Below are 72,089 nucleotides of genomic sequence, written 5' to 3' on the forward strand. Positions count from 1 at the left end.
GACTCGGGGCTGTGGGGAGAGCGCGGTATCATGAGATTCGTTCAGAGGCTGACTAGGGGCTGTGGGGAGAGCGCGGTATCATGGGATTAGTTCAGAGGCTGACTAGGGGCTGTGGGGAGAGCGTGGTGTCATGAGATTAGTTCAGAGGTTGACTAGGCGCTGGGGAGAGCGCGGTATCATGGGATTAGTTCAGAGGTTGACTAGGCGCTCTGGGGAGAGCGAGGTGTCATGAGATTAGTTTAGAGGCTGACTAGGGGCTGTGGGGAGATCGCGGTGTCATGAGATTAGTTCAGAGGCTGACTAGGGGCTGTGGGGAGAGCGCGGTATCATGAGATTAGTTTAGAGGCTGACTAGGGGCTGTGGGGAGATCGCGGTATCATGGGATTAGTTCGGAGGCCGATTAGGGGCTGTGGGGAGAGCGCGGTATCATGATATTAGTTTAGAGGCTGACTGGGGCTGTGGGGAGAGCGCGGTATCATGAGATTAGTTCAGAGGCTGACTTGGTCTGTGGGGAGAGCGCGGTATCATGGGATTAGTTCAGAGGCTGACTAGGGGCTGTGGGGAGAGCGCGGTATCATGGGATTAGTTCGGAGGCCGACTAGGGGCTGTGGGGAGAGCGCGGTATCATGAGATTAGTTTAGAGGCTGACTGGGGCTGTGGGGAGAGCGCGGTATCATGAGATTAGTTTAGAGGCTGACTAGGGGCTGTGGGTAGAGCGCGGTATCATGAGATTAGTTCAGTGGCAGACTGGGGCTGTGGGGAGAACGCGGTATCATGAGATTAGTTTAGAGGCTGACTAGGGGCTGTGGGGAGAGCGCGGTATCATGAGATTAGTTTACAGGCTGACTAGGGGCTGTGGGGAGAGCGCGGTATCATGAGATTAGTTTAGAGGCTGACTAGGGGCTGTGGGTAGAGCGCGGTATCATGAGATTAGTTCAGTGGCAGACTGGGGCTGTGGGGAGAACGCGGTATCATGAGATTAGTTTAGAGGCTGACTAGGGGCTGTGGGGAGAGCGCGGTATCATGAGATTAGTTTACAGGCTGACTAGGGGCTGTGGGGAGAGCGCGGTATCATGAGATTAGTTTAGAGGCTGACTAGGGGCTGTGGGGAGAGCGCGGTATCATGAGATTAGTTCAGAGGCTGACTGGGGCTGTGGGGAGAGCGCGGTATCATGAGATTAGTTTAGAGGCTGACTAGGGGCTGTGGGGTGAGCGCGGTATCATGGGATTAGTTCAGAGGCTGACTAGGGGCTGTGGGGAGAGCGCGGTATCATGGGATTAGTTTAGAGGCTGACTAGGGGCTGTGGGGAGAGCGCGGTATCATGGGATTAGTTCAGAGGCTGACTAGGGGCTGTGGGGAGAGCGCGGTATCATGAGATTAGTTTAGAGGCTGACTAGGGGCTGTGGGGAGAGCGCGGTATCATGGGATTAGTTCAGAGGCTGACTAGGGGCTGTGGGGAGAGCGCGGTATCATGGGATTAGTTCAGAGGCTGACTAGGGGCTGTGGGGAGAGCGCGGTATCATGAGATTAGTTTAGAGGCTGACTAGGGGCTGTGGGGAGAGCGCGGTATCATGAGATTAGTTCAGAGGCTGACTGGGGCTGTGGGGAGAGCGCGGTATCATGAGATTAGTTTAGAGGCTGACTAGGGGCTGTGGGGTGAGCGCGGTATCATGGGATTAGTTCAGAGGCTGACTAGGGGCTGTGGGGAGAGCGCGGTATCATGGGATTAGTTCAGAGGCTGACTGGGGCTGTGGGGAGAGCGCGGTATCATGAGATTAGTTCAGAGGCTGACTGGGGCTGTGGGGAGAACACGGTATCATGAGATTAGTTCAGAGGCTGACTGGGTCTGTGGGGAGAGCGCGGTATCATGAGATTAGTTCAGAGGCTGACAAAAGACTGTGGGAAGAGCGCAGATTAGTGGGATTTGTTTGGCGACGGTCTCCGGTTGTTTGCTGGATCTGTTTTGCCTCTGTTGAAATTGTCTATCTCTCTTTAATAGGAATGTGGCCTCTGATCTTCTGTACAAGATGTTCTATAAATGGCACACCTGCAGAGAGTGCAACTTGCACTCACGGGCTTACAGCTGTAATAATACATACAGATTCATCTGTGAGAAGTCGGCACGTTTATACCAGGATATTCCTGAAGAGATCCACGGTCTCTGTCAACAGCCTGTCGGGCCGATTTGAATCAAGTGACTTCACCCCACTTCTCCCCATTCAATCTACCGCACTGTTACTCCCACATCCTTTCATCCCCTAACACCCTCTCCTCCGCTGCTTCCTAGCCCAGACTCCTCCACTACTCGCAACCCTTTTCTCTCCCGCTGCTATCCCTCTCCCCTCTCTGCCCCGCTCTCCCCGCTCGCCCCATTTACTCCCACTTTACCCTCTTTTTCTCGTTTCACCCATCTTCTCTCTAACATTCCCTTTCCACACCAGCTCTTCCCCTCGGACCCCATTATCTGCCTCTCCTCTCTCCGTTCTCTCCACACACTCTCAGCTCAATTCTGTGGACTCTGCCTCTCAATTCCCCAACCTAGGGGGAAAAGACACTGCACATTCACCCTATCTGTGCCTCTACTGGCTTCCTACCCACGCTCCAAGGAACTAAGTCCCATCCTTCTTGCCTTCTCTCCATAATCCAGACCCTGTAGTCCCGGCGGCATCCTCATTAATCTCCCTCTGCACTCTTCCCACCTCAGCGGCATCTTTCCTACAGGAGGGAGACCAGAACTGAACACCGCCCTCCGTGAGGCCTCACCGACGTCGTGTACAACTCCAACATGACCTCAGCACGCCGCCAAGATGTAAAATTAACGTAAATTGGGAAAACTAATAAATACTGCAATTAAGGTGAATACCGAGGAAGTATTTAAGTGTTCAGGGAGCGTTCGCAATCTGATGGCGGAGGGGAAGCAACTGCTTGTAAATTGTTGAGGTTACGGGCTCCTGTACCCCCTCCCCGATGATACCGATGAGCACAGGGCATTTCCCGGCGGGAGGGGGTCCTCGCTGATGGTTGTGGTCTTCCCGAGGCATTCCTTCTTGAACATGTCCTCGATGGAGGGGAGGTTTGTGCCCGTGATGGGGTTGGCTGAGCCTAGAACCCGCTGCAGCCTCTGGCGACCCTCTGCGTTGCAGCCTCCACACCAGGCGGCGATGTGACAAGTCAGAACGCTCCCCACAGTACATCCTGAGAAATTCGCGAGTCTTCGATGACAGACCACATCCCCTCAAACCCCTAACCTTGCAATCCCCTTCTGTACCGGGAGAGATATGGATGGTGGATAAGGCAAGGGCCGAGTAGAGTCTAGAATACACTCCGGCTTAGACTCGAAATAAACTAGTCTACAGTGATGGAATCCAAAAGGCAAGATCACCAACAGTCGTACTGGAAATGGATCTCTTACGGTTGAGCACTGAGTGCTCGGTGCGATGCCTTCACCAATAGACATTCCAGGAAGCAATATTGACAGGCAATAATTGGCAGTCTGAGTCTCAAATGGAAGGTCACAGCTAACCACTTTCCCGGGAATGGGAGTGCCGAAATGTGGATGTCTGACTCTGCCCAGTCGGGAACTTGGCAACTTCTTCGTGTTTGAATGACTATTCATTATCTCTACTCAGGTGGATTCACCATTCTTCTCCTTCGATCTTATATCGTCTCCCACTATCGCCCTGACCTCATCCTCAATTCAGAGCGCTAGCCCACCTCCTTTACATTCTTGCTAATTGTTTCGTATTAACTGATATCCTTGGATATTGAATTCCCAATCCTCTCCACCTTGCAACCGGTTCTCGAAAATGGCCACTAAATCACCCCCCCTTTGTACTGATTTGTGCCACAGGTTCACCGACCTTATTTGGAAAACTACGGGCATTCAGATAACGTGTTTTTACACCCATTGTGTTTTTAGAATCATGTCATGTTTCTCTCTTTACACTTGAATTTTCTTCGATTCACTAAACTCCGCTCTTACTTTTGTCTTTTGATTTTACTTTAACTTCCTCCACACGTATCACTTTTTCTTTATCTAAACTCCGCCAATCTGTTGAACGCCAATCGTTCTGCCGCTCGGTGGGGGCCAGGTCCCATCAGGGTTCAGGTGATGCCCTTCCCATTGGAACAGCTCCCTCCTCCCCCAATACTGAAGCCAATTTCCCATGAATTCAAACTCACTTCTCCCACACTTAATCCTTGAGCCACGCATTTAACTCTCCAGCCTTCTTTACCTTAAGCCAATCTCACATGGCTGAGGCAGTAACTAGGAGAGTACCTCCTTTTTGGTTCGGGGTTTTTAAGTCCGTAGCTGCTTAATTCACACAGCAGAATCTTTTACCTGGGTCTACCGAAGTATTGCATGTACACAGTGACTTGGTTTCCGCCGCCGCAAGGAATTCCTCCAATCACCCCTCATGGCAGAAGAAATCCCTCCGAACCTACCTTCTAAATTCTCATCCCTGCATGCTGAGGCTGTCCCCCGCAGGCCTTAGTCTCCCCCGTCATCTCTCTCTCCATTCACTCTAGCGAGGACTTTCAACATTTGATAGGTTTCAATGACGTCATCACTCATTCATCTGAATCCCAGAGAGTACAGGCCCAGATTCATCGAACGCTCCTTAATCCCGAAGTCATTTTCGCGAAACTCCTTTTCACCCTTCACAACGTCCACACATCCTTCCCTTCATAAGGGACCAAAATCTGCTCATAATACCCCAGATTACGTCTCCGAATAACGACTTAAAATTGAATGATTCTCTTTATTTTTCAGTCCTCTGGAAAGCAATGCCACCGTTGTATTTGCCTTCCTCCACCACCGACTCCAACAATAAATTAACCTTGAGGAAATCCGCATATCCGCAGAGGCGTTCCCCCGGTCCCAGAGACTGTGGAGCTGCCATCCACGTAAAGGGTAAACTTTGCCCCTGAAACAGGTGCATCTGAGAAGTCGGGGCGAGATCTGGACTATTCCAAGGTGGACTGTTCTTTCAAAACAGAGAGAGAGAGAGAGAGAGAGAGAGAGAGAGAGAGAGAGAGAGGAGAGAGGAGAGATGGAGAGAGAGAGAGAGAGAGAGAGAGGAGAGAGAGGAGAGAGAGAGAGAGAGAGGAGAGAGAGAGAGAGAGAGAGGAGAGAGAGAGGGAGGGAGGGAGGAGAGGGAGAGAGGGAGAGAGAGAGAGAGAGAGAGAGAGAGAGTCTGTGAGTTGCCTTTCGAAACTGAAAAGCGGAGCTAAATGACGGACAGCTGGTGTTCCGCACTGCTGAGATATATACACAGCTCAGATGACTTTTCAGTCAGACACAGAAGACACACAGGAGACACACGACTCCAGAGGCATGGGGGTCACTGGTGGGCTTTGTGTGCCCACGACAAGGGTTGGGGTTTTCCTCACACTGTGGACAAAGGTGTGACCGGTGGAACGCTATCGGTGTGTTCAACCCTGGCCTGGGTTGACAGCGTTACCGTGGAAGACCGGCATCCCCCTTCCTATCGTCACAAGGTTAGTGACTTTTAAATCAGTGGAGGATCGGCACCGGCACTGGAACATAAATCAACGCTCTATCCCCCTCTCCCCAACTCGACTCAAACCAAATTCCAGAACTGAACTGATTACTTACCATCCCACCGTAAGACTGTATCCGCTAACCATCTGAGCTGGAGAAGCTTGGAAACTTTATCTACTCACCTATATATGCTTATACTCTGCTAGTCTGCTTTCCTTATCTTGTTTTGATATTACCTTACTCACGTAGTTACTAATAAAATAGAGTTCATAACGGAAGACTCAGACTCCAGGGGTGTCCACTTCTGCTGGTCCTTTTTAACCCGTTATGGGGTACGGAACACCCACGCATTCTGACCTGTTGCATCGGCGCCTAGCGCGGATGCTGCACCGCACGAGGGCGCCAGAGGCCAGAGAGGGGTGTGGACACCACCGGCTCCATCACGGGCACAACCCTCCCCAGCATCGAGGGCAGCGGTGAGAAGGCGGGATCCATCACTGAGGCCGATCACCCGGGAACGGGCGCCCTATTATTCATTTCCATCATCAGAGAAGAGGCACAGGAGCCTGCAAACTCAATGACCCAGGAACAGCTGATTCCCCTCCGCCAGCATATTTCTGAATGTATGAGTACCGTCTCGACAGTTTTGCAGCATTTATTATCTTTTTTCAATCCTGCATTAATTTGACATTCTTCCGACGTACCGATCCTGCAAAGATACAAATCTCGGGGCGGATAAGTCACGGATAATGAGTCAGGTGGTGAACATGCGATACAGTCCTTGGATGCTGGGAGAGGGAGGCAAGAAAGTGTGGGGAAGAAAAATGATGATGAAATAGAGGGAGATGACAGGGGTGGAGTTATGGAGACGAGTTTGGGGATTTGAGGGTAAACAGAGAGTGAGATGCCGAGTAAGAGAAGAGAGAGGAGAATAGGGTAGAGGCGAGGGGCAGAGTGGATGGGTTTGTCAGAGTTTGGGAGAGCGCTGGAATTGGGGTAATGCCAATCGATTTAAGTCAGCTCCACGGGCTGTTGACAGAGATCCCGGATCTTCACAGGAATATCCGGGCATAACGATGCAGACTTCTCACAGATGAAACGGTGCTCGTCATTATTGCAACTTCGATACCAAGGAGATTTACATTCACCGCATTCGACATTTCCAGCGTTCACCTTGTACACGACGTTCGAGGCCGCTTCCCTGTCAAGGAGGGATAAATATTTTCAAAACGGACAACACAACTCCAGCAGACAGTCCTGTGTCAGTCCCCAAAATACTCCCACTGACTCAATCTCCCCTCACCGACCGGTGTCAGTCTCCAAAGTACTCCAACTGACCTTCTCTCTCCCCACATATTGTTCCAGTTTCTAAAATAGTCTCACTGACCCATTCTCCGTGGCCGCTGTGTCAGTCCCCGAAAAAATCATTTGCCCAATGCTCCACCCACAGAGTATTTTCAGTCCCCAAAATAACCCCACGATAACACATTCTCCCCAAAGTAACCTGTCGCACCCCAACTTACACCCAGAGCCACAACCTCTCCCCACGGCCCAATGGCAGTCCCCAAACTGCTCCCAAAGCCCTCTTCACTCCCTATGGACCCCTTGGCAGTCCCCAAAGTCATCCTGTTGTTCCAATCTCTTCACAGCCCGTTCTCTTTCCCCAAAATACTCTCACTGACACTGTCTCTCCCAAAGCCGCATATCTGTCCCAAATATACTTGTACTTCCCACCTCTCACCCATCAGCTCCGTGCCTGTCCCCAATATAATCCCACTGTCCAACCTTCTTCCTACAGACCTGTGTCAATCACCAAACACTTTCACTTGCCACTCTCTTCCCACAGTCCAAGTCAGCCCGCAAATTAAACAACTGTCCGCGCTCTACCAACGGCCCGTGTCGGTCACAAACTCATCGCATTGCCTAATCTCACCCCACAGACCCGTGTCAGTCCAAAGTTAATTGCAGTACCCCCACTCCCTGTCCACAGTCCGTCCCCAAATACTCCCACCGACGTATTTTCTCCCCACTGACCTGCAGACCACAGTCCCGGAAACACTCCCCCTTTCCATATTCTTCACACAGTTTGCAACGGTCAACAAATTAATCGCACTGCCAATCCCTTCCTACGGGGGATACCGAGCCACAGAATACTCCTACTACCTTACTCTCTCCGCACAGACCCGTTTCTGTCCCCAAAATATCCGCAGTGACCCACCTCTCACCACTACCCAATCTTTTTCGAAAAACAGGCATGACCTCAAATCTCACCTCGCTTTGCATGTTCCAATCCAGTATGAACTGTCCTGGCCGCGGACACGGTTGTTAACAAAATTCTGTGAAATTGATTTGCAATCATTAATGATTGAAATCGAGCACGATGTAAGGAGCGTCACGTTGTTTCTCACCCGCAGAGTGTAATCGGAACGGTGTGGAGGGAGCTTCACTCCGTGTCTGACCCCGAGACGGTTGTGGAGGGAGCTTCACTTTGTGTCTGATCCAGGAATGTGCGATGGGACGGTGTGGGGGGAGATTGACTCTGTGTCTGACGACGGGAGTGTGTGATGGGACGGTGTGGAGGGAGATTAACTCTGTGCCTAACCCCGGGAGTGTGTGTTGGGACGGAGTGGAGGGAGCTTCAATCTGATCTGGATATATTATCTGTTCATCTGACACATACCTCTTCCTCCTTTGAATTTATTTCAAGAAGCCTTGAATCAGAGATAGAACAAAATTGCTTCGCCCCCTCGTAAGAACGTTCAAACGTGGATATGAAATAACACAGGCCTTCATTTCTGATCCAGCCCTGGGAACATGTTTGCTCTGGAAATCAGGAACAGGAACAGTGAATTGTCCATTACATCCGCTGAATGTTAAATTCAGAAAGCGGAACCCTCCACACAGTCCCATCACACACATCGGGGAGACTCAGAGTGAAACCCCCTCCACACAGTCCCATCACACAATCCCGGGGTCAGACACAGAGTGAAGCTCCCTCCACACCGTCCCATCACACACTCCAGGAGTCAGATAAAGAGTGAATCTCCCCCCTCACCGTCCCATCACACGCCGCCGTGGTCAGACACAGCGTGAAGCTCCCTCCACACTGTTATGTCACTCATTTTGGGGATTTGATCTTCTTCGCGCTTCCTGTGAACGCAAAGTGAAGCTCCCCCTTGTGGCGCCGCAATAACGCACTCCCGGGTTCAGACAGTAGGTTCATTGACGCACTGCCAGCGTTCGGACACTAGGTGTCGCTGTCGCCGCACGTCTCAGCGCAGATTCCCGAGAGCAGCCAGAGTCTACAGCCCCCCCCACCCACAACCCCCTCCCTCTCTGCCTTCTGATTAGATGCGGCGAAATTGTGATATTACTTCACCCTTTCTTCTGCTCAGCAGTTGGCAGATTTCAGTCTTAGTTTGGTTGAGATTTTTGCACTTCATTTCGAGGTCATTGAATTTGCCTCGGAGATCAGTTTGCGTTTGATGCTGATCAGAGAGATCAGAGCTCAGGACGGAGAGGATGTTTTCCAGGACCAACAATTTGTTTTCAAGGATGGAGAGCTTGCTTTCGAAGACAAACAATTTGCTTATGAGAATGGAGACGTTGTTGTTGAGGGCCGAAACATTCCTGAGACAGGTCCTTGGATCCAGTCGGGAATCTCGGATTCCCTGTTTTTAAGGGTTGAGTTCAGCTCGTGGAGGGTGCAGTTGACGTTGATGCTGGGTCCTCTCCATATCCTGATATTTTTCCAAAAGACTCTGGTACTTTTTGATTGGAGGCGATCAGACGCTGACGGATTGGTAACACTGAGAGAGATGGTGAAGGGGGTGTAGGAGTCACGGAGAATAGTGTTTTGGTGCTACAGTGAGCGGTGTGTCGGTATCACGTTGAGGGGTATGAGTGGGAATAACAGGATCCTTTTCTGGTCGGCTAACAGTGACTGGTGGTGTTCCCCAGGAGTCGGTGTTGTCACCGCTTCTGTTTATGCTGGAAAGCAATGATTTAGATAATGATTTAGATAATTAGATAATGATCACAGGACAAAGGGGCAGAAATAGGCCATTCGGCCCCATTGAGTGTGCTCTGCCACTCCACCATGAGCTAAACCATTCTCCCGTCTAGTTAAAGTTTCCGGCATTTGTTCGTTGAACAACGAACTAGTTAGATACCTATCAATCTGCTACTTAAACACCCTCAATGATTGGGCCTACACAGCTGTATGTGGCAACGAATTCCACAAATCCACGGCCCTCTGGATAAAAGAAATTCTCCTCATCTCTGTTTTAAATGGGTACTCTCTAATTCTAAGACTCTGGCCTCTTGTCTTGGCCTCACCACAAGGGAACAGCCTTTCCACATCTACTGTGTCCAACCCTTTCAACATTCCTTTTTTCTTGTAAGAATTTCATCTATTTCTGCTCTACCGTCCCTCTATCTAGCTCACTTCTCCAAACAACTTGGGCCAGTTCCTCTCTCATACCTCTGTAATGTCCTTTGTTCCACTGAAATATCGATAAACCTGATACCAGCTTCTCCTGCGCAAATTTGCAACTTCACTCAATCATATTATGATCACTACTTCCAAGGGGTCCCATTATCTCTAGCTTCCTAATCGCCTCAGGTCCATTACACAGCACACAATCCAAAACGGCCGATCCTCTGGTGGACAAGCTGCTCCAAAAAGCCATCCCATAAGAATTCTACAAAATCCCTCTCCTGAGATCCAGTATCTTCCTGACTTTCCCAGTTCACTTTCATATTAAAATCCCCCACGATTATCTGCTTAATTCTGCTATTATTACTTTCATTAGGCTGTCATCCTGAGATTATTACTCTGGAGGTCCTGCTTTTCTTACTAGCTCCCTGTAATCTTCCTTCAGGACCTCCTCTCTTTTCCTGTTTATGTCATTGGTACCAACATGTACCAAGACTCCTGGCTGCTCGCCCTCTCTCCTCTGAATACTCTGGATCCGATGTGAGAGATCCAGTAACCTGGCATCAGGAAGGCAACACACCATCCGGGTATTCTGGTCCGGCTCTCAGATTCTCTGGACTGTCCCGCTCACTATGGAATCCTATATAACTAACATATTTCTACTTGCTCTCCTGATCACGGACTGGGCAGAGTGACGGAGTCCCGTTCGCGTTGGTCTTTCTCTGTCAGGTCAAACTCTCCAACAGTATCTAAACGATATATCGATTTCTGAGGGGGGCTGTCAAAGAGGTGTTGTCCACTATCTCTCTATAGGCATATCAATTACTTCCTCACTTTCCCTAATTAGCTGAAGGTAATCAATTTGCAGCTCCAGATCCCGAACACAGTCCTTAAGGTGCATCATCTCAATGCACCTGATGCAGACATAAACATTGCGGAGGCTAGGAATCTCCCAGGTTCCCCACATTTGGCACTCCAAGCATGACACTAATCCTAGATCCATACCTCTACTGCTACTGTTATTACTAAATAAATAAAACTGTAACTTAAAACTTTACTATAAGACTCAACGATCACAAGAAGCCTCTTCCCGTTTCCGCCTAAGCCCGTTGAGCCGCGTCACTCTGCACCCTCCCACTCCGTTGTCTGCTCCGACGCTGCCCGCTGGATATGACGATGTTCTTTTTAAGACTTCCGCGCTCTGGGTTCACGCGCCTGCGCAGTCATGCCTCTTTTAAACCAAGTAGTTAAAAAAAATTCTGATTTTATCCCGACAAACAGCAACTTACCCCGCTGCCTGCTTGCTGTGAATGGGAAAAAAACGTCGAAGATTGCTTCCCTTTTTAAAACTTCCGCGCTCTGATGCGCTTGCGCAGTCGTGCCTATTTACCCCAAGTAATTAAATGCAATATCCTTCAGTTTGACTGTCAAAGCACCCTCATGTCTTCTTTTAGCCCTCCTGATTTCTTTCATAAGTATTTTCTTGCACTTTTTATACTCCTCAAGCACCTTATTTGCTCCTTGTTGCCTAGACCAGTCATAGATGGCTCTCTTCTTCTTTATCAGATTTCCAATATCCCTCGAAAACCAATTGTTCCTTGTTCTTATTCATTTTGCCTTTAACCCTGACAGGAACATATGAACACTGCACTCTCAAAATTTCTGCTTTGAAGGACACCACTTACCAATCACATCCTTGCTAGGGAATAACCCCAATCCACGCTTTTTAGATCCTTTCTCATTTCTTCAAATTTGACCTTTTTCCAGTTTAGTACCTCAACCCGAGGACCAGATCTATCGTTATCCAAGATCAAGTTGAAACTAACGGCGTTATCATAACAAGACCCAATGTGTTCCCCTGCACACACTTCCGTCACTTGTCTTAACCCGTTTCCTAATGGGAGACCTAATATGGCATCCTCTCTAGTTTGCACCTTTACATTTTGATTTAGAAAACTTTCTTGAACACATTTTACAATCTCTAACCCGTCTACACTTGTAACAGTATGGAAGTTCCAATCAATATGTGGAAAATTAAAATCCCCTACTATCACAACTTTATGTTTCCTGCAGTTGTCTGCTATCTCTCTGCAGTTTTGCTCCTCCAATTCTCACTGACTATTTGGTGGTCTATAATACAATCCCATTAATGTGGTCCTTCCTTTCCTGTTTCTCAGCTCCACTGATATGCCCTCGGTAGAAAAGCCAACTAATCTGTCCTGCCTGAGCACTGCTGTAGCATTTTCCCTCACTAGCAATGCTAACATCCGCCCCCTCCAACCATCCTTCATCCCTGCCACAACTGTTGCCAAGATTCACTATTGTCTATAATGTCATAATTGCATGTGTCAATCAACGCCCCCAGCTCGTCAGCCTTCCCCACAATACTCCTTGAATTGACATAGGCACATATCAGAAGCGTATTACCGCCACACACAACCCTTCTATTTCTGCCTTTGCATGAACTTTTAACATAATTTATTTTCACCCCCGCTCCACTATCTGCTCTGGCTTTCTGGTTCCCATCCCCCTGCAGGTCTAGTTTATCCCCCTCCCCGCATCCAATAGCTGGCAGAGCCCCCTGCAAGGATATTGGTCCCCCTGTAGTTTAGGTTTAAAATCTCTGTCTTGTACAGGTACCACCTGCACCAGAAGAGTTCCCAATGATCCAAAAATCTGAAATTCTGCCCCCTACTGCTCAGCCACGTGATTATCCTCCAGAGCATCCTACACACTTACTCTCACTGGCACTTGGCACAGGTAGCAATCCTGAGATGACTGGCCTCGAGGTCCTGCTACCAAGCTCTCTATACCCATTCTTCAGGACCTCCTCAATCTTTCTTCCTACGTCATTGGTACCGATGTCTACCATGTGTGAGGGAGCTTCACCCTGGTGTGGATATATCTTCAGTCTATCTGACACACACTTCTTTCTTGAATTTATTTCAAGAAGATTTGAATCAGAGTTAGAACAATGCTGTTTCGCCTCTTTGTAGGACGTATCAAACGTGTATATTGAATAACACCGGTCTTCATTTCTGATCCAGTCCTGGGAACTAGTTTGCGCTGGACTGAAGTTCCCTCGACACCGTTCCATCACACACTCCCGGGGTCAGACACAGAGTGATGCTCCCTCCACACAGTCCCATCACACACTCCCGGGGTCAGACACAGAGTGATGCTCCCTCCACACCATCCTATCACACACTCCCGGGGTCAGACACAGAGTGAATCTCCCTCCACACCGTCGCATCACACACTGCCGGGGTCAGACACAGAGTGATGCTCCCTCCACACAGTCCCATCACACACTCCCGGTGTCAGACACAAAGTGATACTCCCTCCACACCATCCTATCGCACACTCCCGCGTTCAGTTGTAAAGTGATAATCTCTGATGATCACTCAGATTTACTGCGTCAGAGACAGAGTGAGGCTCCCTCTGCTCTGTCCCATCACGGATTTGCGATGTTAGACATGCAGAGAACTTCAAAAAAACACTCTTCCAAACCACATTCCGGGATCAGACACAGAGTGAAGATCCCAAATCCCAACACATACACGTTGCATTAGACAAAGAATAAAGTTGCTTCCACACTAACCCATAACACATACCCGAGGTTAGACATAAAGTGATGCTCCCTTCACTCTGACCCATCTCACTCTTTCGCTGTCAGTGCGGGAGTGATGCTCGCTTCACAGCATCACATCACATGCCAGGCTATCAGACACGAAGTGGAGCACTTCCACACCGTTCCATCACACAATCCAAAGATCAGACATAGAGTGATGCTCCCTCCGTAGCGTTCCGTCACATGCACACTGTGTCAGTCACAGAGTGAAGTTCCTTCCACAGCATCCTTTCACAGTCTACATAAGTCAGACGCAGAGTGACGCTCCACTCCATACAGTCCCATCATACTCCCAAGGGTTGAACACAGTGTGCGCCTCACATTGCACTGTCCATACAGACACTCCAGATATCGGACACAGAGTAAAGTTCCCTCCAGACTCTCCCAAGACACATTTGGAGGGACAGGCACACAGTGATGCTCCCTGCATAACATCCCATCGCAAACACACTACATCAGACACAGAATAAAGCTCACTCCTCCCCGTCCCATCATGAACTCCCAGGGTTAGACACAGAGCGAAGCTCCTTCCACACCGTCCCATCACACACTCCCGGGGTCAGACACAGAGTGAATCTCCCTGCACACCGTCCCATCACACACTCCCGGGGTCAGACACAGAGTGAATCTCCCTGCACACCGTCCCATCACACACTCCCGGGGTCAGACACAGAGTGAATCTCCCTCCACACCGTCCCATCACACACTCCCGTGGTCAGACACAGAGTGAATCTCCCTCCACACCGTCCCATCACACACTCCCGTGGTCAGACACAGAGTGAATCTCCCTCCACACCGTCCCATCACACACTCCCGTGGTCAGACACAGAGTGAATCTCCCTCAACACCGTCCCATCACTCATTGCCGGGGTCAGACACAGAGTGAGGCTCCCTCTAAACTGCAACATTACACGTTTCCTGGGTCAGATACAAAAACCATCCACTCTTCTATCATGAATTCCCGTAGTCAGATTCAATGGGCGTTCTCACCGTCCTATCACATTCTACTGGTGACATACTTAGATTAAATCCCCCGCCACAACACCCCATTACACACTCTCGGGACGCGTCACAAGGTGTAGCCCCCTCAACATCTTCCCATCAAAAACTTCAGGAGTCTATTACAAAGCTCCTTCCCGCCGTCCTATAACATACTTCCTGAGGGACAGACACAAACAGAATTTCAAACCACACCTTCCTGTCACACACTAGCGGGGTGAAACACAGGATTTAGCTCCCTCCGCAATTTCCTATCATCCAACCCTTTGCCAGACACCGAGGGAATCTCCTTCAACATTGCCCCATCACAGAATCCCGAGGACAAACATGAAGTGAAACTCCCTTAAACTGTTGAGGACAGACTCATGGCTTCAGAGAGCTCACTGTCACATCACACGCTCTTGTGAACAGGCACAGAGTGAAGCTCCCTCCACGCCGTCCCATCACACACTCCCGGGGTCAGACACAGAGTGAATCTCCTTCCACACCGTCCAACACACACTCCCGGGGACAGGCACAGAGTGAAGCTCCCTCCACACCGTCCCATCACACACTCCCGGGGACAGGCACAGAGTGAAGCTCCCTCCACACCGTCCCATCACACACTCCCGGGGACAGGCACAGAGTGAATCTCCTTCCACACCGTCCCATCACACACTCCCGGGGACAGGCACAGAGTGAAGCTCCCTCCACACAGTCCCATCACACACTCCCGGGGACAGGTACAGAGTGAAGCTCCCTCCACGCCGTCCCATCACACACAGCCTTGGTCAGATAAAGTGCGAACTTCTCTCTCCACGACCCCATTACACACTCCAGCGGTCAGACACGGAAAGAAACTTCCTCAGCACATAGGACAAATAGACACAGACAAAGACAAGAGAATAGTACAGCACAGTATAGGCCCATTGCCCATAATGTTGTGCTGACCATTAAACACGTCCTCCCATTTATGACCCCACCTTAAATTCTTCCATATACCTATCTAGTCTCTTAAATTACACCAGTGTATCTGCCTCCACTACAGACTCTGGCAGTGAATTCCACGCACCAACCGCTCTTTGAGTAAAAAACCTTCCTCTAATATCCCCCTTGAACTTCCAACCCCTTCCCTTAAAGCCAGGTCCTCTTGTATTGAACAGTGGTGCCCTGGGGAAGAGGCGCTGGCTGGCCACTCTATCTATTCCTCTTAATATATTATATACGTCTATCATGTCTCCTGTCATCCTCCTTCTCACCAAAGAGTAAAGCCCCGTCCCTTAATCTCTGATCATAATCCATACTCTCTAAACCAGGCAGCATCCTGGTAAATCTCCTCTGTACCCTTTCCAATACTTCCACATACTTCCTATAGTGAGGCGACGAGAACTAGACACAGTACTCCAAGTGTGGCCTAACTACAGTTTTATAGAGCTGCGTCATTACCTCGAGACTCTTAAACTCTATTCTTCGACTTATGAAAGCTAACACCCCATAAGCGTTCTTAACTACCCTATCTACCTTTGAGGCAACTTTCAGGGATCTGTGGACCTGTACCCTAAGATCCCTCTGCTCCGCTACACTACCAATTGTCCTGCAATTTAGTTTATGCTCTGCCTTGGAGTTTGCCCTTCCAACGTTTACCACCCAACACTTCTCCGGGTTGAACTCCATCTGCCACTTCTCAGCTCATTCCTGCATCCTATCAATGTTTCTCTGCAATTTTCGACAATCATTTACACTATCCATAGCACCACTAAACTTGGTGTCGTCTGCAATCTTGCCATCCCACCCTTCTCCATCCACATTTAGGTCGTTAATAATCACGAAAAGTGGGGTACACAGAACCGATCCTTATGGGACACCACGAGTCACAACCCACCAATCCGAATGTACTCCCTACACCACGACCCTCTGCTTTCTTCAGGCAAGCCAATTCTGAATTCACTTGACCAAACCTCCCTGGATCCCATGCCTTCTGGCATTCTGAATTAGCCTACTGTGTGGAGCCTCATTAAATGCCTTACTAAAACCCATGTAGATCACATCCACTGTCCTATCCTCATCTCATCTTTTCAAAGAACTCTTACAGGTTTGTTAGAAACCATCTGCCCTTCAAAAAGTCATTCAGACTGTCCCAGATCAGACCATGATTCCCTAAATGCCCATAGATCCTATCTCTAAGAATCTTCACCAACAGCTTTTCGACCACAGACGTAATGCTTAGTGGTCGATAATTACTCGGACTATCCCTACTCACTTTTTTGAACAAAGGGACAACATTCGCCTCCATCCAATCCACAGGTACCATTCCCGTGGACAACGAGGACATAAAGATCCTAGCCAGAGGCTCAGCAATTTCTTCCCTCACTTCGAGGAGCAGCCTGGGGGGGAATATTCCGTCAGGCCCTGGTGACCTATCCGTCCTGATGTATTTAAACAACTCCAAAACCTCCTCTTCAACATGTTCCAGAACATCATCCTCACTCATATTGTCCTCACCGTCATCAAGACCCCTCTCATTGGTGAATACCGAAGAGAAGTACTCAGTGACGACCCCGATTACTTCGACAGCCTACAGACCACCTTTATCCCTAATCCGTCCTACATTCACTCCTTTCATCCTTCTGTTCTTCACATGATTGAAGAATGCCTTGCTGTTTTCCTGCTCTCCATGACGTTCTCATGCCCCCTTCGTGCTCTCCTGAGCACCTTCGTAAGCTCCTTTATTGTCACCCTATAATCCTCAATAGCCTCATCTGATCCTTGCTTCCCAAACCTCCTGTATGCTGCCTTCTTCACCCTGACCTGATTTTGCACCTCACTTGTCACCCATGGTTCCTTCACCCTACGAATCTTTATCTACCTCTCCGGGACACATTTAACCCTAACATCCTGCAAGACATCCATAAACATAGACCATATATCCATAGTACATTTCCCTGCAAAAACATCATCCCAATTCTCACCCACAAGTTCTAGACTTCTAGCCTCATAACTTTCCCTTCCCGAATTAAAAAAATAAATCCCGTCCTCTCTGATTCTATCCTTTTCCATGATAATGCTAAAGGCCAGGGAGCGGTGATCACTGTCACCCACTGAGAGATCTGTGACCGCAGCCGGTTCGTTACCTAATACTACATCCAGAATGGCATTCCCCTGAGTAGGCCTGTCAATATACTGTGACAGGAATCCGTCCTGGACACATATAAAAATCAATGTTAGGGAAGTTAAAGTTACCCATGATAAGAACCCTGCTATTTTTGCACCTTTCCAAAATCTGTAACCCTAACTGTTCTGTGGCATCTCTGCTGCTGCCAGGGAATATTCCCAATAGAGTAACTGTTCCATTCCTGTTCCTGACTTACACACATTCTGACTCAAAAGAGGATCCTGCTGCATTAGCCACCCTTTCTGTTGCTGTAATAGTTTCTCTGACGGGTAATGCGACCCCTCCTACCCCTTTCCCCCATATCTATCCCTTTTAAGACACTGAAATCCAGTAATATTGAGAATTCATTCCTGCCCTGGTTCCAACCATGTCTATATAAATGCCACTATATCATAATTCTATGCAAGCTGTCAATTCATCAACTTTGTTCCTGCTGCTTATTGCATTAAGCGCAGACACTTTAGCCCTTCTACATTTACACCCTTTATTCAGTTTCCTTCTCCTCAAATCCTCTTTATGTGTTAGATCTGGCTTTACTCCATGCACTGTACTTGCAGTTCTCGCATGTATTTATCCTCCTCCACCTCACTATATGCTCTAACATTCGGTATCCCCTCCCCCTGAAAACATAGTTTAAAACCACCGGAGCAGCGCAGGCAAACATTCCCATGTAACCATATAAACATACAACAATTACAACAAAGAAAATGTCATCTCGGCACTTCTAGTCCTTGCCGAACGCCTACTCTCACCTAGTCCCACCGACCTCCACTCAGCCCATTACCCCCCATTCCTTTCCAGTCCATATACCTATCCATTTTTACTTTAAATGACAATACCGAACCTGCTTCTCCCACTTCTACTGGAAGCTCGTTCCACACAGCTACCACTCTCTAAGTAAAGAAGTTCAACCTCGTGTTGCCCCTAAACTTTTGCCCCTTAATTCCCAACTCATGTCCTCTTGGTTGAATCTCCCCTACTCTCAATGGAAAAAAGCCTATTCACGTCAACTCTATCTATCCCCCTCATAACTTTAAATACCTCTATCAAGTCCCCCCTCAACATTCTACGCTCCAAAGGATAAAGCCCTAACTTGTTCAACCTTTCTCTGTAATTTAGGTGCTGAAACCTATTTAACAGTCCAGTAAATATCCTCTGTACTCTCTCTATATTGTTGACATCTTTCCTATAATTCGTTGACCAGAACTGTATACAATACTCCAAATTCGGCCTTACGAATGCCTTGTACAAATTTAAAATCACAAGCCAACTCCTATAGTCAATGCTCTGATTTATAAGGGCCAGCATATAAAAAGCTTTCTTCACCACCCTATCCACATGAGATTCCACCTTCAGGGAACTATGCACTATTATTCCTAGATCACTCTGTTCTACTGTATTCCTCAATGCCTAACCATTTACCATGTATGTTCTATTTGGATTATTCCTACCAAAATTTAGCACCTCACACTTATCAGCATTAAACTCTATCTGCCATCTTTCAGCCCACTCTTCTAACTGCCCTAAATCTCTCTGCAAACTTTGAAAAACTACCATTATCCACAATGCCACCTATCATAGTATCTTCTGCATACTTACTAATCTAATTTACCACCCCATCATCCAGATCATTAATGTATATTACAAACAACACTTGATCCAGTACAGATCCCTGAGGCACACCAATAGTCACCGGCTTCCAAACTGACAAACTGTTATCCACCACTACTATCTGGCATCTCCCATCTAGCCACGGTTGAATCCATTTATTACATCAATATTAATACCTAACGAATGATCCTTCCGTGTGGAACCTTGTCAAAGGCCTTACTTAAGTCCACATAGAAAACATCCATTGTTTTACCCTCGTCAACATTCCTAGCAACCTCTTAAAAAATCAATAACATTTGACAAACATGACCTTCCACGCACAAATCCATATTGACTGTTCCTAATCAGACGCCGTCTATCCAGATAATTATATATACTATCTCTAAGAATACTTTCATTGATTTACCAACCAATGACGTCAATCTTACTAGCCGATAATTGCTAGGTTTACTCTTCTAAAACTTCTCAAACAATGGAACCACATGAGCAATACGCCAATCCTCCGGGACCATCCCCTTTTCTAATGACATTTGAAATATTTCTGTCAGACCCCCTGATATTTCTATCCCTACTTCCCTCGAGGTCCTCGGGAATATCCTATAAGGACCCGGAGAATTATCCAGTTTTATATTCTTTAAAAGCTTTAGTACTCCCTCTTCTTTAATCATTGTAGTTTCCATAACTACCGTACTTGTTTTCCTTACCTTACACAATTAAGTATCCTTCTCCTTAGTGAATACCTTTGAAAAGAAATTGTTCAAAATCTCTCCCATCTCTTTTGGCTCCAGATAGCTTTCCACTCTGATTCTATGAGTGATCAATTTTATCCCTCACTATACTTTTGCTATTAATATAACTGTATAAACCCTTTGGATTTATTTTCACTTTACTTGCCAAAACAATCTCATACTTTCTTTTAGCTTCTCGAATTTCTTTCTTAAGATTCTGTTTACATTCTTTATATTTCTGGAGCACCTCATTTATTCCACGCTGCCTATATTTATTGCAGATCTCTCTCTTTTTCCGAACCACGTTTCCAGTATCCCTTGAAAGCCATGGCGCTCTCACACTTTTAACATTTCCTTTCAACCTAAAAGAAACATAAAGATTCTGTACACTGAAAATTTCACCTTTAAAGGACTTCCATTTCTCCGTTCCCGCAAGGAACCGGTCCACCTTCACTGGACCAAGGCCCAATTGTCCAGAAACTTGAAGCCCTTCCTCCTGCACCAACTCCTTAGCCAGGGGTTTATCTGCATAATCTTCCTATTTGTTGCCTGTCTAGCACGTGCCACGGGTAGCAATCCTGCGACTGCATCTCTGCCGGTCCTGTCCTTCAACTTTGCACCTAACTCCCTAAACACTGTTTGCAGGACCTCACCCTTCTTTCTACCTACATTAGTTTTCCCTACATGGAAAACGACATCTAGCTGTTCACCCTCCCTCTGGAGAATACTGAGAACTCGATCCGAGGTATCCCGGACCCTGGCACAAGAGAGGCAACAGACAATCCGAGATGCTTGATTTCTCCCACAGAACCTCTTCTCTGCCCCTCTGACTATTGAAACTCCTATCGCTACTGCTCTCCTTTTTTCCCTCCTTCCCTTCTGAGCTCAGGGTCCAGTCTCGGAGCCAGAGACGTGACCATTAGAACGTATCCCTGGTAGGTCGTCCCCACCAAAAATATCCAAAACGGTATACTTAGTGTTGATGGGAGCGGCCACAGGGGTGCCCTGCTCTTCCTGTCTATCCCCCTTCCCTCTTCTGACAGTCAACCAGCTATTTGTCTCCTGACACTTAGGGGTGACTTTAGCCCTGTAACTCCTGTCTATTTCTGCCTCTGCCTCCCAAATGATCCGAAGTTCATCCTGCACCAGCTCCAGTTCACTAAATCGGCTTGTCAGGAGCTGCAGCTGGATGCACCTTTTGCAGGTGTAGTCATCAGGGACAATTGTACCTACTCCTGAGCTAATTAGATTAATTAAAGGAGCTTACCCAGCCTTACCTCACTTGGTGCAAGCTCTTACTCAGTCTCTGCTCGCCAAAGCTTCTCGAGCCAAAGCCTTAGTACTCTGTCTCCCACTAATCCGTCGCCCGCTCCGTTAAACCGCTAACTCTTTAAACTCTCCCGCTGTCTCAGACGGAAAGTGATTGTCCCTCTACAGCTTCTCAACACACCACAGAGCAAAGCGTCAGACACAGAGGGACGTTCCCTCCACGCCACACGGTCCCAGCGCACATTCCCGCGTTTAACTCAATGTGAATCTCTATCCTTATATCCCATCACACACTTCCTGGCGAGTCACAGAGTGAAGCTGTCTCTGAACCGTCCCATCATACCCACGTGTGTTCTCACACAAATCGTAGTTCCGCCACAATATCCAATCAAACGATGTGGTGTCCCATGGAATGAGCGTCCCAATGAACTGACCCATCACACACTTCCGGCGTCAGGCACAGCGTGAATCTTCCTTTGCTCACTCCCCGAATCAGACAAAGACTGAAGCTGTCTCTCCACGATCCTAGAACAGACTCCCCGATTCAAACACAAAGTGAATACCCCTCTGCAACCTATCATCACTCACTTCCGTATTCAGACATATACAGCTTGTCTCCCCACGATCCCAACACACACTCTTGATCAGACAGAGAGTGAAGCCCCCGCTGCACCGTCCCGTAACACACTCCCGGATTCAGAGTGAAACTGTCTCTCCACGGTGAATAAAACACTTCAGGGGTCAGACATGAATTGAATCTCTCTGGGCACTGTCCCATCACACAATCCCACTGTCAGACACAGAGTGAAGCCGGATTCATACTGCCCCATCAGACACTCCTGGAGTGAGACATAGAGTGAAGCTGTAATATTACGTCTCAAAATCCCGCTGTCAGAGACAGAGTGAATCCATCTCCACAACGTCCTTTCAGACTCTCCTGGATTCAGTGATAGAGTGAAAGTTCCTCCACGCAGCCCCATCACACACGCACCGGGTCAAACACAGAGTGAATCACCCTCCATACCATCTCTTCACACACTCCCGATGTCAAGCACAGAGTGACACTTCCTCTCTCCATGCCTGCCCTGTGATGAGGAGCGGGTGAAACAGGGGGACGATGCCTCACCTCTTCTGCTGGTCAACAATTCACAGATTTCAGCCTTGGTTTCGTTGACAGATCTGTACTTCGTTTCTATCTCAGTGAACTGGTGACGAATCTGTGACACTGAGAGAGACGGTGAAGGATGTTTAGCGTTTACAGTGACACGTGAGTCAGCGTCACGCTACCGAACGTGTCACAGAGAGTGTTGTGTCAGTGTCACGGTGAAGGGTGTCACAGTGAAGGATGTTCTTGTGGCACATTGAGAGGCGTCGGCGCCACTTTGAGGAGCGTGTCTGTGTCACACTGAGGGGTATATCAATGTCCCGGTGAAGGTTTTGTAGTTGTTACCATAGGGGTCTGCGTCAGTGTCGTGCGAGGTATGTTCGAGTTTTTGTAAGTGACGTGTCGGTGATTCTTTGCTCCGTCGAGAGGTGACCGTGTCAAAATGAAGTGTATCTCGATGACAAGGCGAGGGAAATGTCAGTGTGAGGTGCCTTGTGCTGTCACGGTGGGTGTAGTATCAGTGTCACGGTGTGGGGTGTGCTGGTCGCAGAGAGAGTGATATGTCTGTTTCAAGGCAATGGTCGTGTCCATGTTGCGGTCAGGAGTGTATTTGTGTCTCGTTGAAGGTCGTGACCATACTACGGTAACACGATTGTTGATGTTATGATGAATGGCGTGCCGGTGTGTCAGGAAGAGTCTTGATTGTGTTACGATAAAGGCCGTGTTTTTTTATCACGGTTTGTGGTGTGTCCCTGTTATGGTGATGAGTTTTTAATCGGTGTTACGGTAAGAGGTGTGTCGGTGTCACTTTGGTGTTTTACAATAACCAATTATTCCACTCTCTTTATTTGTGGTCTGACTCCACCCGGAGACCATTCCACTCACCAAGGATCGAGAGTCCGAACACAATCACGATGAGGGCGGCTGTAACTAGGCGGAGTATCCAGATCTGACGGTACGGTCTATTTCCGATCTTCACTTTCGACTCCTGTTCATGCGCAGCTGGGGAGAGACCATACGACCATAAGACCATAAGATATAATAGAAGAAGGCCATTCGGGCATTCAAGCATGCGCTGATCTAATACCTCCTCTCATCCCTACTCCCCTGCCTTCTCCTCATACTTTTTGAAACGCTGGCTAATCAACGGCCTATCTATCCTTCCTGAAATGCACCCAATTACTTGCCTTCGACAGCTGTTCGGGGTAAAATAAATCCCCAGATCTACCACCCTCTGACTGAAGTAATTTCTCCGCATCTCAGTTCTAAAAGGATGTCCTTCAATCCTGAAGACGTGCCCTCTTATTCAAGAATCCCTTACCATAGGAAACAACATTTCCATATTTAATATGTTCAGGTCTTTCAACATCCGGAAAGTATCTATGAGATCCCCCCTCATTCTCCTGAACCCAGGGAATACAGCCCAAGAGCTGACAGATGTCCCTCATACAACAATTCTCGCATTCCCGGGATCATTCTTGTGAATCTTCTCTGAACCCCCTCTAATGTTAGTATATATAAGGAACCCAAAACAATTCTAAGTTTGGTCTCACGAGTGCCTTTTACTGCATCAATATCACATCCCTCATTTTATATTCCATGCCTCTCAAAATCAATGTCAATATTTCTTTCACTTTCTTCGCCTCCAACTGAACATTTAGGGTATCTTGCACAAGTTTATGTATATCACAGACAGCAGGTGGCAAGATATCCCAGAGAAGTGGTCGAGGAGATGAATTTGAAATTTGAAAATCTTTGGCGAATTACACCTGATGATTCCAGAACGGCGTCACTGCTGTGAACTCTGACCTGTTTGTGCAGTAGTTGGCATCCCTCCTGGTCCCGTGGCAATGGGAGGACCCTCATCCTCACCGATGAGGGGATCCTTTCTCCAAAAGTTCAGCTTTGAGTAGATGGACTTCAGACAATCTGGCGGAAAGAGTCGGACAGGCAGATCAGGGAGAGAATGAGACAGGGTTAGAGAATGAGTGAGAGAGTCGCGGAGAGAGAGAACAGACAGCAGAAGAGAGAGATGGGGTAAGCGAGGGGGAGAGGGGATGAGAGACAGCGAGATAAATGGTTTTGGGGGAGAGAGAGGAGAGAGGAGGAGAGATTGTGAACGCGATAGACAGGGACGGGGAGAGAGCAATGGGGCAATGGGCTGGAAGATGCAAGAGCAATGCGGAAACAGAAGGAGGTGAGAGAGGGGAGAGAGTGAGAGACAGAGGGGGAGCGGAGAGCGTGCTGGAGGAGAGTGCAGAAAGTCGGAACAGTGAGAGGGGAGTGAAAGATGAGAAACAGCGAATCAGTGTGTGATTGAGAAGGGGGAAAGTGTGGAGAACAGTGGGAGAGGATTGGGGAAGAGAGAGAAGAGTTTTTCAGAGAGAGAGGAAAGATCGAGGGGAGAGAGCGCCAGGAACAAGGACATAGAGGTGTATAGGGAAGAGCGGAAAGCGGGGAGGGGGGAGGAGCGGCAATTTTAAGAACAGACAGAGGTGGCAAGAACGGGTGAGGTTCGGGCAGTGAGCAGAGAGGACGAAGATAAGGGGACAGTGGGAGACAGTGAGGGAAAGAGTTTGCTAGAGGGACAGGGTGATACAGGAAGGGAGAGAGGCAGAGAGGAGAGAGAGAGAGAGAGAGAGAGAGAGAGAGAGAGGAGAGAGAGAGAGAGAGAGAGAGAGAGAGAGAGAGAGAGAGAGAGGAGAGAGAGGAGAGAGAGAGAGAGAGAGAGAGAGAGAGAGGAGATGGGGTGAGGGAAGGGGAGGGAGGGGAGAAAAGGGAAAGGACGAAAGCGAGGGAGGTTGGAAAGGGGAGAGGGAGTTTTAAGTTTTATACTGTGCCCCCTCCTCACCGTCACTCCCACTGTCCTCCCTCCTCTGCACCCCGACATATACATCACAGGCAGGAGAGTCCCTGTGGAATGCCATAGATACAGATCACTGCGCTGGAGTAGAACAGGGTAAAACAGTAACAGAATCCAGAATAAAGTGTCACAGTCACAGAGAATGTGCGGTTCAGGCAGACATTAAGGCGCATGGGCGACCGCGAGGTAAACTTTGAGGACAACAGTCCATCTTATCGGAATAGTGGACTATCCAAATGTCCAATAACAGCGGGGCAGACACTGTCTTTGAACCTGGTGAAACGTGCTTTCGTATCTTGCAATGATAGGGGCTGATGGGACGGAGGGAAGGAGACTTATCCAGGATGTGTGGGCATCTTTATCAGGCTGTCTGCTTTAGCGACGCAGCCGGAGTGCAGAGAGAGTCCGTGGAGATGAGGCTGAAACCCTTGATATGCTGAGCTCTGTCCACGATTCTCCTCACTTCCCTCCGGTCATGGACAGAGTAGATTCCCTCAAAGCCGAGCTGCATCGTGTTCAGAAAAGATGAGCGAGGTTCCACAAGAACAGGCCAAGCTAACTGAGGAGCCAGGAAGGTTAACGAGGGCAGAGCAGCAGACACGGTATTCGGAGCAAGAAGGTTGCGAGTGAACTGCTGAATTTTCGGAGCCAGTGAGATTTTCACAACTCAGGAGAAAGAGAGGCGATACTGCGCAGGCGCGCGACGTCAGCCCGCAGAGGGCGAAAGGTTTAAAAAGAAGACCGCCATTTCTACCGGGCACAGGAGAGAGAGGCAGCAAAGGGACAGGGCTCTGGCTCAACGGGCCGAGGCGGCAAAAGGGACGAGGCGAGGTAGGACGTATGTGCGTGAGGCCAGTTTTCCGTGTTCGGTGTCAGATATGAGGGGTCTTGGAGACTGCCAGCCTCCCGGACGGCCATTCACAGAAGAAGATGAACCCTGGAAATTGTTAAGGAATAGATGTACTCAGGGATACGGGAAAACGGTTCCCAGAAATTGAGGTCAAGTATAGATAGGGCAGTAAAGATTGCATCTTTATCAATCAAGGCACTGAGTACAGGAGTCGAGAGGTCACTTTGCAGTTGTACAGGACGTAAGGTAGGCTGACCTTGGTATTCAGTTTTCGTCCACCTGCTCTAGGTGAAATGCCACTGAGCAGCAAAGATTGCGAGGGAGCTTTACGGGGATATTGCCGAGAATCGAGGGACGGAGTTATGGAGATAAGTCAGGGAGGTTAAGATTTTATTCCTTGGAGTTCATGTGTGACCTTACAGAGGTTTATAAAACCACGTGGGACAAAACAAGTTGAATGCTCAGAGTCATTTTCTATAGACTCGGAGAATCGAGGATCAGAGCGCACAGTTCTGAGGTGACAGCAGAAAGAGATTTAACTGCGGACCAGAGTGATATTTTTTTTTAATCAGACGGTGCTCCGTCTATGGAACGTACTGCCAGAGGAAATGGTCGCTGCAGATGCATTATCACTTGTACACTTGTGCGTATAGCACGCGACCCCTTCAGAATGGCGTCATCAATGTGAACTCTGACCTGCCTGCGCAGTCACGGGCACTTCTCCTGGTCCCGACGCAATAGGAGGATCTTCATCCTTAGCGATAAGAAGTCCATTGTGGCGAAGGTTCAACTGACAGTAGGTGGGGTCCAGTCCATCTGGGAGAGAAAGCAAGAGAATGTGAGAGAGAGACAAATAGAAGGGCCAGGGACAGGTAGAAAATGGGGAGGTGGAGTGAGAGAGGGAGAAAATATGAATGGCGAGACAGAACGAAGAGCGAAATAAGACAGGCAATAGAGATGGAGAGGAGGGACCGAGGTAATGAGTGAAGTGGCAGTAAGAAATGCGAGAGTGTTATCGAACTAGACAGGGAGAGAGGGGTAGAGCGAGGGGAGAAAAATGTGGCAGAGGGTGCGAGAGGGACAGAAGTAGCGATAAGCAATGGTGAAAGAGGGGGAAAAGACCATAAGACAAAGGAGCTGAAGTCGGACATTCGACCCGTCGGGTCTGCTCCACAATTTCATCATGAGCTGATCCAATCTCCCCTTGAGTCCCATCCCTCGCCTTCTCATCATAACCTTTGATGCCCTGACTACTCAGATACCTATCAATCTCTACTTTAAATACACCCGATGACATGGCCTCCACTGCGCCGCCCGTGGCAAAAAAATCCACATATTCACCACCCTCTGGCTAAAATAAAATCTTCGCATCTCTGTTCTGAATGGGCGCCCTTCAATCCTCAAGTCAAGTCCTCTCGTACTAGACTCCCCCACCATAGGAAACAACTTTGCCAGATCTACTCTGCCCATGCCTTTCAATATTCTAAATCTTTCTATGAGGTCCCCCCTCATTCTTCTAAATTCCAAGGACTACAGTCCAAGAGCCGTCAAACATTCCACATATGCTAACATTCACATTCCCAGAACCATTCTCCTGAAAATTCTCTGAAACCACTACATTGTCAGCACTTCCTTTCTTAAATCAGGAGCCCAAAACTGCACACAGTACTCCAAGTGAGGTCTTACTCGTGTCTCATAGAGCCTCCACATCACTTTCCTGCTCCTATACTTTATTCCTATAGAAATGAATGCCAACATTGTATTCACCTTCTTCACCACCGAGTCAACCTGGAGGTTAACCTAAAGGGTGTCCTGCACGAAGACTCCCAAGTCCCGTTGCATCTCAGAAATTTGAATTCTCTTCCCTATATAAATAATAGTCGGCCCGTTTATTTCTTCTCCAAAGTGCATGATCGTACACTTTCACGACATTGTAATTCATTTGCCACTTCTTTGCCTATTCTCCCAATCTATCCAAGTCTCTCTGCAGACTCGCTGTTTCCTCAGTATCACCGCCCCCCCCCACCTAGATTTGTATCATCTGCAAATTTAGCCACAAAGCCATCTATTTTATCATCCAAATCGTTGAATGAATCGGCCCCAGCAAGGAACCCGTGTGGAACACCACTGGTAACCTGCAGCCAACCAGAATGGGATCCCTTTATTCCCACTCTCTGTTTCCTGCCGAACAGCCAACGCTCTATCCAAGTATGTAACTTTTCCGTAATTCCATGGGCTCTTATCTTGTTCAGCAGCCTCATGTGTGGTACCTTGTCAAAGGCCTTCAGAAAATCCAAATACACAACATCCACTGCACCTCCCTTGTCTAGCCTACTTGTAATTTCCTCAAAAAAAATTGCACTAGGTTTGTCAGGCAGGATTTTCTGTTAAGGAACCATGCTGAGTTCTGCCTATCTTGTCATATGCCTCTAGGTACTCCGTAACCATGTCCTTGACAATCGACTCCAACAACTTCTCAAGAACCGACTTCAAGCTAACAGGTCTGTGATTTCCTTTTTGCTTCCTTGCCCCAGTCTCAAATAGCGGAGTGACATTTTCAATCTTCCAGTCATCCGGAACCAGGCCAGACTCTATCGACTTTTGAAAGATCATTGCTAATGCCTCCGTAATCTCTACAGCTACTTCCTTCAGAATACGAGGGTGCATTCCGTCTGGTCCAGGAGATGTATCTACCCTTAAACTATTCAGCTTCCTGAGTACTTTCTCTGTCGTTTTTGTGACTGCGCATATTTCTTTTCCCTGACACTATTGAGTGCCCGGTATATTGCTGATGTCTACCTCAGTGAAGACGGATGCAAAATACTCGTTCAGTTCCACCGCCTTCTCCTCATCCCCCATTGCAATTTCTCCAGCATTATTTTCTATCGGTCCTATATCTACTGTCACCTGTCTTTTACTCTTTGTATACTTGAAAAACTTTTAGTATCCTCTTTGAATTATTATTTGCTAGCTTCCATTCACAGTTCATCTTTTCCCTCTTAATTACCTTAGTTTATTTTTGTAAGATTTAAAAAACTTCCCAATCCTCTGTCTTCCCTCTAATTTTTGCCTCCTTGTATGCCCCCTGCTTTGCTTTTAGTTTGGCTTTGACTTCTCTTGTCAGTCACGAGGTTACGGAGTATCTTTTTTCCATTCGAAAATTTCTTCTTTTTTGGAATATAATCTGTCGTGCACCTTCCTCACTTCTCGCATAAACTCCAGCCACTGCTGCTCTGCTGTCCTTCCCGTTGGTGTCCCTTCCCAGTCAACTTCGGCCAGTTCCTCTCTCATGCCACTGTAATTTCCTTTACTCCACTGAAATACAGACACATCGGATTTTGGCTTCTCTTTCTCAAATTTCACAGTAACTGAATTCCAAGTAGACTAGACAAGGGTGATGCAGTAGATGTTGTGTATTTGGATTTTCAGAAGGCCTTTGACAAGGTGCCTCACATGAGGCTGCTAAACAAGGTAAGAGCCCGTGGAATTACGGAAATAGTGGATAGAGCGTTGGCTAATTTGCAGGAAACAGAGAGTCTGCAGAGAGACTTGGATAGATTGGGAGAATGGGCAAAGAAGTGGCAAATGAAATACAATGTTGGAAAATGTATGTCCATGCACTTTGGGAGAAGGAATAAATCGGGAGAGCCTATTATTTTAGTGGGGAGAGAATTCAAAGTTCTGAGATGAAACGGGACTTGGGAGTCCTCGTGGAGGATACCCTTCAGCTTCACCTCCAGGTTGAGTCGGTGGTGAAGAAGGCGAATGCAATGTTGACATTCATTTCTAGAGGAATAGAGTACAGGAACAGGGATGTGATGTTGAGACTCTGTAAGTCACTGGTGAGAGCTCCCTTGGAGTACTGTGTGCAGTTTTGTGCTCCTTATTCACGAAATGATGGACTGACGTTGAAGAAGGCTCAGAGAAGATTCACCAGTTTGATTCCGGGAATGAAACGGTCAACATAGGAGGAACGTTTGAACTCTCTTGGACTGTGCTCATTGGAATTTAGAAGAATGAGGGGGGATCTCATTGAAACATTTCGAATGTTGAAATGCATGGACATGGTGGATGTGGCAAAGTTGTTTCTTATGGTGGGGGAGTCTAGTACGAAAGGGCATGAATTACGGTTTGAAGGGCGCTCATTCAGAACACTTTTCCCAGAAAGTGAAGTGAAGTCTCAGGTAGACAAGGCGGTGAAGAATGCGTGTGGACGCAGGCTTTCATCAGAACGTCCCTGAGTACAGGCGTCAGGTGGCCATGTTGCAGTTGTACAGGACGTCGGTGAGGCCGCACTTGGAGTTGGATATTCAGTCTCGATAGTCCTGTTCCCGGAAATATGCAATCGAACTGGAAATGAGTGCGCGGGGAGATTTACAACGGCGTTTCAGCGGGGGGGGGGGGGGGGGGACGAGAGATTTACGACGACGTTGCCAGGATTCCAGGGACTGAGTTAGGGAAAGAGGTTGGGTTGATTGTGATTTTATTCCTTGTGGCGCAGGGATGACCTTTCAGTGGTATCTAAAGCCACGAGGATCACACACGGAGTGAATGGGAGCAATTATTTCTCCTAGACTTGGACAATCGAGGACCAGAGCGCACTAGTACAAGTAGAAAGGGAAAGATAAAATTCAACCGGTGAGCCGATTGACAACAGTTTGTTACCCATATGGTGGTCAGTCTGTGGAACGAGATGCCAGGGGATGGGTGGAGACAAATCCATTGCACACTTGGGAATTTGGGAGTATGAAATATGAGCCCTCTAGAATGACGTCGTTGCTGCATCACTGACCTGCTTGTGTATTGGTGAGACGTTCGACTTTCCGAATGTTCAGCTCGGTGTAGGTGGAGGTCATATCGTCTGCGAGAGAGAGATAGACAAGGATGAGAGAGCGCGGTAGAGAATCGGGGACAGTGAGGTGCAGAGGGAATCGAAGAGAATACAGAGAGTGTGGGGGAAAGCGAGATGTATGAAAGGAGAGAGGCAAGAGAGGGAAGAAAGACAGGGAGTACAACGACAGAGAGTGACATGGATGGATGGAGTGGTTGAGAGAGCGGTGATCGAAGAAGGGAGATGGGCGCGAAAATAGAAGAGAATGTGTGAAAGAGAACGAGGAGAGATAGGGAAGAGAGAGGGGATAAAGTGAGGTGAAAGGAGTGAGGTAGTCAGCGCGGAGAGTAGGATTGAGAGGCAAGACGGAGGGGTGAGTGAGTAGAAAGTGAAGGTTAGAGAGATATGGTGGAGAGAGGGTGGAAGAGAAAAAAGTAGCGAGAGTGTGGGGGAAAGAGTGCAGAAGGGAGAGCCGGAGTGGGAGACCGGGGGACGGTGACAGAGGGGAGAGGATTAAGAAAGTGAGTAATGAGAGAGAGAACAGTATGGGGATAATGGTGAGAGGGAAAGGACAGGGGGAAAGGAGGGACAAGGGACAGAGTGAATACAATAGAGGGCAGGGTGGATGAGGTGGGCAAGAGGGATAGATAGGAGAAGAGAGGAGAAACAGAATATTGAGCGTGAGAGGTAGAGAAGGGAGAAGAGATAAGGTTTGTGCAGAGTGAGAGGTGGGAGACCAGAGCGAAGGGGTAAGAGGGGATTAAAACATATGTTAGAGTGCTTCCTCATCACCGCATCTCTCATTGCCCTCTCTAAACACCACCCTACCCACGGCGCTCCTTCGTCACCTGCCATCCCACAGCGCTCTCTCCTTTCGCCCTCTCAGCGCTCCCCCCCTCAGTCACCCTTCCACCCCACCGCGGCGACCACGACACTGCTACAACATTCAATCTTGCCACACCACTCTCTCTGCACCCCACTCCACAACGTTGCATCTATACTGCCCTCCTATGCCGGCCGCTCCACGCCACCCTTCCCGAAGTGCACCATGGTCACTGATGCCCCCGCCCCTTCACAATGCTCCTACCTAGTCGCTTGTCCTGCGCGCTCCTTCCGCGTATTCTCAAACAGCGAATCATGAGGGTCAGCTGTAGTTTGCCCTGAAGTCTCACGACAGGAATGGAGACGTTACATGACCACAGTCAATGCAACAATGATTAAACTGACCTCCATCTCTACAGACCTGGCGCACAGACAGTGCCTTGGCTTTAGGCTCCGCGTACGATAGAGCAATTTCAGCTGAGGTTCAGCAAAACAGTGAGGTTCAGAAATTGGCTGAGGGTCCCTCATCATCGACCAAGTGCTCACACTCGGGATCAGACACGGAGGGAACCTCGCTCCTCACCGCCCCATCACACATCCGCCGGTCAGATACAGAGTGAATCTCCCTCCACACCGACCCATCACACACTCCCGGGGTCAGGCACAGAGTGAATCTTCCTCCACACCGACCCATCACACACTCCCGGGGTCAGACACAGAGTGAATCTCCTAGTGCAGCATCTCACAATCCTGGGCTCAGACATGGAGTGAAGCTAACTCCCCACTATGCCATCACAGACACCCGGAGTCAAACGCAAAGGAAGTTTCCATCTACACTGCCCATCACACGCTTTCGGAGTCAGAGTCAGATTGAAACGCACTCCCCTCCGTCTTTCTGCCCCACTCACCTCGGGAAGGAGCCCGTGAGCCAGTTTTTATGGGTTTCATATTCATGTAAGTCTCGCTGTCGTCCATTCTGTCGAGGATCCTCTGCGTCTCTGTGCTCAGGAAGGAGAAGCAACCGTTGTCCGAGGAAGCCTGTTATGACAAGGAAGTCAGACCGATAACAATAAACACGAGCTGAGCAGCTGATAAAGCGAGGAAGCGAGAGCAGGGGGTGGAGGAGGTGTCGCGGATAGGGATTCAGAGAATGTGGCCCACTGAGAAGCACTTCAGTAAGGCCTTTGACAAGGACCCGCGTGGGAGGTCAGTTGGGAAGATTCACTTGCTCGGTATACATGGTAAAGTAATAAACTGGATTCGACATTGGCGCTATGGGAGAAGCCAGAGAGTGGCAGTGGATGATTGCTTCTCTGAGTGGAGGCCTGTGACTAGTGGTGTGCCACAGGGATCAGTGCTGGGTCCATTGTTATTTGTCGTCCATATCAATTATCTGGATGATAATGTGAGAAACTGGATCAGAAAAATTGCTCATGATACAAAGATTGCAGGTGTAGTGGACAGTGAGGAAGATTTTGAAAGCTTGTAGATGGATTTCGACTAACTGGGGAAATGGATTGGGAAATGGCAGATGGAGTTTAATACAGACAAGTGTGAGGTATTGCAATTTGGATGGGAAAACCTGTTAGAACATTCAAGGTAAATGATAGGGTACTGAAGAGAGCAGTCGACCAGAGGGATATGGGAATACAAATACAAAATTCCCTAAAGGTGGTGTCGAAGGTAGATAGGGTAGTAAAGAGAGCATTTGGTATATTGTCCTTTATAAATCATAGAATTGACTATAAGAGTTGGAATGTTATGGTGAGGTTGTATAAGGCATTGGTGAGGCCGAATTTGGAGTATTGTGTGCAGTTGTGGTCAGCGAATTACAGGAAGGATATTAATAAGGTTGCGAGAGTGTAGAGAAGGTTTACAAGGATTTTGCCGGGACTTGAGAAACTGAGTCACAGAGAAAGGTGGAATAGGTTCGGGCATTTCTGCGTAGAGCGTAGAAGAATGAAGGGAGTTTTGATAGAGGTATATACAATTATGGTGGGTATAGATAGAGTGAATGCAAGCAGGCTTTCTACACTGAGGCTAGAGGAGAAACAAAATCAGAGGGTTTGCGTTAAGGGTGAAGGTGTAGCCGCGTGGCCTTGTAGATAAGGCATCAGTCTAGTGATCTAAAGGTCACTGGTACTAGCCTCAGCTCAGGCAGAGTGTTGTGTCCTTGAGCAAGTCATTGAACAACACATTGCTCTGCGACGACACCGGAGCCAAGCTGCTTGAGTCCTAGTGCCCTTCCCTTGGATAACATCGGTGGTGTGGAGAGGGGAAGGCTTGCAGCTTGGGCAACTGCCGGTCTTCCATACAACCCTGCCCAGGCCTGCGCCCTGGAAACCTTCCAAGGCGCAAATCCATGGTCTCAGGTGACTAACGGATACCTATTACTATTATTACTATTGAAGGAGGAAAATTTCAAAGGGAACATTAGGGGGCGGGGGCTTCTCAGACAGACAGTAGTGAGAGTGTGGAATGAGCGGCCAGATGATGTGGCAAATGCGGACTCACTTTTAACTTTCAGGGCTTGGACAGGTACATGGATGAGAGTTGTATGGAGGGATACGGGCCAGGTGCAGGACACTGGGACTAAGCAGATAAATGGTTCGGCACAGCCAAGAAGGGCTAAAAGGCCTGTTTCAGTGATGTAATGTTCTATGGTTCTATGGATCAGCAACTAATTCTGCTCCTAAATCTTGCGTTCTTATGATAAGTTTATTTTGTCTTATTATGAAAGAGGTTAAATGCTGTTACTAAGCTTGACTAGCTGAAGATTGAGGCCACGAAAGTCACAGGATAAGATGCAGGCGCTGCCTTGCTTGTGGGAGCTAACAAAAGGTAACAAAGTTCCATACCAAGAATGAGGTAATGTTAACTTCTATCCCACACTGTCTTGGTAATGGAGTAACTGATTGTAGACGTGCAGTACTAATTTTGCGCACCGCCCGGCAGCATTCGTAGACTGGCTGATATCTAACAAGTGCTTCTCGAAATAACTTACTGAGTTTATGTGGCTGTTGGCTGTACCCTACCATTACTTCCCTGGCTCCTCAAATTCATCCCCTGAACATTTGCCAAATTTCTTCCGTACTTTTCCCGGAGAACTTATATTTCCAAATTAAGTTTCCATGTTCCTGCCTGATAGTCTCATAATTGTCCTTACAACAATTAAACACTTTTCTGACTGTCTGTTCCTGTCTCTCTCTAATGCTATTGTAAAGGAAATAGAATAATAATCACGATCTCCAAAATGCTCTCCCACTGAGAGGTCGGACACCTGAGCATGTTGATTTCTCAATACCAAATCAAGTACAGCCTCTCCTCTTGTAGACTTATCTACATATTGTGTCAAGAAACCTTCCTGAAAAACACCTAAAAACTCCACCCGATTTAAACCCCTTGCTCTTGGGAGATGCCAATCGATATTTGAGAAATTAAAATCTCCCATCGCGACTACCCTGTCATTATTCCACCTTTCCAGGATCTGTTCCCTTATCTACAACTCGATATCCCTGCTATTATTGGGCGGACCACCTTTTCTGCAGCTGCGTCACTATCTCTGATCAGTAGTGCCACGACCCCACATGTTTTGGCTCCCTCCCTGGCTTTTCTGAAATATCTAAAATTCGGCTCTTGAAGTAACCATTCCTGTCCCTGAGCTATCCAAGTCTCTGTAATGGCCACCACATCATATCTCCAAAGGGGATAGTGATCACACACATACCTCCTTTATCATAGCGTTGGAGAGGGATAGGAACAGATAAGTTAGGAAAGCATTTAGTTGAAGTAAGGAGAAATATGAGGTTAAGGCAGGAAGTTGGAAGCATACATTTAGATCAGGTGTTCTCAGAAATGTAAGAAAGAGTTGTGGCAAATTTCTACAGGATATTTGCGTGACTTTATGCATAGGTTTTTTCCAATGAGAAAGGGAAAGGATAATAGTCTACAGGAACCGTGGTCAACAAAGACTGTTGGAAATGAAGCCAAGAAGAAAAGAAGGCCTTAGCAAATTTAAAAAGACTAGTTGATGACAGAGATCTAGAAGATATAAACACTAACAGGAAGGAGCTTTAGAAAGAAATTAGGGGAACCAGAAGTGGCCATAAGAAGCCTTTGTAGGTTAGTATTCAGGCGCACCGCAACACACTGTTTACGTATTTGAAGAACAAGTGGATAAGAAGTGAGAGAGTAGGACGAATCAAGTGTGACAGTGGAAAAGTGTGGATGGAACCTCAGGAGACAGCAGAGGTACATAATGAATACTTTGCTTCAGAATTCACTAGTGTTAAGGAATCTTACGATTGTAAGGGTGACTTAAAGCGGACTAAAATTCTTGAGCATGTAAATGTTAAGAAATATGAATTGCTGGAGTTTTTATAAAGCATCAAGTTTCAAAAGTCGCCGGAAAAGGAGGACCAGGCAACTGTGCGAGCCAAACGAGGAGATATCTGAGCCTCTGGTGATGATGGTTGCATCATCAATGGGGACGGGTGAGTTTCCGGAGGATTGGAAGGTTGGGGTTGTTGTCCTTTATTCACAAAACGGAGTAGAGAAGGCCCAGGAAATTATAGACCAATGAGTCGGATTGATTTTTTTTTTGAGAAAGATATTGATAAAGGTAGCGCAGTAGATCTAGTTTATAGTGATTCCAATGAGAATTTCATAATGTACGCATGGAGGTCTTATTGAGAAAGTAAGGGTGCAAAAAAAAGTTGAATTTCCCCATGGGGATGAATAAAGTATCTATCTATCTATCTATCTATCTATCTATCTATCTATCTATCTATCTATCTATCTATCTATCTATCTATCTATCTATCTATCTATCTATCTATCTATCTATCTATCTATCTATGGGACCCAAAGGGACTTTGCTTTTTGGATGAAAGGCCGGTGAACAGTAGAGTTCCTCAGGAACCTGTTCTGGGAACCCTTCTCTTCGTGATTTTATAAATTGCCTGGATGAAGATGTGGAGGTGTTGGTTAGTAAATTTGCGGATTATACATGGTTGGGGTCGTTGAGATACCCCCAATAATGAGGTCTGTCCGAGCTTACAGCGGGACAGTCCTAGGATGCAAAACTGGGCTGAGAAGTGGCAGATAGTGTTCAACCCAGATATGTGTGAGGTTGTCCTTTTTTGTAGGTCAAATATGATGGAATGATTTTCGGCAGTTCGGTGGCTCAGAGACATCTTGGAGTTCGAGTCCATAGGACACTCAACACTGCTGCGCAGGTTGTCTCTGTGCTTAAGAAAGCATACGGTGCATTGGCCTTCATCAACCGTGAACCTGAGTTTAGTAGCACAGAGGTAATATTACCAATGATCAGACCCCACTTGGAATACGGTGCTCAGTTCTAGTCGCCTCACTACAGGAAGGATGTGGAAACGATAGAAAGGATGAAGAGGAGATTTACAAGGATGTTGCCTGGATTGGAGTTCCTGCCTTATGAGAATAGGTTGAGTAAACTTGGCTATATTTCTTTGGAGCGACGGAGAATGACAGATGACCTGATAGAGATGATGAGAGACATTGATCGTGGATATTCAGAGGCCTTTTTTCCCCCAGGAATGAAATGGATAGCACGAGAGGGTACAGTTTAAAGCTGCTTAGAAGTACCTACCGAGGGGATATCACGGGTATTTCTATTTTGGTTCGGAGAAAGTGGTGAGTACGCGTAATGCTCTGCCGGACACGGTGGTGGAGCCCGATACGACAGCAACTTTTAACAGTCTCCTGGACAGGTACATGGAGCTCAGAAAAATAGAGAGCTATTGGTCGACCCAGGTAAATTCGAAGTCCATTCTGTAAAAGGGCTGGATGGTTCGGAGGTAAGGGCATTTTCTCACAGTTTGTCGGCAGAAGATCCTGTATTGTGATTTAGGCATTCTGTCTTTCTATGTTTCTATGTTTCCATGACCTCTGGACGGAGCGGTCTGAGGATAGTGGATCCGAGGGTCGGCTACGATCGGAAGAGGTCAACGGGAACAAATGGACGACACTGTGAGCTCCAACGTTGGAATATTAGACTGTTTCTTAAGAATGTGCCCCTTTCTTTTTTTATGTTACTTTACTAACCATATAGTCAAAATACAAATTTAAAACTCAAACGTTTACTCTCATATTCTGTACTGTTTCTAAACATCGTATAACATCCACCCAAACGAGATTTTGTAAGGTTCTCGGTCCGGGGGCTACCATCACCCGGATGAAGCCGCGAGCTGAACGGATGATTGCATTCCCACTAATTTTTATTTTCTTGTAATCCCCTTCTTTAGCTTTTACAAGAGCTCTGAGTTCCCTTTTCGGCCAAAATTGAATACTTCTTCAGTACTGAGAACTTCTTCATTTTTGGAATACACATGTCCTGTACCTTCCTCATTTTTTCCTGGAAAGGAAAGCAATTGCTGCTCTGCTGAAATCCCTTGCAGATGTGGTTGGAGAAATGGCAGATGAGTTCAACCCGGACAAACAGAAAGATATAGCACACGATTAAAGACAAGACAGTGTCGATGAGCAGAGGGATCTTACGGTCCGTGTTTGTAGCTCCATGAACGTGGCTCCACAGTTTGCAGACGATATGAAGATAAGTGGAGGGGAAGGTAGTTTTGAGGAAGTAGACGGGCTACAGAAGGGCTTGGACAGGGCAAAGAAATGGCAGATGTACTGCTGTGTTGAAATATGTATGGTCATGCATTTTGGGAGAAAATGAAAGGGATGACTATTTTCTAAATGGAGAGAAAATACAAAACTCAGAGATTCAAGGGGACTTTAAAGTCATTGTGCGGGATTCCCCAAAGGTTAATTTGGAGGTAGAACACAGAGATCTACAGGACATTCCCGGCCCCTCAGCCCACAATGTTGTGCCGATGATGTAACCTTCTCAGGTTGAGTGTGTGGCGAGGAGGACAAATGCATGTCAGCATTTCGACTCGAATATAAAAGGAAAGGTGAGATGCTGAGATTTTATAAAGCGCTGGTGAGACCTCACGTGGAGTATTGTGAACAGTTTTGGGTGTCTTATCTTAGAAAGATGTTGATCAAAGTGGAGAGGGGTCAAACGAGGTTCACAAAATGATTCCAAGATTGAAGGGCCTCATATGAGAAGTGTCTGATATTTCTAGGCCTGCACTCACTTGAATTTCTATTGAAATCTATTGAGTATTTAAATACCTTGATCGAGGTGATGTGGAGAGGATGTTTTCTGTGGTGGGGGAGTCGAAGACCAGAGGACAAAGACTTGGAAGAGCGGCGCGTCCTTTACGAAAGGAGAAGAGGAGAAATTACTTTAGCCAGAGAGTGGTGAATCTGTTGATTTCTTTGCCACAGGCGGCCGTGGAGGTCAAGGCTTTATTTATTTAAGGCAGACGCGCAGTTCTAATTTTGTGCACCTCCCGGTAGAATTTCGTAGATTGGCTGATACCGAACAAGTGCTTCTTGAAATCGCTCACTGACTATATTTAGCTGTTGGCACGTGCCCAAAATGCACTCTATAAATTTAAGTGATATTGGCAGAGTCGTAAAGCAAAGTGATCACCTATTCAAGGGTTAACCGTACACCGATGTCTGTGTCTTTATTTGTGTTTGACCCCGGGATAGATTCTTTTACAGTCCAATTCGGTAAAACAGGGCATATTCTATCGAGAGTAATGATGTGAGACCCAGGGAGAGATGACCGACTGATTTGATTGTGCAGGACCTATTTTTCTGTGTTGTTATATGTAATATACATAGACATGTCCATTAAGAATATCCCAGATGGTGGACGCCCTGGGAGATGGAAGATTGGGAGAGAACTGGAGTGGTGAGAGAGGGAACGAGAGGAAGAGATAGGGAACGTGGAACATAGAAGGGGAGGGAGGTATCAGATGGCGTGAGACCCAGGGAGAGTTGTCGGTCTGATTTGACCGGGGAAGGGAGATCCCGCACGGGTAGTAGATGTGACTTTCATGGAACTTGACAAGGCTTTTAAAAAGATCCATATTGCAGACGACATTGGAGGATGATGTGGAACCCACGAACACCTCTCCGAGCAGTTTGATTGCGTCACAAGAATGTACACTGTGCAGTTAATAACCTTGCCGAAGAGAGTAATGTCGGGTGGCGTTGTCAACGGAGAGGACAGTTATCATTGATAGGGGGATCCTATCAGCTGATTAGGTTTTCCGAGCGCAGCCACATGCAGTTTAATTCGTTAAGGGCGAGCAGTCATATTTCAGGACGACAAACCACGGCAAGACTTTCACAGAGAACGGGAGCGACTCTGGGAATTATAGCAGTGCAAAGGGCCGAGGCATCCAGGCACACGTTTCCATGAAATCGTAGTCACAGGTAGACGGGGACGCTGGGGGGTGCTGTAGAACAGAGAACACCAGGGAATCATTAAAAAAAACATTAAAAAAACATAGCACAATACAGGCCCTTCGTCAGACAATGCTGTGCTGAACGTGTACTTACTTTAGAAATTACTTAGGGTTACCCATAATCCTCTATTCTTCTCAGCTCCATACAGGACTCTATTAAAAGTTCCTATTGTATCCGCATCTAGCAGAGTCGGATGTAGCACATTCCACGCCCTCACCAGTCTACGTAAAAAAGAAACTGCTCCTATCATCCCCTCTGTACCTACTGCAAGCAACTTAAAATTGTTCCCTCTCCGGTTAGCCATTGAAGCCCTGGGAAAAAGCCTCTGACAATCCACACGATCAATGCCTCTCATCATTTATACACCGCTATCAGGTCACCTCACATCCTCCGTCGCTGCAAGGACAGAACTCCGAGTTCACTCAAACTATTACTCGACAGCATGATCCCCAAACCAGTCAACATCCTTATAAATCTCCTTTGTACCATTCCTACAGGTTCAACATCATCCCTGTTGTCAGATGACCAGAACTGATCACAGTTCTCCGGGGGGTGGGGGGGGGTCTTAACGGTGTGCTATAGGGCTGTAACATTACCTCTCGCTGTTGAACTCCATTCCACGGTTGAGGATTACCAATGCACCGTATTCTTCAACACAGAGTCAAACAGCGCAGCCGCTCTGAGTGTCTGATGGACTCGGACTCCAAGATCCCTCTGATCGTCCACACTGCAAGGTTTACCATTATTAATATATTCTGCCATTATATTAAACCTACACAAATGAACCACCTCCCGTTTACTTGGGGTGAACGCAATTTGCCACTTCTCAGCCCAGTTTTACATCCATAAGACCATCAGATAAAGGAGCAGAAGTCGGCGTTTCGGCCCATCGAATCTGCTCCGCCATTTTATCATGAGCTAATCCATTCTCCCATTTAGTCCCACTGCCCCGCCTTCTCACCTTATCCTTTGATGCCCTGACAACTTAGATAACTATCAATCTCTGCCTTAAATGCACCCAATTACTTGAAATCCACTGCCGCCCGTGGCAACAAATTCCACAGATTCACCACCCTCTGGATTAAAAAAAAACTTCGCATCTCTGTTCTGAACGGGAGCCCTTCAATCCTTCAGTCATGCCCTCTCGTAATAGACTCTCCTACCATGGGAAACAACTTTGCCACATCCACTCTGTCCATGCCTTTTAACATTAGAAATGTTTCTACCAGTTCCCCGCTCATTCTGTTAAGCTCAGAGGAGTGCAGTCCAAGAGCGGTCAAATGCTCCTCATATGTTACCCCTCTCATTCCCGGAATCATTGTAGTGAAGCTTCTCTGAACCCACTCCAAAGTCAACTCAGCCTTTTTTAAAACAAGGATCCCAAAACTGACCACAGTGCTTCAAGTAAGGTCTTACCAGTGCCTTATAGAGCCTCAACATCACATCCTTGCTCCTGTACTCGATTCCTCTGGTAATAAATGCCAACATTGCATTCGCCTTCTCCACCACCGACTCAAGCTGGAGGTTAACATTAAGGGTGCCCTGAACGAGGACTCCCATGTCCCGCTGCATCTTACAACTTTGAATTCTCTCCTTATTTAAATAATATTCTTACCAAATATTATTTCTTACCAAAGTGCATGACCATGCACTTTCCAATGTTGTATTTCATTTGCCACTTCTTTTCTCACTCTCCCAATCCATCCAGGTCTCTCTGCAGACTCTGTTTCCTCAGCACTACTGGCCTCTTCACCTATCTTTGTATCATCAGCACACTTAGCCACAAAGCCATCTATTGCGTAATCCAAATCGTTGACATACGGAGTAAAAAGAAGCGGCCGCAGCACGAACCATGTGTAACACGACTGGTAACCAGCAGCCAACCAGAATGGGATCCGATTATTCCCACTCTCTGTTTCCTGCCAATCAGACAACGCTCTGTCCACGTATACAACTTCCCCGTAATTCCACAGGCTTTTATCTTTTTTAGCAGCCTCATGTGCGGCACCTTGTTTAAGGCCTTCAGAAAATCCAAATACACAACATCCACTCCATCTCCCTTGTCTAGTCTACTTGTAATTTCCTCAAAATCCAATCGGTATCCCGCTGTAATCGCTGACAGCTCTCCGCTCTATTCGAACTCCATGCAGAAAATGACCCTTCTGTAACAACCGTTTGCCTTCTGTGGGCAAGCCAGTTCAGCATCCACAAAGCAATGTCCCCTTGGATCCCATGCATCGTTTCATTCTTAATAAGCCTTGCTTGGGACACCTTATCAAATGCCTTGCCGAAATCCTTTAACACTGAATCTACTGCTCTTCCTTCACCAACGTGCATTGTCACATCCTCAACAAATTCAATCAGGCTCGTAAGGCACGTCCTGCCCTTGCTAAAGTTATGCTGTCTATTGCTAAACATATTATACCTCCCCGAATGTGCATAAATCCTGCATTTTACGATCTTCTCCATCAACTTACCAACCACTGTCTTAAGACTCACTGGTCTATAATTTCCTGGGCTGCATCTACTCGCTTTCTGGAATAACAGAACAATATCAGCAACCCACCAATCCTCCGGAACCTCGCCCGTCCTCATTGAGGATGCAAAGATCATCGCCAAAGTCTCAGCAATCTCCTCCCTTACTTCCCAGAGTAGCCTTGGGTACATCTCATCCGGTCCCGGCGACTTATTCAAATTATGATTTCGAAAATCTCCAGCACATTCTCTTTTTTAATATCTATGTGCTCAAGCTTTTCAGTCTGCTGCAAGTCATCACAACGATCACCAAAATCATTTTCTATAGTGAGATCTCACTGAGATCTAACACCTGACCAGGTTGATTTTCCAACAGCAAATCAAGAAGCTTCTCGTCCTGCAGGCTTATCTTCAAATTGTGTCAAGAAACCTTCCAGGACACAACTAACAGACTCCCAGCCATCTAAACCTCTTGCTCTAGGGAGATGCCAATCGATATTTGGGAAATTAATATCTCCCATCGCGACTACTCTGTTATTATCATAACTGTCCAGGATTTGTTCCCCTATCTGCTCCTCCATATTCCGGCTGCTATTGGGCGGCCTATATATAAAACAAAAACACCCAGTAAAGTTATTGACTCTTTCCTGTTCCCAGTCTTCACCTAAGAGTCTCCGTAGAGAATTCCTCCAAGGCGTCCACCTTTCCTGCAGCTGTGTCACAATCTATGATCAACAGTGCCACGCCCACAACTCTTTTGCCCCCCAACCTGTCCTTTTTTTAACATCTAATGGTCGATACTTGATGTATCCATTCCTATCTCTGAGCCATCCAAGTCTCTGTAATGGCCACCATATCATATCTCCAAAGGATTGCTTCGGCAGTTTGAACGGGGCACGAATGCGCAAGTGCGTGAAATACAGCCCGTGAGGCAGCGGGAGTGTTTATAAAGCGAGCAGATTAACGGAGCGGGGGGCGTAGTGGAGGGAGACAGAGTAGGAAGGCTTTGGCTCCAGAGGCTTCGGCGAGCAGATGCTGTTGACGAGTTTGCTTCCAGTGAGGTAAGGCCGGGTAATCTACTTTAATTAATCTAATTGTTTTAGGAGTAAGTAATGGAGGCAGCATTTCGGGCAGTCGAGTGCTCCGTTAGCAGGATGTGGGAAGTCCGGGCGAGCACAAATGTGCCTGATGACCACACCTGCAAAAGGTACATCCAGCTGCAGCTCCTGACAAACCGAGTTATGGAACTGGACATGGAGCTGGATAAACTTCGGATCATTCGGGAGGCTAAGGCAGAAATAAACAGGAGTTACAGGGAGATATTTACCCCGAAATGTCAGGAGTCAAGTAGCTGGGTGACTGTTAGCAAGGGGAAAGGGAATAGACAGAATGAGTAAAGCACCCCTGCCGCTGTTTAGAGAGTTAGGTGCAAAATTGAAGGACAGGACCTCCATGTTTGCAATCTAGTAAGGCAGAAATAGGAACATAATGCAGCTAAATACGTGGCTAAGGAGTTTGTGCAGGAAGGATGGCTTTATGTTTCTGGACAATTGGGCCTTGTTCCAGGGAAGGTGGGGCTTGTACCGACGGGACGGGTTGCACCTGAACTGATGCGGGAAGGTTTGCTAGTGTTGCACCGGGGTGTTCAGACTAGATTTGCTGGGGGAGGGGAACCAGAGTGTTAGAGCAGATGGTGAGGCGGAGAAGGCTAAAGTTCATGCGAGAGCTGCAAGTACAGTGCATGGAGTAAAGCCAGATCTAGCATTAGAGGAAAGAGAAACAGAATAAAGGTTGTAAAGGTAGTTAGGTAGAAGGGCTAAAGTGCGTGTAAGACAATGCAAGAACCATCAGGAACAAAGGTGATAACAAATTGCTCTTTCAATTTCTCAGTTCTATCCATACTGACTTTAGATCTCCTGATTCTATGTCACACCTCGCAAGGGACTGAATTTCATTCCTCACCAGCAGAGCCACCCCACTCCCTCTGCCCACCTGTCTGTCCTTTTGATAGGACGTTTACGCTTGATTATTCATTTCCCAGTGAAAAGTGGCAGACGCGTTCACCTCTGAGAAGTGTGAGGTGGTATACTTTGGAAGGACAAACTCCAAGGCAGAGTACAAAGTAAATGGCAGGATACTTGGTAGTGGGGAGGATCAGAGGGATGTGGGGGTACGTGTCCACAGATCACTGAAAGTTGCCTCACAGATAGATAGGGTAGATAAGAAAGTCTATGGGGTGTAGGTTTTCATAAGTCTAGGGATAGAGTTTTAGAGTCGCGATGTAAAGGTGCAGCTCTATAAAACCCTGGTTAGGCCACACTTGGAGAACTGTGCCCAGTCTGGGCACCTCACTATAGGAAGGATGTGGAAGCATTGGAGAGGGTACGGAGGAGATTTACCAGGATGCTGCCTGGTTTAGAGAGTATGCAATTTGATCAGAGATTAAGGGAGCTCGGATTTACACTTTAGAGAGAAGGGGGATGAGAGGAGAAATGATAGAGGTAAACAAGATATTAAGAGGAATAGATAAAGTGGATAGTCAGCGCCTCTTCCCCAGGGCACCACTGCTCTATACAAGAGGACATGACTTTAAGGTAAGGGGTGTGAAGTTCAAGGGGGTTATTGGAGGAAGGTTTTTTTTTACTCAGAGAGTGGTTGGTGAGTGGAATGCACTGTCTGAGTCAGTTGTGAAGGCAGATACACTAGTGAAATTGAAGAGACTACTAGACAGGTGTATGGAAGAACTTAAGGTGGGGGGTACTATGGGGGGCATTGTTTAAGGGTCGGCACAGCATTGTGGGCCGAAGGGCCTGTAATGTGTTGTTTTATTCTTTGTTGTATGTTGTAACACTGCCATACATTTCGTATTCGTCATTTTCACCCATAAAGCCTCACTTTGTCGAATTTTCTTGCCTGTCCTGACTGTCCACTGCAGCAAAATTTTCTGAGCCTAGTAATGGCACCCCTCCTCCTTTAATTCCTTCCTCTTACTCACGACTAAAAATAGGGAAACCCGAAATACCGTGCTCTCCTGCTTGCGCCTCCTACACCCAATTCTCAGTAATGTCCACAGTTTCATAATTCACTGTATTGATTCATTCCCTGAGATCAACCGCCTTTTTTAAAGCTTCTTGCATTGAAATATACAGAGCTGAGTGCACGAGTCGTATTATGCATAAACTCTTCATATCTGACTATTTCTGCGGTCTTAACAACATCTGTCTGCATATCGACTCTGCTCTTCTCTGGAGCTCTGATTCCCATCCCCCTGAAACTCAATTTCATCAACTCTCCCAAAAACTTCCATGCACAGTACTGACACACCTTCCCGCTAGGATATCAGTTCCCCTCCAGTTCAGGTGAAAAGTGTCTTCCATCTCTTCTGTACAGATCCTACCTTCCTCGGAGAAAAATGCTATGACTCCAGTTTTCTGAGCCCTCCCACTTACAACACGTGATAAACTGTACGGTCGTCCTATATCTGGGCACACTGGGACGGATAGTGGTCCTCTCCTTTAATTTAATAGCTAAATCCCTGACCTCACTTTGCAGAACCAGCTTCCCGTACGTACTGACTTCATTTGTACATATATGCTGCTCAGTCACCCACTTAAGAATCATAGAGAAGGAATGGTGTGCTGAGAAAAGGGTAAGGAAGGGGCGGAGAGTGGGGCCGCAGAAAGGGTGTTCAGACTGCAGCCGTTGGGGCAGACGATCTGAGTTACCATTTTCTTGCTCCCTATTTCGGATTGGAGTCTGCTTAAACACCAAAATCCACTGACCCATGACTAGTAGTCAGAGACAGAGCATGAATTCCTCCATACAATCCCATCACACACTCTGGAAACATACACTGAGTAACGCTCACTGCACAACGATCCATTGCACACTGCCGGGATCATATACAGTGTGCAGCTCCCTCCGCATTGTCCCAACACAGACACTCCGAGGTCATACACCGGGTGAAGGTCCGTCCGTGATAGGACGTTTACGCTTGATTATTCATTTCCCAGTGAAAGGTGGCAGACACCTTCACCTCGGAGAAGTGTGAGGTGGTATACTTTGGAAGGACAAACTCCAACGCAAATGGCAGGATACTTGGTATTGGAGAGGAGCAGAGGGATCTGGTGGTACGTGTCCACAGATCCCTGAAAGTTGCCTCACAGATAGATGGGGTAGATAAGAAAGCCTATGCGGTGTAGGTTTTCATAAGTCGAGGGGTAGAGTTTTAGAGTCGCGATGTGGAGATGCAGCTCTATAAAACCCTGGTTAGGCCACACTTGGATTATTGAGTCCAGTCTGGTCGCCTCACTATAGGATGGTTGTGGAAGCAATGAAGAGGGTACCGAAGAGATTTACCAGAATGCTGCCTAGTTTAGAGAGTATGCAATTTGATCAGAGATTAAGGGAGCTAGGGCATTAATCTTTGGAGAGAAGAGGGATGAGAGGAGAAATGATAGAGGTAAACAAGACATTAAGAGGAATAGATAAAGTGGACAGCCAGCACCTCTTCCCCAGGGCACCACTGCTCAATTCAAGAGGACATGGGTTTAAGACAATGGATGGGAAGTTCAAAGGGGATATTAGAGGAAGGTATTTTTTTTTCACTCATTCAGTGGTTGGTGAGAGGAATGCACTGCCTGAGTCAGTGGTGGAGGCAGAAACACTAGTGAAATTTAAGAGACTAGTAGACAGGTGTATGGAAGAACTTAAGTTGGGGGTGGTGATATGTGGGGGGGGGGCATTATTTAAGGGTCGGTACAGCATTGTGAGCTGAAGGGCCTGAAATGTCTCGTTCTATTCTATGTTCTATGTTGTAACATTGCCATACATTTCTTATTCGTCATTTCCACCCGTAAAGCCTCACTTAGTCGAATTTTCCTGCCTGCCCTGACTGTCCACTGCAGTAATATTTTCTCAGCCTAGAAATGTCACCCCTCCTCCTTTAATTCCTTCCTCTTTCTCACGGCTAAAAATAGGGAACCGGGAAATATCGTGCTCTCCTGCTTGCTCCTCCTACACCCAAATCTCAGTAATGTCCACAATTTCATAATTCACTGTATTGATTCATTTTCTGAGAACAACCGCCTTTTTTAAAGCTTCTTGCATTGAAATATACAGAGCTGAGTGCACCAGTCGTATTATGCATAAACTCTTGATATCTGACTATTTCTGCGGTCTTAACAACATCTGCCTCCATATCGACTCTGGTCTGCTCTGGAGCTCTGACTCCCATCCCTCTGCAACTCAATTTCATCAACTCTCCCAAAAATTCTCATGCACAGTACTGACACACCATCCCGCTAGGATATCAGTTCCCCTCCAGTTCAGGTGAAAAACGTCTTCCATCTCTTCGATACAGATCCCAACTTCCTTGGAAAAATTACAATGATTCCAAATTTTGTAGCCCTCTCCCGTGCTTATCTGTATGGTCCTCTTATGTCTGGACACACTGGGACGGGTAATTGTCCTCTCCTTTAATTTAATAGCTAAATCCCTGACCTCACTTTGCAAAACCAGCTTCCCATTTGTACATATCTGCTGCTCACATACTCACTTAAGAATCATAGAGAAGGAATGGTGGCTGAGAAAAGGGTAAGGAACGGGCGGAGAGTGGGGCCACAGAAAGGGTTTTCAGACTGCAGCCGTTGGAGCAGAGGATGTGAGTTACCATTTTCTTGCTCCCTATTTCGGATTGGAGTCTGCTTAAACACCAAAATCCACTGACCCATGACTAGTAGTCAGAGACAGAGCATGAATTCATCCATACAATCCCATCACACACTCCTGGAAACATACACTGAGTAACGCCCACTGCACAACGATCCATTGCACACTGCCGGGATCAGACACAGAGTGCAGCTCCCTCCGCATTGTCCCAACACAGACACTCCGAGGTCATACACCGGGTGAAGGTCCATCCGTGATAGGACGTTTCCGCTTGATTATTCATTTCCTAGTGAAAGGTGGCAGTCACGTTCACCTCGGAGAAGTGTGAGATGGTATAATTTGGAAGGACAAACTCCAACGCACAGTACAAATGGCAGGATACTTGGTAGTGGAGAGGAGCAGAGGAATCTGGTGGTACGTGTTCACAGATCCCTGAAAGTTACCTCACAGATAGATTGGGTAGATAAGAAAGCCTATGGGGTGTAGGCTTTCATAAGTCGAGGGATAGAGTTTTAGAGTCGCGATGTGGAGATGTGGAGATGCAGCTCTATAAAACCCTAGTTAGGCCACACTTGGATTATCGTGTCCAGTCTGGTCGCCTCACTATAGGAGGGATGTGGAAGCAATGAAGAGGGTACGGAAGAGATTTACCAGAATGCTGCCTGGTTTAGAGAGTATGCAATTTGATCAGAGATTAAGGGAGCTAGGACATTAATCTTTGGAGAGAAGAGGGATGAGAGGAGAAATGATCGAGGTAAACAAGACATTAAGAGGAATAGATAAAGTGGACAGCCAGCGCCTCTTCCCCAGGGCACCACTGTTCAATTCAAGAGGACATGGGTTTAAGACAAAGGATGGGAAGTTCAAGGGGTATATTAGAGGAAGGTATTTTTTTCACACATTCAGTGGTTGGTGAGAGGAATGCACGGCCTGAGTCAATGGTGGAGGCAGAAACACTAGTGAAATTTAAGTGACTGGTAGACAGGTGTATGGGAGAATTTAAGGTGGAGGGTGATATGGGGGGGGGCATTATTTAAGGGTCGGCACAGCATTGTGAGCTGAAGGGCCTGTAAGGTGTCGTTCTATTCTATGTTTTATGTTGTAACAATGCCATACATTTCTTATTCGTCATTTCCACCCATAAAGCCTCATTTAGTCGAATCTTCCTGCCTGTCCTGACTGTCCACTGCAGTAAAATTTTCTCAGCCTAGAAATGTCATCCCTCCTTCTTTAATTCCTTCCTCTTTCTCACGACTAAAAATGGGGAAACCCGAAATATCGTGCTCTCCTGCTTGCTCCTCCTACGCCCAATTCTCAGTAATGTTCACAATTTCATAATTCACTGTATTGATTCATTCCCTGAGATCAACCGCCATTTTTAAAGCTTCTTGCATTGAAATATACAGAGCTGAGTGCACCAGTCGTATTATTCATAAAGTCTTGATATCTGACTTTTTATGCAGCCTTAACATCATCTGTCTCCATATCGACTCTGCTCTGCTCTGGAGTTATGAATCTCATCCCCCTGCAACTCAAGTTCAGCAACTCTCCCAAAAACTCTCATGCACAGTACAGACAAACTTTCTCGGTAGGTTATCAGTTCCCCTCTAGTTTAAGTGTAAACCGCCTTCCATCTCTTCTATACAGATCCCAACTTCCTTGGAAAAATTGCAATGATTCCAAACTTTGCAGCCCTCTCACGTGCTTATCTGTATGGCCTTCTTATGTCTGGACACACTGGGACGGGTAATAGTCCTCTCCTTTAAGTTAATAGCTAAATCCCTGACCTCACTTTGCAAAACCAGCTTCCCGTACATACTGATTTCATTTGTACATATATGCAGCTCACTCACCCGCTTAAGCATCATAGAGAAGGAATGGTGTGCTGAGAAAAGGGTAAGGAAGGGGCGGAGAGTGGGGCCACAGCAACGGTGTTCAGACTGCAGCCGTTGGAGCAGTGGATGTGAGTTACCATTTTATTGCTCCCTATTTCGGATTGGAGTCTGTTTAAACACCAAAATCCACTGACCCATGACTAGTAGTCAGAGACAGAGCATACATTCCTCCATGCAATCCCATCGCACACTCCTGGAAACATACACTGAGTACCGCTCACTGCACAACGATCCATTGCACACTGCCGGGATCAGACACAGAGTGCAGCTCCCTCCATATTGTCCCAACAAGCACTCCGAGGTCATACACGGGGTGAAGGTCCGTCCGTGATAGGACGTTTGCGCTTGATTATTCATTTCCCAGTGAAAAGTGGCAGACACGTTCACCTCGTAGAAGTGTGAGGTGGTATACTTTGGAAGGACAAACTCTAACGCAGAGTACAAATGGCAGGATACTTGGTAGTGGAGAGGAGCAGATGTATCTGGTGGTTCGTGTCCAGAGATGCCTGAAAGTTACCTCACAGATAGATAGGGTAGATAAGAAAGTCTATCTACCATTACTATTATGAAAGTCAGGCTTTCATAAGTCGAGGGATAGAGTTTTAGAGTCGCGATGTAAAGATGCAGCTCTATAAAACCCTAGTTAGGCCACACTTGGATTATCGTGTCCAGTCTAGTGGCCTCACTATAGGAGGGATGTGGAAGCATTGACGAGGGTACGGAAGAGATTTACCATAATGCTACCTATTTAGAGAGTATGCAATTTGATCAGAGATTAAGGGAGCTAGGACATTAATCTTTGGAGAGAAGAGGGATGAGAGGAGAAATGGTAGAGGTAAACAAGACATTAAGAGGAATAGATAAAGTGGACAGCAAGCGACTCTTCCCCAGGGCACCACTGCTCAATTCAAGAGGACATGGGTTTAAGACAATGGATGGGAAGTTCAAAGGGGATATTACAGGAAGGTTTTTTTTCACTCATTCAGTGGTTGGTGACTGGAATGCACCGCCTGAGTCAGTGGTGGAGGCAGAAACTCTAGTGAAATTTAAGAGACTGGTAGACAGGTGTATGGGAGAATTTAAGTTGGGCGGTTCATATGGGGGGGGGCATTATTTAAGGGTCAGTACAGCATTGTGAGCTGAAGGGCCTGAAATGTCTCGTTCTATTCTATGTTCTATGTTGTAACATTGCCATACATTTCTTATTCGTCATTTCCACCCATAAAGCCTCACTTATTCGAATTTTCCTGCCTGCCCTGACTGTCCACTGCAGTAAAATGTTCTCAGCCTAGAAATGTCACCCCTCCTTCTTTAATTCCTTCCTCTTTCTCACGACTAAAAATAGGGAAACCCGAAATATCGTGATCTCCTGCTTGGGAGAATTGCTTACACCCAATTCTCGGTAATATTCACAATTTCATAATTCACTGTATTGATTCATTCCCTGAGATCAACCGCCATTTTTAAAGCTTCTTGCTTTGAAATATACGGAGCTGAGTGCAGGAGTCGTATTATGCATAAACTCTTGATATCTGACTTTTTATGCAGTCTTAACATCATCTGTCTCCATATCGACTACGTTCTGCTCTGTAGTTCTGAATCTCATCTCCCTGCAACTCAAGTTCAGCGACTCTCCCCAACACTCTCATGCAAAGTACTGACAAATTTCCCGCTCGGATATCAGTTCCCCTCTAGTTTATGTGTAAACTGTCTTCCATCTCTTCCATACAGATCCAAACTTCCTTGGAAAAAATACAACGACTCCAAATTTTGCATCCCTCCCACGTGCTTATCTGTATGGCCTTCTTATGTCTGGACACACTGGGACGGGTAATAGTCCTCGCCTATAATTCAATAGCTAATTCCCTGATCTCACTTTGCAGAATCAGCTTCCCGTACATTCTGATTTCATTTGTACATATATGCTGCTCACTCACCCACTTAAGAATCATCGAGAAGGAATGGTGTGCTGAGAAAAGGGTAAGGAAGGGGCGGAGAGTGGGGCCACAGAAAGGGTGTTCAGATAGCAGCCGTTGGAGCAGAGGATGTGAGTTACCATTTTCTTGCTCCCTATTGCAGATTGGAGTCTGCTTAAACACCAAAATCCACTGACCCATGACCAGTAGTCAGAGACAGAGCATGAATTGCTCCATACAATCGCATCACACACTCCTGGAAACATACACTGAGTAACGCTCACTGCACAACGATCCATTGCACACTGCCGGGATCAGACACAGAGTGCAGCTCCCTCCACATTGTCCCAACACACTCGGGAGTCTTACATGGAGTTGAGCTCCATCCACACCGTTCCAACACACACTCCTAAGGTCAGATAACCAGCGAAGCTCTCTAAATATTATACAATCTCACTCTTGGGGTCAGACATGTGAATTACCTCCCGCACCATCGCAGCACACAATACTGGTGTCTCCCTCCTCCGGTCTCCCCACTCACCAATACCGAGCCTTTCGGCTTTCCAGTAGTCTCGAATTGTGTGTGTCTCTCGGAGATGGTGTGTGTGTGTGTGAGCGGATTGTGTGCTGCCGTTAGAGGAAGGAAGGGGAGGAGAGAGGAGGCCAGGGAAAGGGTGGTGTGTTTGCAGACACTGACGCAAGTGGTGCGGAACACGTGACCGGCCTGTGCATGCAGAGTTGTGGAGCGATTCAGATCCTGGCGATCGATATCCATGGTACGGGGGGAGGTGAAACACCAGCCATCATCTCTCCCTCATACTCCGCACAATTACCTGTGACACAGAGTGGGAGGAGAGTGGAGGGACGACGTAGATGGGGAGGGTTTAGCACATGGAGTGTATCACCGAGATGGGGGAGGGGCGTATGTGTACGTACGGGATGTTGGAGACGGCGATGTGTGCAGGAGGGTGTATGTGTCACGGAGACAGGGTTGCTTGGAACTGAGGGATGGTTGACGGAGACGGGAGTGGTGTACTGGAAACAGTGTGTGACGGTGACGGGAAGTAGTGTAGGAGAGAGAGAGAGTTTGATGGAGTTGGGGATGGATTTTGCAGAGGGAGGGTGTTATGCATACGGAGTGAAGTGTTTTCGAATTACATTGCAGGTTAACCTTCTCCAAATATGTCCTCCCTATCACACCCTCGGCTTCCCGAATGACCCTGAGTTCATCCAGTTCCATTTCCAACTCCTCAATGCGGAGTGTTAGAAGCTGCAGCTGGATGCATAAGATAAAGTAGCAGAATTCGACCATTCGGCCCATCGAGTCTGCTCCGCCGTTTTATCACGAGCTGATCCATTCACCCATTTAGTCCCACTTCCCCCGCCTGCTCACCATAACCTTTGATGCCCTGGCTACACAGATAACTATCAATCTCTGCCTGAAATACACCAAATGACTTCGACTCCACTGCCGCCCGTGGCAACAAATTCCAGAGATTCAACACCCTCTGGCTAAAACAACTCTTCGCATCTCTGTTCTGAATGGGCGCCCTTCAAACCTTAATTCATGTTCTCTCGTACTGGACTCCCACACCATGGGAAACAACATAGCTCTGTCATTTCAACATTCGAAATGTTTCTATGAGGTCCGCCCTCATTCTTCTAAACTCCCAGGAGTACAGTGCAAGAACGGTCAACAATTCCTCATACGTTAACCCTCTCATTCCCGGGCTCATTCCAGTGAATTTTCTCTGAACACTCTCCAACGTCAGCGCATCCTTTCTTAAATAAGCCTAAAACTGAACACAGTACGCCAAGTGAGTATTACCAGTGCCTTATAGAGCCTCAACATCACATCCCTGCTCCTATACTGTATTCCTCTCGAAACAGACAATAGTCAATAGGTGCAGGAGTAGGCCATTCTTCCCTCCGAGCCAGCACCGCCATTCAATGTGATCAGGGCTGATCATCCACAATCAGTACTTGTTTCCTGACTTCTCCCCATATTCCTTAACTCCGCTATCTTTAAGACCTCGATCTAACTCTTTCTTGAGAGCATCCAGAGAATTGATCTCCACTGCCTTCTGAGGAAGGGCATTCCATAGATTCACAACACTCTGGGTGAAAATGTTTTTCCTCAAATCTGTTCTAAATGGCCAACTCCTTATTGTTAAACTGTGGCCTCTAGTTCTGGACTCCCCCAACATCGGGAAAATGTTTCCTGCCTCTAGCGTGCCTAAACCCTTAATAATCATATGTTTCAATCAGATACCCTCTCATCCTTCTAAATTCCGGTGAATACAAGCACAGTCGCTCCAATCGTTCAACATATGACAGTCCCGCAATCCCGGGAATCAACCTTGTGAACCTATTCTGCACTCCCTCAATAGCAAAAATGTCCTTCCTCAGATTCGGAGACCAAAACTGAACACAATACTCTAGGTGTGATCTCACCAGGGCCCTGTGCAACTGCAGAAGAACCTCTTTGCTCCGATACTCAACTCCCCTTGTTATGAAGGTCATCATGCCATTAGCTTTCTTCACTGCCTGCTGTACCTGCATGCTTACTTTCAGTGTCTGATAAACAAGGACACCTAGATCTCATTGTACTTCCCTTTCTCCCAATTTGAGGCCATTCAGATAGTAATTTGCCTTCCTGTTCTTGCGATTAAAGTGGATAACCTGACATTTATTCACATTTAACTGTATCTGCCATACATCAGGCCACTCACCCACCCTGTCCAAATCACCCTGCATTCTCCTAAAATCCTCCTCATATTTCACGCTGTCACCCAGCTTTGTGTCATCTGCCAATTTGCTAATGTTACTTTTAATCCATTCATCGGAATCATTAATGTATATTGTAAATAGCTGCGGTCCCAGCACCGAGGCTTGCGGTACCCCAGCAGTCACTGTCTGCGGTTCTGAAAATGACCCGTTAATCCCAACTCTTTGTTTCCTGTGAGCCAACCAATGTTCTATCAATGTCTGTACTCTACCCCTAATACCATGTGCTCTAATTTTGCCCACTAGTCTCCTATGTGGGACGTTATAAAAGGCTTTTTGAAAGTCCAGGTACACTGCATCCACTGACTCCACTTGCCCATTTTCATAGTAAGATCCTCATAAACCTCCACAAAAATAGTCTTGCGGAGTCAGACAATAGATGTGATGCCCACCACACCGACCCAACACACATAGCCCAGATCACAGACTGAGTAATCCTATCTCTCTCTCTCGCTCTCCCTGCCCGTCTCTCTCCTCTCCGTCTCTTGCAGTCTCTCTCCCTGTCTCTCTCTCCCATTCTCTCTGTCTTTCTTTCGCCTCTCTCTCTGACACTCTCTCTCTGTCTCTCCCTTGAAAATGGGGTTCAAGCGGGTTGTTGAGGGAGCTTAACTCTGTCTGACCATGGTAGTGTGTGATGGGACGGTGTGGAGGAATTTTCACTCTGTGCCTGACCCCAGGAGAGTGTGAGGGGGCAGGATCTTCACTCTCGGTCAGACACTGGAGCTGTGTGATGGGACGATGTGAACGGAGATCGACACGTTCTCGGACACCTGTCTTGTTTGTTTGGTCGGTCCAGTTGTTGTCGTCCTCTCTCTCTCTCTCTCTCTCTCTCTCTCTCTCTCTCTCCTCTCTCTCTCTCTCTCTCCTCTCTCTCTCTCTCTCTCTCTCTGTCGTTGAGATTAGAAGCGGAGAATGGAGGATTTTACCTCACCTTTCCTGCTGGTCAACGTTGGCAGAAGAACTTGCTTCTTTCGGGGATAAAGCTGTTGTGGTTGAGGATGTAAGTTTCCTGAGACAGGTGGTCTGGCAGAGGTCCAGAAGGGAATTCGCGATTATCCTGGATTCAAGGGTCGAATACAACTCGAGGACCTTTAGACGATATCGGCACCTTTTCCTGTTCCTCTTTTTTCCTAAAGGTCTTCTAGGCTCGGTCGGAGGTGATCGGAGAGAGACGAATATCTGTCAAAAAGAAAGGAAAAGCTTACAAAAGTGGTTCATAGAATTTGGTAATGTTAGAGATCTCGAAGATTATAAGGCTAACAGGAAGGAGCTTAAGAGGGAGATTAGGAGAGCCGGAAGGGGCCATGTGAAGTCTTCTCGTGCAGGATTAAGGAAAACCCCAAGACATTCTGCAAGTACATGAGGAGCAGGAGGATAAGACGAGAAAGAATAGGACGTATTAAGTGAGACAGTGGAAAGGTGTGCATGAAACCGCAGGAAATAGCAGAAGTTCTTAATGAATACTTTGCTTCAGTATTCACTATGGGAAAGGATCTTGGTGATAGGAGTGATAACTTGCAGCAGAGTGAATAGCTTGAGATTGTGGATATTAAGCAAGAGGATGTGCTAGAGCTTTTGGAATTCATCAGGTTGGTTAAGTCGCCGGGACCGTATGAGATGTACCCAAGGCTACTCTGGGAAGTAAGGGAGGAGGTTGCTGAGACTTTGGCGATGATCTTTGCATCCGAGTCCGCAGAACGCTCAAAGCAGCTGCGCAGGTTGACTCTGTGGTTAAGAAGGCGCATGGTGTATTGGCTTTCATCAGTCGTGGAAACGAATTTAGAAGCCGAGATGTAATGTTGCACCTATATGGGACCCTGGTCGCACCCCACTTGCAGACTGTGTTCAGTTGTTGTCGCCTCACTGAAGAAAGGATTTGGAAGCCATAGAAGGATTGCAGTGGAGATTTACAAGGATGTTGCCTGGATTGGGGAGCATGTCCTATGAGAATAGGTTGACTGAACTTGGCCTTTTCTCCTGGGAGCGACGGAGGATGGAGGAGACCTGACAGAGATGTATAAGATGAGGAGAGACATTGATTGTGTGGACAGTCAGAGAATTTTTCCTACGGCTGAAATGGCTATCAGGAGTGAGCACAGTTTTAAGGTGCTTGGAAGTAGGTAGAGAGGAGGTGTTAGCGGTAAGCTCTTTACTGAGAGAGTGGTGAGTTATTGGAATGAGCTGCCGGCAACGGTGTTGGAAACGGATACAATAGGATTTTTTAAGAGACTTTTAGATTGGTGCATGGAGCTTAGTAAAATAGAGGGCTCTAGGTAAGCCTAGCAATTTCTAAGTTAGGGACGTGTTCGGCACAAATTTGTGGGCAGAAGTTCCTATATTGTGCTGTAGGTTTTCGGTTTCCGTGAAAACTACGCAAACCAAAACTTTGGTCCGGCCACGTACCATCCAGGACTTTCATTCTTGTCCACAGAGCCTCCGTTTGTTAACCATATTAACGAATCCCTTGTCAGGACAGCTCGCCCCTGCTCTCCCTCACATTCTCTTCTGAGTCACAGAACTTTAAACAGAGCCACCACACACACACACACACACACACACACACACACACACACACACACACACACACACACACACACACACACACACACACACACACACACACACACACACACACAGTGTTTTCTTGATATCACCTCCTTCTCTCACTGTCTCCAAGCTTTCTCTATCTGTAAAACAACCTCCTCTTCCCTAGTCACTTCAGTACGTTTCCCAAGCCCCAACAATTCGAGTTTAGTGATGGGATGGTGTGGAGGTAGATACACCACATGTCTGACCCCGGATTGGTGTGATGCGATAGTGTGGAGGGAGCTTCTCACTGCGTCTGACCCCGGGAGTGTATGAAGATTCGGTGTTAAGGGAGCTTCACTCTGTATGACACCGTGTGTGTGTGTGTGTGTGATTGGACGGTGTGGAAAGAGCTTCACTCTGTATCTGACCCCGGGAGTGTGTGATGGGACGGTGAGGAGTGAGATCCTCTCTGCGTTTGACACAGGGATTATGTGAGGGGACAGTGTGGAGGGAGGTTCATTTTTTATGATCCAGGGAGTGTGTGATGGGACGGTGTGGAGGGAGATTCACTCTGTGTCTGACCCCGGGTGTGTTTGATGGGACGGTCTGGAGGGAGATTCACATAGTGTCTGACCCCGGGAGTGTGGGATGGGACGGTGGGGAGGGAGATTCACTCTGTGTCTGACCCCGGGAGTGTGTGATGGGTTGGTGTGTTGGAAGCCTCACTTTGTTAGGCCCCGGACAGTGTGGAGTCATCCTCACATGTTCCGGCACAAACCTCTTCCTCGATTGAGCTCATTACCAGAAGCTTTGAACCTTTGTTTGAACATTCTTTCTTCGCCTCATCGTGATGTTTTTCCACCGTTGATGTAAAATAACAAGCGCCTTTCCTGTTGATCGATCCCTGGCAACAAGTTTGTTCTGTAAATGGGGAACAGAGAACAGTGAGTGACGGTTTGAGTTTTGCTGACAAAGAAATTCTGAACCCACAGAGAGACATCAGGTCATTACTGATATAAATAGTCACGGGTACCATCACTAAATGGAAATTACCCTGCAAACATCCATTTTTCGCAGAATCATTCACTGTAGATATCGGGCCTGAAGACACACACTCCTTAGGTCAGGAAATGTACTTTCACCCCAGCCATCAGGTTGCGGGTACAGGAGCCTCACAATTCACAGCTTCAGTTTCAGGACCGGTTACTAACCCTCATCCGTTAGGAAGGAGGTACAGGAGCCTCAGGACCCACACCACCAGGTACAGGGACAATTACTACCCCTCAACCATCAGGAAGGAGGTACAGGAGCCTCAGGACTCACACAACCAGGTACAGGGACAATTACTACCCCTCAACCATCAGGAAGGAGGTACAGGAGCCTCAGGACGCACACCACCAGGTTCTGGAAGAGTTATTTCCCTGCAAGTGTCGGGAGGTAGGTCCCCGAGCCTCAGGACTCATAGTACCAGGTTCAGGAACAGCTATTGTCTCTCGACCATCAGGAAGGAGGTACAGGAGCCTCGGAATCCACACACCGGGTTCAGGAACTGTTATTACCCCTCACCCTTCGGGTAGAAGGTAGAGGAGACACACAGCGCTCTCCAACAGATTCAGGGACAGTTATTTCCCCTCAACAAGCAGGAAGGGGTTGCAGGAGATTCAGGATCCACACGACCAGGTTCAGGAACAGCTTCTATCCCTCAACCATCGGGAAGGAGTTACAGGCGCCTGAGGAACCACACCACCTGGTTCAGCAACTGTTATTACCACTCAACCATCAGGAATGAGGTACACGAGTCTCAGTACTCACACCACCAATTTGCGGGAAGGTTATTACCACTCAACCATCCGGAATGAGGTACAGGAGCCTCAGTACCCACACCACCAATTTGAGGGACAGTTATTAGCCCTCAACCACCAGGAATGAGGTACAGGAGACTCAGGAATCACACCACCAGGTTCAGAAACAGTTATTACCACTCAACTATCAGGAAGGAGTTTCAGGTGCCTCAGGGGTCACACCATCAGGTACAGGGACAGCTATTACCCCTCAAACGTCTGGAAGAATGTATAGGAGCCTCAGGAACCGCACCACCAGTTTCAGGAACGGTAATTATCCCACAACTTACAGGAAAAAGGTACAGGAGCCCAGTGACTCACACCACCAATTTCTGGAACGGTTATGTTGTTATCATATACTTTAATGATCTGGATGATGGGATGGTAAATTTGATTAGTAATTATGCAGATGATACTAAGTAGGTGGCGTTGTAGATAATGAAGTAGGATTTCAAAGCTTGCAGAGAGATTTAGGCCAGTTAGAAGAGTGCGTTGAAAGATTGCAGATGCAGTTTAATGCTGATAAGTGTGAGGCGCTACATTTTGGTAGGAAAAATCCACAAAGGACGTACATGGTAAATAGTAGGGCATTGAGGAATGCAGTAAAACAGAATAATCTAGGAATAATGGTGCATAGTTCCCTGAATGTGGAATCTCATGTGGATAGAGTGGTGATGAAAGCTTTTGGTATGCTGGCCTTTATAAATCGGAGCATTGAGTATTGGAGTTGGGATGTAAAGTTAAAATTGTACAAGGCATTGGCGAGACCAAATATGGAGTATTGTGTACGGTTCTGGTCACCGAATAATCGGAAATATGTCAACAAAGTAGAAAGAGTACAGAGGAGATTTACTAGAATGTTACCTGGGTTTCAGCACCTAAGTTACAGAGAAAGGTTTCTTACGAAGGATGAACAAATCTGCTGGGCAGATGGGTACAGAGTTGCACATTTCCCCCCTCCCATGGGAGAATCACAAACTGTTACTGTTACCACGCTGCTCATGAGAGAGAATGAGAGAGAGACACACCAGGAGACGCACCGAGAGACACACTAGTGAGCACTGCTTAAGTGTTGGAACCCACGAGAAAAGTGTGAGGCATCGGAGACCGAACGAAGGATCGGTCAATTTTACATCACAGCGCTTATAGCGAGGCCGGTGGGAGCTTGTGTGTGTGTGTCCACCCTTGCCTGGGTGATGAGTCCACCATAGAAGAACGGTCTAGCTAAAGGACAGAGGGGTCATAACTGAATGGCGACAACTGCATATCAACGGATCAAGAAAATAAAGGTTTGAATGACTGTAGCTTTCACTGCTTACTCTCTCTCTCTCTCTCTCTCTCTCTCTCTCTCTCTCTCTCTCTCTCTCTCTCTCTCTCTCTCTCTCTCTCTCTCTCTCTCTCTCTCTCTCCTCTCCCTCTCTCTCTCTCTCTCTCCCCCCCTCCAACGGTTACAACAAAAGAATCAGCAACAACCTCAGCCTACATGAACTGAACTGAACTTTATACTTTCCCATGATAATTCATTATGCCCTAGAAAATGATAGAGCTTGTTTATATTATTATTATACCCACATTTTTAGGTTTAGTTATTGCAAACGTGTATCATCTGTATATTTGCACTGTTGATATTGATTCGTATATTTTACTAATAAACACTGTTCTGAAAATTGTACCAGACTCCAACGGAAACTTCTAACTTTGCTGGTAAGACACCCAGTTACGGGGTACGTAACAAATTGGGGCCTCGTCTCGAGATTTGATACCAAATTAGGGGGCCAGTGAATCGGGCTATAAGTCCATTATTTGTTCTGGTTGCGTGGGTAACCAGACGGGAAACCTGCAAAGATGGATGTAGACGAATTTATAGAGAACCCGACTTTGAAGGCGCTGGAGGGTGCCAAAAAGACGGACTTAGTGAATATTGCGAAAGGTTTAAACCTCACAGAGGTGAAGTCGTCAATGAAAAATTGGAAGATACAGAGGGCCATAGCACAGTATTATATATCCGAGGATGTGTTCACGCCGGGGGTATTGGATCATCCCTGAAAAGAAATCAGTTGTTGGGGTGGTTCAGTTAGAGTTGGAAAAATTAAGGTTGGACGCGGAACAGAAGAAAAGGGAGTATGAGATCCTGTTAAAGGAGTTGGAGGCGAAAAGGGAGAAAGAAAGAGCTGAGTTGGTTGAGAAGGAGAAGCAGAGGGAGCATGAACAGGTTAAAACAGCTGGAAGCTGAAAAGAGGAAGAAAGGAAAGCTAAAAGGAGGATGGAGGAAGCTGAAAAACAACGGCTGTTCGAGAGGGAGAATGGCAACATGTGGGTAGCGGGGCAGACCGAGAGGAGAAGTTTAATGTTAGTAGGGACTTTAGATTAGTACCACCGTTCGAGGAGACGGATGTTGATATGTACTTCTTGCATTTTGAAACGGTGGCAGTGAATCAAAGTGGCCCAGAGATCAGTGGGTGGCGTTGTTACGAAGTACATTAAAAAGTAAGGCTCAACGGGCATATCCGGCATTGTCCATGGACGAGTCTGCGGATTATGAGCAAGTAAAACAGGCTATCCGTCGGGCCTATGAGTTGGTACCTGAGGCATACAGACAAAAATTCAGAGATTTAAAGAAACTGTGGAATCAGACGTATGCAGAGTTTGCCTATGAAAAGGGTGTGCTCTTGGATCGCTGGTGTGCTGCAGAAAAGGTGGCGGAGGATTTCCATCGTTTCAGAGAGTTAATTCTGATTGAGGAATTTAAAGGTTGTGTTTCGGATAATATCAGGATGTATCTGAACGAGAAGCCGAATAAGTCTATATCGGAATTTGCCAGGTTCGCAGATGAATATGCCCTAAACCACAAGTCAAGGTTTTCCTCAAATTAGAGTTACCAGAAAGGCAGTAGGGACGGTAGAGAAAGTCCACCGGCTAAGGTCGAGAATAAGCCGGGAGCTAGTGGAAAAGGTGAGGAGGAGTTAAAACAGGCTGGCAGGAAGGTTCCTGGCTTGACCTGTTATAATTCTGGAAAGGTTAGTCATATTGTATCTAAGTGCTTTGCTCCGAAGAAGGAGACAGGAAAAGGGAAAACGGCAGTCCCTACAGGGTGTATTGAGTCGATCAGTAAGTCGACGAGGAAGGCAAAGGTAGATAGAATACGAGGGGGGCGTGAGAAATTTATTTCAGAAGGGACGGTGTCTGTGAAAGGAGAGACCCCAGTTCCAGTGAGAATCTGGAGAGATACTGGGGCTGATCAGTCATTGATCCTAGGTAAGGTGCCAGATTTTGTTCCTGAGACTGGAGAGGTAGTTTTAAGAGGTATAGGAAAAGGGACAGAAGCTGTGCCTTTGCATGGGATCATTATAAATTGTGACCTGGTATCTGGACCAGTCGAAGTAGGGGTGCGGTCAGAATTACCGAGAGACGGCGTGGACGTCCTACTTGGTAATGATTTAGCAGGTGGTGACGTGTGTGCAGCAGTGAAATTGACGAGCAAGCCTGTGAGCGCTGAGGACCCGCCCTGGATTCTAAGATCTATCCCGCAGGCCTTTTCGCAATCACTCGCAGCATGTCGAGAAAGGCAGCTGAGAAAGAGGACAGTTTAAATGAGTCCAGTGTTGATTTGTCTGAGACGTTTTTACCGACCCTGTACCAAGAGGGGTTAGGGGATGGTAAAACGGAGAATAGGGAGGTGGAAGAGAGTAAAGGAGAGGAGGTAGACCTACCCTTAGCCAAGAGGGAATTTATAGAGGCACAGAATAAAGATGAGAAACAGATAAGGCAGTTAGAATGTCCAGGGTTGGACATGGATGATCTGTCTGGCTTGACAGAGCAGTTTGAAGAAGTTGAAAATTTTAAATGTGTTCCCGATAATGATATAGGGGCAGTTCTAGATGAAAAAGATGCCATTACCTTGAAGGAGTCTGCTGGGTTAGCAGATGAATTTGTATTAACCCGCAGGGTTGAGTTTACTCCGGATGGGAGTTGCCCAGAGAGTAACTGGGAGGATCAGGGGAACTTAGAAGTTGAAAAGGGACTGGTATGGAAAGCCTGGAAGAGGTAGATGTCCCGTTTGAGTATGTTCAAGATGTGGATGCACATGGTACTGTACCTAGTAATGAAACTCAGGAAAAGTCTGAGTTATCTGATGTAGTTGAAAAGGAATGTAGTCCTTTTGCGTCAAATGGACTTGGTTCAGTGAAGAGAGGGTTAACCTTGGTACCAGTGGAGAGTGAGAATTCTCAATTGTTTGTGTTAGAAGGTGTGTTAAAAGTTAGTGAGGCGATGAAAGCTAGTGATGTGAATATTATTGAAGGAGAAGGGAAAGGTGTTGTTCCTTAATTGAATAAAGAACATTTAAAGTCTGGATTGGTTTTAGAAGCAGTAACCATACTGAAGGAACAATGGCTTGTTACCAAGGTGCCTGTGAATCAATTACAGTTTGTTTTGGAATTTAAAGGTAAACAACTCGCTGATGTTATTCAAGGAGGTGATTTGGAGGGACAGAAACAAAATTGTTGTTTTGACAAAGAGGAATCACTTGCAGATATTAAACTGAAAACTAATAGAATGAAGGGTCCTGAAGATAAAATTAATGACTTGCTCAAAAATAGAGAACTGTGTGGAAGTTCAGAAAATGGGCTAAGTTTGGAAAACATTGGTGATAAGATAACTCCTATGAAAGGAGTATGTGAAAGCCTATTCCACACTGGTGAGCAAGCTAACCATGTGAGAGTTAAATGGAAAAGGGGCAAAGGTTGACAAAAATGCCACTTTGAATAACAGGATCTGGTTTTGAGGGAATGTGACACAGCATGTAAATAATAAAGACAACACCATGGAAGATTGACTGTTAAGTTTAAAAGTAAAATAAAGATTAGTATTTGCACAAACTTCTGTAATGTACCACAGTATAATCACACATGTATTAGTTCACGTTTTGTAATATACCTTTATGCTAAGATCACAACCCTTTAGTTTTTTTTGCTGACGAAAAGGAATAAAATAGGTGGTTATTAAATTGGAGTCTGATGCTACAGGAATTTATTAAGATACAAGATATTAAGGTATTAAAATACACAATATTAAGGGAAGTGACAATGTAATCGCTGACGGGTTATCTAGATGTTAAGTTGAAGTTATATCTATATTGCTTTGTAATGAAAAATACTTCTGTATTTTTGCTGAACTCTGTAATCCTATAAAACGCTGTACTAGTTAATTTTCCCCTTTGGTGAAAATTCCTGGAAGGATGGGGGTGTTACGAAGGATGAACAACTCTGATGGGCAGAAGGGTACAGTGTTGCCCATGTTCCCACCTCCCCTGGGAGAATCACAAACTGTTACTGTTACCACGCTGCTCATGAGAGAGAATGAGAGAGAGACACACCAGGAGACGCACCAAGAGACACACTAGTGAGCACTGCTTAAGTGTTGGAACCCACGAGAAAAGTGTGGAGCATCGGAGACCGAACGAAGGATCGGTCAATTTTAACTCACAGTGTTTATAGCGAGGCCGGTGGGGTCTTGTGTGTGTGTCCACCCTTGTCCGGGTGATGAGTCCACCAGCGAAGAACGGTCTAGCTAAAGGACAGAAGGGTCATACCTGAATGGCCACAACAACATATCGACGGATCAAGAAAATAAAGGAATGTTTGAATGACTGTAGCTGTCAAAGTTTGCTCGCCCTCTCTCTCTCTCTCTCTCTCTCTCTCTCTCTCTCTCTCTCTCTCTCTCTCTCTCTCTCTCTCTCTCTCTCTCTCCCTCCAACAGTTACAACAAAAGAATCAACAGGTATCTCAGCCTACATGAAATGAACTGAACTTTATACTTTCCCATGATAATTCATTATCCCCTAGACAACGATAGAGCTTGTTTATTATTGATAATTATTATACCCACACTTTTAGGTTTAGTTATTGCTAACGTGTATTATCTGTATATTTGCATTGTTGATATTGATTCGTATATTTTACTAATAAACACAGTTTTGAAAATAGTACCATACTCCAACGGACACTTCTCACTTTGCTGGAAAGTCACCCAGTTACGGGGTACGTAACAGGTTGAACAGGTTAGGTCTTTATTCTGTGGAGTGTAGAAGGTTGATGTGAGACTTGATAGAGGTATTTAAAATTATGTGGATGATTGATGATGACGTGGATTGGCGCTTTTTATCCACTGAGAGTAGAGGGGATTCAAACAAGACTACATGAGTTCAGAGTTAGGGGAAAAAATTGCGGGGTAACACGAGGGGGATCTTCTTTACTCAGAAAGTAGCAGCCGTGTGGAACGAGCTTTCAGTCGAAGTCGTAGAGGCAGGTTCGGTATTGTCATTGAAAGTAAAATTGGATAGTTATATTGACAGGAAAGGAATGGAGGGTTATGGACTGAGTGCAGGTCGGTGGGACGAGGTAAGAGTAAGCGTTCGGCACGGACTAGAAGGGCCGAGATAGTCTGTATCCCTGCTGTGATTGTTATATGGTTATATAGTTATATGGCCGCAAGAAACTGCAGATCACCGATCATGTATATGTATCAACTGATCATGTATAAAGATAGACATCGCCCTCGGGTTGAAGTTCTAAACTGAAAAAAGGCCATATTTGAAGAAATAAGAATGTAAAACAGTGGATTGGGACAAGTTGATCTCTGGCAAGAATGTGATTGGTAAGTGGGAGGCCTTCAACGGAGATATTTTCAGTTTGAATTATTTCTGTCAGGAATAAAGACAAAGTGAATACGAATAAGGAACCCTAGTTCTCACGGGATAGTGGAACTCTGATAAAGAAGAAGTGAGAGATATAAGTCATGTATAGGAAACACTGAGCAAACAAGGTGCTTGACGAGTACAAAAAGTGCAAAACAATCTTTAAGAAAGAAATAAGGAGGGCTAAAAGGAGACACGAGGTTGCTTTGGTAGTCAAGGTGAAAGAACATCCAAAGAACTTCTGCAGGTATATTAAGATCAAAAGGATAGTAAGAGATAAAATTGGTCCTCTAAAAGATCATAGTGGTTGGCTACGGATGGAACCGAAATAAATGGGGGAGATTTTAAATGCTATTTTTTTCCGTCTGTTTTTAATAAGGAAACTGACATGGAATCAATGGAAATAAGGGAAACAAGTAGTGAGGTTATGGATCCTACACAGATTGAAGAGGAGAAGGTGCTTGCTCAATTGAGACAAATCAGAGTAGATACATCACCAGGACCTGACAGGGTATTCCCTCGGACCTTGAAGGGGACTGATGCTGAAATTGCAGGGACCCTGGCAGACATATTTAAAATGTAGGTATCCACGGGTGAGGTGCCAGAGGATTGGAGGAGAGCTCATGTTGATCTGTTGTTAAAAAAAAGGCTCTAAAGCTAATGCAGTAAATTATAAGCCGGTAGGTCTGACGTCTGTAGTAGGTAAATTATAGAAAGGAGTACTAAGAAGTAGGATCTACAAGTATTTGTATAGACGGGGAATTATTGGCAGAGTCAGCGTGGCTTTGTTTGTGGAAAGACATGTTTAACAAATCTATTAGAGTTTTTCGAGGAGGTTACCAGGAAAGTGCATGAAATGAAGGCAATGGATGTTGTATACATAGACTTCAGTAAAGCCTTTGACAACGTCCTGCATGGGAGATAAGTTAGGAAGATTCAGTCGCTAGGTATACATGATGAGGTGGTAAATTGCATTAGATATTGACTCAGTGGAAGAAGCCAGTGAGTGGTAGTGGAGGATTGCTTCTCTGAGTGGAGGCCTGTGACTAGTGCTGTGCCATAGGGATCAGTGCTGGGTCCATTGTTGTTTGTCATCTATTTCAATGATCTGGATGATGATGTGGTAAATTGGATCAGCAAATTTGCTGATGATGCAGAGGTTGGAGATATGGTGGACAGTGGGGAAAGTTTCCAATGCTTGCAGAGGTACTTCGACCAGATGGGAAAATGGTAGGTGAGCTTAATACAGACAAGTGTGAGGTATTGCACTTTGGAAGGACAAACCAAGTTAGAATATGCAGGGTAAATGGTAGGGCACTGAGGAGTGCAGTAGAACAGAGGGATCTGGGAATACAGACACAAAGCTCCTTAGAAGTTGCTTCACATGTAGAGTTTTGGTACATTGACCTATACAAATCTAAGTATTGAGTATAAGAGTTGGAATCTTATGGGGAGGTTGTATAAGGCATTGGTGAGGCCGAATTTGGAGCGTTGTGCACAGCTTTTGTCACCAACTTACTGGAAACATATGAATAAGATTGAATGAGTGCAGAGAAGGTTCACAAGGATGTTGACGGGACTTGAGAAACTGAGTTGCAGAGAAAGGTTGAATAGGTTAAGACTTTATTCCCTGAAGCGTGGAAGAATGAGGGTAGACTTGATAGAGCTATATAAAATTGTGATGGGTATAGATAGAGTGAATGCAAGCAGGCTTTTTCCACTGAGGCTCGGGGAGAAAAAAAAACAGAGGACATCGGTTAAGGGTGAAGAGGAAAAAGTTTAAAGGGAACATTGGGGGGGGGGGGGGTCGGGTTCTTCACACAGAGAGTGGTGGGAGTGTGGAATTTGCTTCCAGATGAAGTGGTAAGTGTGGGCTCACTTTGAATATTTAAGAAAAACTTGGACAGGTGCATGGATGTGAGGGGTATGCAGGGATATGGTCCAGGTGCTGGTCAATGGGGCTAGGCAGAAAAATATTCCGGCAGAGCCAGGAAGAGCCTAAAGGCCTGTTTCTCTGATGTAATGTTCTATGGTTCTATGGTTCTAACAGACTGCGATCTCTCTGCAGTTCTGTTCCTCCTAATCCAGCAGACCGTTCGCCGGTCTACAATGTATTATTCTTATTCCTCATTTCCTCATTCCCATTGATGAAGGAAGAGCAGTAGATGTAGTGTATATGGATTTCAGCAAGGCATTCGTTAAAGTACCCCATTCAAGGCTTATTGAGAAAGTAAGGAGGCATGGGATCCAAGGGGACTTACTTTGTGGATCGAGAACTGGCTTGTCCATAGAAGTGGTTGTCCATCGTGGCTGTAGACGGGTCATATTCCGCATGGAGGTCGGAGATCAGTGGTGTGCCTCAGGGATCTGTTCTGGGATCTTCACTCTTTCTGAGTTTTATAAATGACCTTGGTGAGGAAGTGAAGGGATGGGTTATTAAGATGCTGATGATACAAAGGTTGGAGATGTTGTGGATAGAGTTGCGGGCTGTCAGAAGTTACACCGGGACATTGACAGAATGCAAACCTGGACTGAGAAACAGCAGATGGAGTTCAACCCAGATAAGAGTGAAGTGTTTAATTTTGGTAGGTCAAATATTATGGCAGAATATAATACTAATGGCAAGACTCTTGGCAGTGTGGAGGATCAGAGGGATTTTGGGGTCCGAGTACATAGTTAACTTAAAGCAGCTGCGCAGGTTGACTCTGTGGTTAAGAGGGCACACGGTGTATTGGCCATCATAAACCGCCGAATTGAGTTTTGTAGCCCAGAGGTAATGCTGCAGCCTCATGGGACTTGGGGGACTGTGCTCAGTTCTGGTCGCCTCACTATCGGAAGTAAACCGGAAGTTGCCTGGACTGGGGAACATGTCTTATGCAAACAGAATGCGGGAACTCGGCCATTTCTACTTGGAGCGACGGATGATCAGAGGTCACCTGATGGAGATGTATAAGATGATGAGAGACATTGATCGTGTGGATAGCCAGAAGCTTTTTCACAGGATGAAATGGTTGCCACAGGAACACACAGGTTTAAGGTGCTGGGGTCTAGGGACACAGAAGGTGTCAGGGGTGAGTGTTATACGCAGAGAGTGATGTGTGTGTGGAATGGTCTGCCGGCAACGGTGGTGCAGGCGGATACAATAAGCTCTTTAAACAGACATTTGTACTGGTACTTGGAGCTTAGAAAAATAGAGGGCTATGTGTAAGCCTAGTAATTTCTAAGGTAGGGAGTTGTTGGGCGCAACTCTGTGAGTTGTAAGTTTTCTATGTTTCTATATTTCCACCCATAAAGCCTCACTTAGACAAGTTACCTTGTCTGTTCTGACTGTGTTTTGCGGTGACTTTTTCTCAGCCCTGTAATGTCACCCCTCCTCCTGTAATTCTTCCGCTTTCTGACGTCTGAAATATGGAAACCCGAAATATCGTGTTGTCCTGCATGCTCCTCCTACACCCTATTCTCAATAACGGCTACAATATCATAATTCACTGTGTTGATTCATGCCCTGAGCTCAACTCCCTTTTTTAGAAGCTTCCTGCATTGAAATATACGGAGCTCAGGACACCAGTCGCATGATGCACAACCTTTTGTTTTCTGCCTTTTTCTGAGGTCTGAACAACATGTATCCATATCGACTCCGCTATCTGCTCTCGAGCTCTGAATCCCATCCCCCTGCACCTCGAGAAAAACTACTCTCCCAAAAACTCCCATGCACAGTACTGATAAACCTTCCCGCTAGGATATCAGTTTCCTCCAGTTTATGTGTAAACCGTCTTCCATCTCTTCCGTTGACATCCCACGTTCCTTGGAATAAACACAAGGAATTCTGAATCCCTCCCATCTGCACCGTAGCTTGAGCCACGTGCTGAACTGTATGGTCTTCCTGTGTCTGGGCACACTGGGACGGGTGGTGGTCCTGTCCTTTAATTTAATAGCTGAATCCTTGACCTCACAGTGCAGAACCACCTCCCATTACATATCGATTTCATTGGTACATATATGGGCCAGGACGTCGAGCTGCTCACCCACCCACTTACGAATCATAGAATCTTTTTTGCAATTGCTGTTGAGCCTTTTTCTATTGCACTTAAGACAACTACATTATTTCAAGGTGTTAGGTGAAGGGTCACAGAACATTTCCATTGAAATCCTCTCAATTCACATCTGACCCTGACGTGCTCTCCACCCTCAAAATGTTTAATCAATTTCGCCGCCACTATACGTTCACATCAGTTCAGTTTTGGGACCAATTCATAGAACCATCTATTTCTTCCCTCCACACTCAATTCAGTTTTTAGACAATGGGGTTTGAACGGTCTTATGCGCATGAAGGATTTGCGCACTGATAATATATTTAATAGTTTTGATAACCTGTGCAGTAAATATGGCCTTCCGTATAATCATTTTTTTCAATACCTGTAGATTCTCCACTTGGTCAAGGAAAAACTTCCCTCTTTTCCTGATCTACCATCTGCTATGTCGTGGGACAAACTCACTCAGCTTTAATAATAAAGAGCTGATCTCTGTACTATACTCTCAGCTGATGTCTTTGTGAGTTCAAGATCTGAATAAAACTACGACTAGCTAGGAGGATGACCTTGGTGTGGATCTGGCTGAGGAATATTGGGCAAAAGCATTGAATAGGGTTCATTCCTCGTCATCATGTGCGAGACTGGGGATCATACAATTTAAAGTTTTACACGGTATACTTAAATAAAGCCAGGCGTGCTGACATATATCCCGGGACAGACGCTGGCTGTGACAGGTGTTCCTTCTCTCCGGCTGGTTTAGTGCATGCATTTCGGTCTTGTTCTCGGCTTGATGGCTACTGGGCACTGGTTTTTAAAATTATCAGTGAGGTTTTGGGGGTGACACTGAGTCCTTGCCCGTTTATAGCTGTATTTGGTGTGGCAGATGATGTTTTGGGTTTAAATGCAAACGAGTCGGATATCATTTCACTTACATCGCTTTTGGCCCGTAGGAGAATCTTGCTGGTCTGGAAATCTGCCACTCCCCCATCTGCTGCTGCATGGTTAGAGGACGTAATGTTTTATTCTGAAATTAGAAAAGATTAAATTCACTCTAAGGGATCTGTCAAGAAGTTCTATTTGAAATGGAGGCCTTCCTTGTCGTATTTTGGGAGTCTTAAGGAATTACCTACTAGTTGAGGGCATTTGATTGTACTTGGGAAGTTGCTTCCCTTTTAACACGCATATGGTTTACCTCACAGGGTGGTTGATGAATTTTAATATGAGTGTTTTCTGGATCATCTGAGATGTTGTAGATGTGTGTGCGACTTGTTCTTGAAGTAGTGTGGTGGTATGGCTGTGAAATGTCCGTACTTGTGTTTGTGAAGTGTTGTATTGTAAATACATTAGCTGTCATTGTATGTTCGGAGAGGGCGGGTGAGGGGAGGTTTCTTTAGCGGTAAGATACAAACGCAAAATGGAGGAAAATATAATCCATTATGTATTCTATATTGTGCCGTTCCTTCAGCAAAATATATTATAAAGAAATAATCATAGAGAAGGAATGATGTGCTGTGAAAAGAGGAAGGAAGGGGAGGAGAGTGGGGCCACAGAAAGGGTGTTCAGATTCAGCCGTTGGTGCAGAACGTGTGAGGCGCCATTTTCTTGTTCCCTGTCTTTGTGTGGAGTCTGTTTAAACGCCGAAATCCACTGAACCATGGCCAGGAGTCACAGACAGAGAGAGAATCCCTCCATAAAATCCCATCAGACACTCCTGGAAACATACACTGAGTAACGCTCCCTCCTCAACGATCCATCACACACCCCTGGGATCATACACAGAGTGCAACTCCCTCCATATTGTTTCAACACAGACTCCGGGGTCACACACAGAGTGAAGCTCCGTCCACAACGTCCAAACGCGCAGTTCCGGGGTCGGATAACCAGCGAAACTCCCTAAATACTATCCCATCACACTCCCGGGGTCGGGCATACAAAGACCCTCCCGCCATCGCAGCACACCCTACCGGAGTCAGCAAAATTACGTAACCCTCTCCCTCCTCCGTTCTCCCCACTCACCAATACCCAGCTTTTCGACTTTCCAGTAGTCTTGAATGGTGTGTGTCTCTCGGGGATGGTGCG

General features: G+C 46.6%; 2 protein-coding genes and 1 long non-coding RNA gene across 3 annotated transcripts in view; all 3 read right to left on the reverse strand.

Moving 5' to 3' along the window:
* Window positions 1–6,196: 6,196 nt before the first annotated feature.
* On the reverse strand, window positions 6,197–31,009 carry LOC140719958 (uncharacterized). The gene is made up of 8 exons (XM_073034871.1): window positions 30,945–31,009; window positions 26,849–26,968; window positions 24,249–24,368; window positions 23,325–23,441; window positions 22,461–22,559; window positions 8,188–8,330; window positions 7,779–7,843; window positions 6,197–6,708 (listed from the first exon to the last, which is right to left on the reverse strand). Exons 1-8 carry the CDS (start codon window positions 31,006–31,008, stop codon window positions 6,519–6,521), a joined length of 918 nt encoding a protein of 305 aa, XP_072890972.1. The 5' UTR covers window position 31,009; the 3' UTR covers window positions 6,197–6,518.
* Window positions 31,010–32,035: 1,026 nt separating this feature from the next.
* On the reverse strand, window positions 32,036–58,480 carry LOC140719905 (uncharacterized). The gene is made up of 5 exons (XM_073034830.1): window positions 58,456–58,480; window positions 58,223–58,365; window positions 55,847–56,094; window positions 32,714–32,803; window positions 32,036–32,150 (listed from the first exon to the last, which is right to left on the reverse strand). The coding sequence occupies exons 1-5, from the start codon at window positions 58,478–58,480 to the stop codon at window positions 32,036–32,038; spliced, it is 621 nt and encodes a 206-aa protein (XP_072890931.1).
* Window positions 58,481–68,246: 9,766 nt separating this feature from the next.
* Window positions 68,247–72,089, reverse strand: part of LOC140719959 (uncharacterized) — a 4,051-nt gene continuing 208 nt past the window's right edge. Inside the window, exons 1-3 of the long non-coding RNA XR_012097061.1 lie at window positions 72,027–72,089; window positions 70,943–71,034; window positions 68,247–68,387 (exon numbers count right to left, since the gene is read on the reverse strand). The exon at window positions 72,027–72,089 is cut by the window's right edge and continues 208 nt beyond it. This is a non-coding gene — a long non-coding RNA (uncharacterized lncRNA). The remainder of the gene's footprint in view (window positions 68,388–70,942; window positions 71,035–72,026) is intronic.

This window comes from Hemitrygon akajei, unplaced genomic scaffold (assembly GCF_048418815.1).
Source record: "Hemitrygon akajei unplaced genomic scaffold, sHemAka1.3 Scf000033, whole genome shotgun sequence".
Classification (NCBI taxonomy): Eukaryota; Metazoa; Chordata; class Chondrichthyes; order Myliobatiformes; family Dasyatidae; genus Hemitrygon; species Hemitrygon akajei.

Bases quoted from the DNA above. Each gene is read 5' to 3' on its own strand.
- LOC140719905 (XM_073034830.1), bottom strand. From the start codon at position 58,480: ATGGTACCCGTGACTATTTATATCA. The intron at 58,366-58,455 runs GTAATGACCTGA...CCCCATTTACAG, and splicing joins ACCCGTGACTATTTATATCA to AACAAACTTGTTGCCAGGGA. The intron at 56,095-58,222 runs GTTTGTGCCGGA...TCTTTTTGACAG, and splicing joins TGAGCTCAATCGAGGAAGAG to ATATTCGTCTCTCTCCGATC.
- LOC140719958 (XM_073034871.1), bottom strand. From the start codon at position 31,008: ATGACCTCCACCTACACCGAGCTGAACATTCGGAAAGTCGAACGTCTC. The intron at 26,969-30,944 runs GTCAGTGATGCA...TTTCTCTCCCAG, and splicing joins TCTCACCAATACACAAGCAG to ATGGACTGGACCCCACCTAC. The intron at 22,560-23,324 runs GTGAGTGGAATG...CGTCTCTCTCAG, and splicing joins GTTCGGACTCTCGATCCTTG to TGTCACAGATTCGTCACCAG.